The following is a 72,089-nucleotide window of genomic DNA, read 5'->3' as shown; positions in this document are numbered from 1 at the left end:
TTCGTAGAATGTGTAGGAGCCAATATGAGCATCCAGGTTCCGCTATTGGTTATTGACCGGAGACGTGTCTCGGTCATGTCTACATTGTTCTCGAACCCGTAGGGTCCGCACGCTTAAGGTTTCGATGACAGTTATATTATGAGTTTATGAGTTTTAATGTACCGAAGTTAGTTCGGAGTCCCGGATGTGATCACGGACATGACGAGGAGTCTCGAAATGGTCGAGACATAAAGATTGATATATTGGACGGCTATATTCGGACACCGGAAGTGTTCCGGGTGATTTCGGAGAAAACCGGAGAGCCGGAGGGTTACCGGAACCCCCCCGAGAGAAGTAATGGGCCATATGGGCCTTAGTGGAGAGAGAGAGGGGCAGCCAAAGGTGGGTCGCGCGCCTCCTCCCCTGGTCCGAATTTGACTAGGAGAGGGGGGCGGCGCCCCCCTTTCCCTCTCCCTCCCCACTTCTTTCCCCCTCCTAGTAGGAGTCCTACTCCTACTAGGAGGAGGACTCCTCCTTGGCGCGCCATAGAGGGCCGGCCGGCCTCCTTCCCTTGATCCTTTATATACAGGGGCAGGGGGCACCCCTTGACACACAAGTTGATCCACGTGATCATATTCTTAGCCGTGTGCGGTGCCCCCTTCCACCATAGTCCTCGATAATATTGTAGCGGTGCTTAGGCGAAGCCCTGCGACGGTAGTACATCAAGATCGTCACCACGCCGTCGTGCTGACGGAACTCTTCCCCGACACTTTGCTGGATCGGAGTCCAGGGATCGTCATCGAGCTGAACGTGTGCTAGAACTCGGAGGTGCCGTAGTTTCGGTGCTTGATCGGTCGGGCCGTGGAGACGTACGACTACATTAACCAAACGCTTCCGTTGTCGATCTACAAGGGTACGTAGATCACACTCTCCCCTCTCGTTGCTATGCATCACCATGATCTTGCGTGTGCGTAGGAAATTTTTTGAAATTACTACGTTCCCCAACAATAAGGTAGGCGGGGTAGGCCTCCTGGTGGCCTGGGTGTGTGGCTGAATGGGCCGGCCTCCTGGGCCGAGGCCCAGGGGGTAGGGGGGTTTCTCTTTTTTTTTGTCTTTTCCTTTTTTTTCTTTTATTTATTTCTCCTTTCTGTTTTATTTAGTTTAAAGCACTTAGGCACTTTATAAAAATATATTTATTACACCATAATTAAATATGCAAATTATGGCACTGCCCAAACATTTTTGTTTTAACTTTTGAAAACTTTTATAATTTAACTTTATTTTAATTTTTGAATTTGACTCGGTTTTGGACTGACGGTAGGTTATCAACAGTAACCGTGGTGACGTGGCATGATTAGCGTTGGATTACTGTATCACAATTATCCGGGCGTTACAAATCTCCTCCACTACAAGAAATCTCGTCCCGAGATTTAGGAGGTAGAAGGAAACAAGGCGGGGTATTCATCATGCAGGCGGTCCTCGCGTTCCCAAGTGGCTTCGTCTTCAGAGTGATTCGACCACTGGACTTTGAGGAACTTGATCACCTTTTGACGTGTGCGGCGTTCAGCTTGGTCGAGAATGCGGACCGGATGCTCTTTATAGGAGAGGTCCTGTTGCAATTCGAGCACTTCATGATCCACTGCTCGGATTGGATCCTTGAATCAACGGCGGAGTTGTGACACGTGGAACACATCGTGAACCTGAGAAAGGTTCGATGGAAGCTCCAGTTGATATGCCACTTTTCCACGCCTTTCGAGAATAGTGAAGGGACCGATATAGCGAGGAGCTAGCTTGCCCTTGATCCCGAAGCGGTGAGCACCCTTCATTGGTGTAACTCGGAGATAAGCCTTTTCGCCAGGTTGATAGACCATGTCTTGGTGATGACGGTCATACTGACTTTTCTGACATGACTGAGCAGTCTTGAGATTCTCACGAATAATGCGAACTTGTTCTTCAGCCTGCTGGATAATATCCGGACCGAAGAGTGGACGTTCCCCAGTTTCTGACCCGTTCAGAGGGGTCTGACACTTTCGTCCATATAGCACTTCGAAAGGGGACATCTTCAGACTAGCTTGATAGCTATTATTATAAGAGAACTCGGCATATGGAAGAGATTCCTCCCATTTCTTGCCGAAGGAAATTACACAAGCTCGAAGCATGTCTTCGAGAACTTGGTTGACACGTTCAACCTGTCCTTGCGACTGAGTATGAAACGCCGTACTGAACGACAGGTGAGTTCCCATAGCTTCTTGGAAATTTGCCCAAAATTTTGAAGTGAATAAGCTGCCACGGTCTGAACTGATAACCAGTGGAATACCGTGAAGTGAAACAATTCTGGACATGTAGAGAGTAGCAAGCTGACTAGCAGTGATTGTCTCTTTGACCGCCAGAAAATGTGCAACTTTAGAAAGCCGGTCAATGACGACAAGAATAGCATCATTACCTTTCTGCGATTTGGGAAATCCAATGACGAAGTCCATTTCAACATGGTCCCATTTCCATTTAGGAATAGAGATAGGTTGCAGAGTTCCAGCAGGCCTTTGATGCTCTGCTTTGATACGGCGACAAACGTCACACTCAGCAACATAACGAGCAATATCCTGCTTCATATTAGACCACCAGAATCTTTGACGGATGTCTTGGTACATCTTTGTACTACCAGGATGAATAGACAAAGGCGTATCATGAGCTTCTTTCATAACCTCTTTAGTCTGATCCAGGTTTTTCCTCGAACGTGGTACCACTAGGCGGCCTTTGAAGTACAGGGCACCATCATCGGCGATATAGAAGAAGGAGGGCTTTCCTTCTGCTAGATGACGTTTAATCTTATGGACTTCAGAGTCATATCCTTGAATAGTCTTTATACCAGCTACAAGATCTGGTACGACAGCCAGGGTATTTAGAGAACCCTTAGTAACAACACGAAGATTCATCTTCTGAAACTCTGAGGGAGGGGGGCGAGTGCTCCAGGAGGAACAATATGAAGGTTCAGCTTTCTAAATTCTTCGACAAGCGAGGGCTGAACTTTGTGAACCTGGAGGTGATTGCAGTAAGACTTGCGGCTCAAGGCATCAGCCATTACATTAGCCTTGCCAGGGGTATAGGATATACCCACGTCAAAGTCTGCAACAGTCTCCATCCATCTCTGCTGACGGAGGTTCAGATCTGGCTGAGTAAACAGATATTTCAGACTTTGGTGGTCGGTGAAGATCTCGCAATGATTACCGAGAAGGTAATGTCGCCACTGCTTCAGTGCATGAATGACAGCAGCAAGCTCGAGGTCATGAACTGGGTAGTTTTCTTCATGAGGGCGCAGTTGACGAGAGGCATAAGCAATCACTCTGCGCTCTTGCATTAGGACACAGCCTAATCCTTGACGGGAAGCATCACAGTAAATGATGAAGTCCTTCTTAGTATCAGGTGGAGCAAGCACTGGGGCAGAAGTCAACTTGTCTTTGAGCGCCTGGAACTTTCCTGACACTTGTCTGTCCATTCGAACTTGACACCCTTATGCAACATATTAGTCAGAGGCCTGGCAATCTTGGAGAAGTTCTCGACGAATCGATGACAATAGCTGGCGAGACCGAGAAAACTTCGGACTTGCTTGACATTCTTCGGAAGAGTCCAATCGAGAATAGCCTGAACTCGTTCAGGGTTGACGGCAATACCATCCTTGGAGATGACATGCCCAAGATAGGTTACTTCGGGGAGCCAGAATTCACACTTGGAATACTTAGCATACAGTTGATGCTCTCGAAGCTTTTCCAGCACAAGACGAAGATGTTCAGCATGTTCTTCCTTGTTCTTGGAAAATACAAGGATATCGTCCAAATAAACCACGACGAACTTGTCGAGGTAATCCATGAATATATAGTTCATCAGACGAGAGAAGGTGGTTGGAGCATTCGTTAAGCCGAATGACATGACGGTGTACTCGTATGATCCATACCGAGTCACGAAGGCGGTTTTTGGGATATCCTCTTCACGAACACGGATCTGGTGGTAACCCAACCTCTAGTCGAGTTTGGAGAACACTGATGAGCCAACCAGTTGATCATAAAGATCACTGATCCGAGGAAGAGGATATTTATTCTGAATGGTAGCTTGGTTTATAGGACGGTAGTCTTGGACTAATCGGTTTGTCCCATCCTTCTTCTTAACAAAGAGATAAGGTGCTCCCCAAGGAGAGCAACTTGGGCGAATGAAACCTTTGACAAGAGATTTGTCGATTTCCTCCTTAAGCTCAATGAGTTCATGCGGCAGCATCTTGTAGGGTTGTTTAGCTATAGGGGTGGTGCCGGGTTTCAAGTCGATGATGAATTCGACAACTCTAGCAGGGGGAATCCCTGGAAGTTCTTCTCGGAAGACGTCTTGGAATTTACGAACGACGGGAATGTTTTCAATGCCCTCGAGTGGTGCAGCGTTCAACGCATTCAAGGCATAAAGACGTGCCTCGGCGTTCTGAACTAGATGAGCTTGGTAAGCAATTATTTCATCAGAAGGGTGTAGCAGATGGACGACCTTAGTGGCGCAAATTATAGAAGCAGTATGCGCTTTTAACCAATCCATTCCCAGAATGAGGTCGATGCTATAGGACTTTAGTACGATGGGAGAGGCAAGGAATTCCAGTCCTTCAATTTCAACGGGAACGTTGTGACTAACCATAGAGGTTTGACACTGGCCCGCAGGAGTGTGTACCACAACTGCTGTGTTCATCTCTTCGTATTTAATGCCATGCATGAATGCAAACTCAGCTGATATAAATGAGTGCAATGCTCCTGTATCAAATAAAACAGATGTTGGTACTGAATTTACGAGGAGTGTACCCATCACAGTAGCAGGCTGGTCTAGAACTTCATTGAGATCAACATGGTTGGCATGAACACGACCATAAGACTTGGCATTGTTGTTGCGGGGCTGGTTGCTTCCACGGCCAGTTGATTCTGTTTCTGGTTGCATTCCCTAGCACGGTGTCCTGGTTGACCACACCTGAAGCACAAACCATTATTGGAGTGGGAACAGGAGCTTGTGGTGGTGGAGCTAGAAGTCTTGGCTGCCTAGTTGGTGGAGCAGGCAGACGAGGTGCAACATAGGACTGCCTTGGGGTAGGTGCAGTTGGCTGGTACATGCTGTTGGGAATCCATATCTTACGCTTCTGCGAGGACGGGCCCGAAGATGAGCCCGTTTCACGGTTGCGCCTATGAGAGCCCTGGTATTCCTGCAGACCAGTTTCGACATTGATGGCCTTGTTCACCAGGGTGGTGAAATCAGCAAAGTCATGCACTAGAAGTGCGAGCTTGATGTCAGCTTGAAGGCCATCACGGAACTTCTCCTGTCTGCGTGCATTAGTTGCAATGTCCTCTTCAGCATAGCGGGACAAGTCCAGAAACTCCCGCTGATAAGCTTCCATAGTTTTGTTGCCTTGGGTGAGGTTGCGGAACTCATGCTTCTTCCGGTCCATGACTCCCTGAGGAATGAAGCGAGCACGGAAGGCAGCTTGGAAGTCTGGCCAGGTGATGATTGTTCCAGCTGGCAGAGTACGCCTGTGGCTGTCCCACCATTGAGCTGCGGGTCCTTTCAGGAAGAAGGAAGCAAATGTGACATAGCTGGCAGGGGATACATCAGCAGACTCCATCTCATAGGTGATGTCACGGAGCCAGTCATCAGCATCCAGAGGCTGAGTTGAGCTGCGGTACACGGTTGGGTTGAGGCGCATGAAATCCTGCAGAGTCACTTGGGTTGGCTGCTGGTTCATATTGGGGCGAGGAAACTGAGCCATAATATTCTCCATGAACTGACGATTCAGCTCAAACTGTTGCATCATCCCAGCCATGTACTCAGGCGGTGGTGGGGCGTTGCCACCACGACTACGACCACCTGGTCTAACCATCCTGCTAATATATAACAGGGGTAGTTCAGCATTGAGAAATTTGCAAAGACAAGAATCATTCATGATGAAACATGCACAACGAAAGCAGCACGATAGATACTACATAGTAGTCGGCATATCTTACAAAAGAGATCATGCATAGAGTTCGGTACACAGAGTTCAGTACATAGACTAAGACATCATAGGAGGCACGCAGGCTCACGGCGAATGCATCTAACACTAACAAGCAAGTCTACATCAGTCCCACGCGGTACTACGGAGGTAGGTGTAGCCCGACAGCTGGTAGTGACATGAAGGGAAGACCTCCACGCGAGTAGCCTGGGGTCCGCGGATACTCTGGTGCGGAACCCGATGCGCAGGTGGCAGAAGAGGACCAAGTGCGGGAGAGTAGCCTCCCACATCTGGCCAGCCGACGCCCTAGGGCATCACGGTCCTGGCAGGGTAGATCGCAGAACACGACAGATCACCAGATCGGACAGAGGGGTGCAACAGCGTCAGAGCACGATACAGGTGCTGATGGGTGGTGGACAACTCATGGCGAAGAGCTCGGTTAGCTCTATCCAGCCCATCAGCATGCAGAACCAGGTTCTGATGGTAGAAGAGCTCTCGGGTGACAGTGGAGTAGGCAGCAGTGTAGTATCCCTCCGCACCAACATCGGATGCGATAGCAATGTTCCTGAAGGGGGAGGTGTCCAACTCCTGATACTCTCCACGAAGATGTGTTAGAGCAGCATAAGCAGCATCGTGAACCGCCATACCAATGGTCACTCCAACACCATGAGCAGTGTGCAGCACGGTAGTGGAGTCATACTCCCGAGAGTAGAGGTGGACGATGGCACGGTACTGCTCCTGGTTGAAGTCCTGATACTCCTCATAGATGGTGTACTCAGGGTGCCAACGATAACCCAGATAGGTCATCATCTCAACCAACACAGCAGGTGATCCTGAGGCACCAATGGTCGTCGTGTGGCGCACGACCTGCCTCATGGGTTCCATCTGAAAACAAAGATGTTTTCACAGGAGTCAAATGACAATGTGGATAATGTTCAAATACTACTCTAAAGAATAACTAGGGCTTATCCAACTTTGGGGTGAACGTGGTCATGGGATCCTAATGTTAGAGTTAGTAAAATCGTTTAACCCGAGTAGGAGAGAGTTCAGAGTCCCAGAGTAAGGATCGAGGAGTAAAAGATCCTAATACCACCCAGATGGCGACGTGGGCCCGTAAGGCACACAGCCATGTTAGTAAAAGTTTTTGTAATGTCTAGACACGACTTCGGCCAAGGAGTGTGGAAGGGGGATTCCTATAGGCAGTCCGCTCTGATACCAACTTGTGACACCCCCGATTCAATCGTACACTAATCATACACGCAAATGTGTATGATCAAGATCAGGGACTCACGGGAAGATATCACAACACAACTCTACAAATAAAAATAAGTCATACAAGCATCATATTACAAGCCAGGGGCCTCGAAGGCTCGAATACAAGAGCTCGATCATAGACGAGTCAGCGGAAGCAACAATATCTGAGTACAGACATAAGTTAAACAAGTTTGCCTTAAGAAGGCTAACACAAACTGGGATACAGATCGAAAGAGGTGCAGGCCTCCTTCCTGGGATCCTCCTAAACTACTCCTGGTCGTCGTCAGCGGGCTGCACGTAGTAGTAGGCACCTCCCGAGTAGTAGTAGTCGTCGTCGACGGTGGCGTCTGGCTCCTGGGCTCCAGCGTATGGTCATAGCAATCGAGTATAGAAAGGGGAAAAGAGGGAGCAAAGCAACCGTGATTACTCATCCAAAGTACACACAAGCAAGGAGATACACTACAAATGTATGCATTGGTATCAATTGGAAAGGGGGGTATCATATGTGGACTGAACTGCAGAATGCCGAAATAAGAGGGGGATAGCTAGTCCTATCGAAGACTACGCTTCTGGTAACCTCCATCTTGCAGCAGGAGAAGAGAGTAGATGGTAAGTTCACCAAGTAACATCGCATAGCATAATCCTAACCGATGATCCTCCCCTCGTCGCCCTGTGAGAGAGCGACCACCGGTTGTATCTGGCACTTGGAAGGGTGTGTTTTATTAAGTATCCGGTTCTAGTTTTCATAAGGTCAAGGTACAACTCCAAGTCATCCTGTTACCGAAGATCACGGCTATTCGAATAGATTAACTTCCCTGCAGGGGTGCACCACATAACCCAACACGCTCGATCCCATTTGGCCGGACACACTTTCCTGGGTCATGCCCGGCCTCGGAAGATCAACACGTCGCAGCCCTACCTAGGCACAACAAAGAGGTCAGCACGCCGGTCTAAATCCTATGGCGCAGGGGTCTGGGCCCATCGCCCTTTGCACACCTGCATGTTGCGAACGCGGCCGAAAGCAGACCTAGCCTAGCAGGCGTTCCAGTCCAATCCAGCGCGCGCCGCTCAGTCGCTGACGTCACGAAGGCTTCGGCTGATACCACGACGTCGAGTGCCCATAACTGTCCCCGCGTAGATGGTTAGTGCGTATAGGCCAGTAGCCAGACTCAGATCAAATACCAAGATCTCGTTAAACGTGTTATCTTGAAATAACCGCGAACGCCGACCAGGGCCAGGCCCACCTCTCTCCTAGGTGGTCTCAACCTACCCTATCGCTTCGCCACAAAGATCCACTCAGAGGGCCGTCGGGACAAACGTCCTTTCGGACCCAATCCGTGAATCACTCGCGGGTACTCCTATGAGCCGACCCGTCTTTAGTAACCACAAGTATCATATATTATGTATAGGTATATACCCGTGATCAACTCCCGAGTGATCACGGCCCGATAGTATAGCATGGCAGACGGATAAGAATGTATGGCCACTGATGATAAACTGGCATCCTATACTAAGCATTAGGATTGCAGGTAAAGGTAACAACAGTAGTAGCAAGGACAGGCTATGCATCAGGATACGATTAACGGAAAGCAGTAACATGCTACACTACTCTAATGCAAGCAGTATAGAGAGTAGAGTTGGCGATATCTGGTGATCAAGGGGGGGCCTTGCCTGGTTGCTCTGGCAAGAGAGAGAGGTCGTCAACACCGTAGTCGTACTGGGTAGCAGCGCCGTCGATCTCGGTGTCTAGCGAGATAAGAGGGGGAAGAAACAATAAATATAATGCAAACAAATGCATGACATGACAAAGCGTGATGCTAGGTGTGCCCTAACGCGGTACGAGGTGGTACTGGTGAAGGGGGAAAACATCCGGGAAAGTATTCCCGGTGTTTTGCGTTTTCGGACAGATGAACCGGAGGGGGAAAGTTGCGTGTTCGCTATGCTAGGGACGCGTGGCAGACGAATGGGATGCGTATCCGGGTTCGTCTCATCGTTCTAAGCAACTTCCATGTTGAAAATAATTTAATCCGAGTTACAGATTAAAAGATATGATTTTCTAAAGATTTTATTAATTTCTGGAATTTATTTAATTATTTAAATTAACATCATGCTGATGTCAGCAGTCAACAGGGGTTGACTGGTCAACCTGACAGATGGGGCCATTGACTGGGTCAACAGCACAGTCAGCAGGTCTAGTCAGCAGTCAACAGTCCTGTTGACTTAGTCAAACTTACGCATGGGTCCCACTTGTCATAGTCACAGTTTAACTAAACATAATTAACTAGTTAATTAATCATTAGGTTATCTAATCAGAGTTAATTAGGTTAATTTAACAGATCTAATTAAGTTAATTAATTAATTATTTAATTAATATTTTTCTAATTAATTTTCTAATTCTTCTTTTTTTATTAAATGTTCTGGGGGTGGCCCCACATGTCAAAGGCACGGAGGCCTTAGCGGGCACAGGGCGGTGCGTGTGCGGGCGTGAGCCCGACTGGGCACTGGGCATGGCCAGCCGCGGGGTTGGGCTCGGCGTTTGGCGCCAGCGAGGCACGGCCGGCCGGAGTGGCATAGGGCGGCGGAGCCGTTCAGCAGCGGGAGTGGCGGCGGGAGTAGGCATGGGCGGCTGGGCGCAGGTGGGTGAGGCCAGGGCGCGGAGGAAGTGGAGCGGGCGCAGGGGAGCAGAACTCCGGGCGCGTGCGCGGCGAGCGTGTCGAGGGGGAAGCAGGGGGCGGTGGCGCGCTGCAGAGGGAGCAAGCGGGCGGGGCGCGCGGCGAGCGCGTGCGCGCGAGGCGCACAGGTGAGGTGCGACGGCGAGCCGCGGCATGCGCGTGACGCGATTGTGGTGGTGCGGGGCCACGGTGAGCACGGGCGGGCGCGGTGGCTGCGCACGGCGACGAGCGCGCGCGGGGGCTGCGGCCGAGGCCATGGCCGATGCGGCGATGGCGAAAACGGCAAGGGCGGGCACGCGCGGAGGACGGGGGGAGGGAGGCGTGCGGGGACGGGCTGCCGCCGGCGGGTGCGGCGTGCTTGCGGACGGCGGCAGGCAGCAGTGCAGCGGCGGGCAGAGGCGAGCAGCAGGGCCGAGGCGCGCGGCGAGCGCGTGCACGCGCGGCGACGCCGGATCGACGCGGTGAGCGAGCAAGGTCGCGAGAGAGAGGAGGAGGAGGAGGAGGAAGGGCGCGCGCTCACAGAGGGGGAGTAGGGACCGGGCAACGGGGCGCGGGGAGCTACTCGGGGAGGAGGACGAGGAGGCCAGGCATGGGGAGGAGACGGGTAGGCGACGGCGGTGACAGGCGACGCCGGCGAGGCGGTGGCGGCGACGTCGGTGCGGCTTCAGGCGACGGCGGACGCGCGGGGGAGAGGGGCGAGGGGATCGGGATCCCTCGATCCAGATCCAGACGAGGGAGGGGGAGTGGTGCGAGTGGGGGTGGGGTAGGTTAGGGTTTCGGTCGTGGGGGGGGATAAGGTAGGCGGGGTGGGCCTCCTGGTGGCCTGGGTGTGTGGCCGAATGGGCCGGCCTGCTGGGACGAGGCCCAGGGGGCAGGGGGTTTCTCTCTTTTTTTTGTCTTTTCCTTTTTTCCTTTTATTTATTTCCCCTTTTTGTTTTATTTAGTTTAAAGCACTTAGGCACTTTATAAAAATATATTTATTAAACCATAATTAAATATGCAAATTATGGCACTGCCCGAACATTTTTGTTTTAACTTTTGAAAACTTTTATAATTTAACTTTATTTTAATTTTTGAATTTGACTCGGTTTTGGACTAACGGTAGGTTATCAACAGTAACCGTGGTGACATGGCATGATTAGCGTTGGATTACTGTAGCACGATTATCCGGGCGTTACAGTCGATCGATGGGGGAATAGTTATAGTCGACCTAGGTATATGTTCGGAGATCGATCGGTATACATGCATGTGTGTGTTAGAAACAAATGAGGCACGAGGAGAAGGATAGAGAGAGAGAGAGGTATGCATCTAGGAGGTGGTGCGAGAGTCATACTATATCGAGGGGGAGAAGTGTGCGAGTACGAGATCGATGAAAAGAGTGGTGGGAGTGAGGCATGGACGGTGATAAGAGAAGAGGGCAAGCTTGTGTTTTGTGTTAGGCACACCTGGCTAGAGAGGCATATCGATCGATGTGTGTCGTAAAGAAGGAGCTGGGGGCCTACACACACCGTGGGTGAACGACCTAAAGTGAAAAGACAAATTTGCGCAATGGAGCTAGAGAATGCTGAGGGAGGGTTAGAGGGATGCGGGTGTCTGCATGCACGAGAGAATGTTAGCGCTAGCTAGCTACAAAGATAAGAAGATTGTGTGGGTGTAAAAGACGAATAGAGGATCATACTTCATTATAAAAAGCGAATTCAGAAATTTGAAGAATTTATCATAGTGTTTTAAACCAACGCATGTGTGAACATATATAACGGTGATACACATGGTGTGGTTATGAACATGTTATACTACATATAATATATTTTATCTCTACTCTTATAAAAAATGGAGTTGTTGATGATGGTGCCATCCTGCAATATAGGCCGTCCGATTTATATCTGACAGATAGGAAGGAAACTATGGCAATTTTGAAAAAAGATACCCACACACCTCTCCATATTTGCAAATTAGGCCTCCCCTTGATCATGTTGATGTTCTGTGGAACACATGGGCATCTTGCTAGTACGACGTATAACATATGGAACATTGATCATAATTTGGTCTAATGTGTGGCTTCTGCAGCTCAGGTCTATATACTTGTCATAATGTAGGGGGCGGGGCACTATACTATGTGTGATAAACACGGTGTACATGTATGGAACATGGTTTAGATTATGAATATATAGTTAGTACATCAAATGTACTATTATTTGGAATCAACATCAAGTGTATTCAAAAAATAGAATTCGAGTTCATGTAGTACACATAGTTCATATCTATCTCTATAGTTATCATGTGCTGTGTTATTAAGGTAATACACGAATGATGGTTGAAGTTGGCAACAATCATGATTGTAGATTGTTATTGAAATAGAGAAACGAATTCAAATTTAGTTCGAATTGCAGCGGTAGTATAGACATTTGGAATGCACTAAAATGTTGATATGAGTAGGATACATGCATTATACAGCAAGCGGAAAATTTTAATTGGACATAAAATGAATTCATACTACCGAATAGCATTTAATTGCACTAAATTGTTGGTATGAGTAGCTTTAAATAGCAATATTTTATAGTAAAATGGGGCAAGACTCTCTCTTTGTGTGGTGTGAATAGTTTTATTTTTTTCGTTTTCTTTTTGGTTGAGGGAAGTGCGAATTGATTTGGTACATACAAGTACAATATTACACGTTAGGCTTGTCCCTAAAATTCAACCCGCGCCTTGTTATATCCTGAAAATTCAAATATCGTGCTCCCAAAACTGGCGCCTTCACAACCCGCGCCTTGCTATCCCAAAATTACAACGCGCGCGAGAACTCCCTCCAGCCGCCAAATCCCGACATGTGAAATCCCCCTTCTAACCCTGAGCCGAAAGGGCCGCTAGTTCAAATCAGTGCGGGGTAATTTTGTAACACACCCTACATTTTGGACAAGTGCATCCCTAAGTCATGGTTCACCCTCTCCCATTGCCTCCTTTTTGCCATTCGAAATCCCAGGCCGCCATAACCTCTCTGCTCCAGCCGCGAAATCCCACCCTCCTCCGTCTGCCACCTCACCGCTGCCCAGCCAGAGCCTCTTCCCCGACGATGTCGTCCACCGCAACAGCTCGACGTACCTCGTCCACCTCCCCGGACAAGGATCCGTCATCCATCTTGTCGTCCCACCGGTTCAGCCGCCCCGTCCTCCACCTCCAAGGAGCTGCTCCGACGATCGCCTTGTCTATCGCGGCTGCTCCATCCCCACATCGCTGCCGTAACCTGCTCCACCGGAACCGCAGCATCCTCACTGACTCCTCGGACGAAGCCGAGGCCTACTCGGCGCCACCAAAGAGGTTGTACACTCATCGCATCGCACTTCTCCTTAGCTCGACCTCCCGGCACCGACGGTGCTCCATCCCGCACCCCCATGGAGCGGCTACCTTGAAGCCGGCGCCGCGGGTGACATCTCCACGGTGGCTCTCCCCTAGTGCGAGGCCCCTTCGGTGGTGGCGTCCATACCAGCCGGATCTGCTGCTACTGCTCTGGCTCTCGCTCGCTCACTCACTCGCGTTGCTGCTGCTGCTTCGGCTCTTGCTCGATCGATCGCTCGCCCAACTCCTGCTGCTCCGGCTCTCGCTCGCTCGCTCGTGCTGCTGCTGCTGCTCTCCCCCTCGCTCGTGTTGCTGCTCTGCTCTGATTTAGCTACACTTCAGTCAATTGAATCGACTTTTGGGTCAGTCAATTTTCAGGGAGTGGGGGTGCTCGCCGGAGTAAAGGAAGAACCACCTGCAGCGGGGACGGGGGCTCGCCGGAGAGGTACCCCACTATCTATCTTAGGGTTCAGGGTGGAGGCGGGGGCCTATAGGGCTGACCGGGGCGGCGGCGGACCGGCGGTGGGGAGTTGTTTCGGGGCGGCGAGGCGGCGCTAGGGCCGGCGGTTCGGCCGGTGATGGCTGGCGGCTCAGGGGGGTGCAGGTTGAAGATGAACTGCAGGCCCTCCCTAAACTACATGTCAAGTGCCTCTCTGCTACCATTGCGTTCAGTTTCGACATTAACATTCAGATTCCACAGTAAATTTCAGTTTTGACAGTTAAGTTCAGAGTCAACAGTTTTTACCTCATCTGTTGTAGCCAGGTGGTTTTTGGTGATGTAAATTTTACATCTATTTTACATCATCTATTGGAGATGCTATTAGAATCCCACCTGAGATTGACGATTTTTGTCTTGTGCTGCTTCAGCCTTGACGTCTTACGGCTCACCGGGGCTGCTCCAACAATAGAACGATCCATCACAACAGAGCAGTGCCATGGACGCCGTCTACAGATTCCTCAGATCTTCCTCCACACCTCCGACAGCCACCTCTGCCTCAACAGCTTCAGCTACCAACCCAATGATGCTGAGGTCGACACGGCTACGGCAAAGAGGTTGTACACTTGTTGCATCACTTATTACTATACATTCATGTCGATCCATTAGGGCTATTTTGGTTCAACAGAAAAACATAGCAATAGGGAATTTTCCAATGGCACTCTACTATTCAATTATTCATGCATTTTGTTGAAAGGAATGAAGCAAAACATCCACCTGGACCTACTTTTCAAAATCCTATGCATGAAAACAAGACCAAGTGCATTAGTGGTAGAATAACATTCTAACTATACACGCTTTCATATGGTTTCACTTTATTTTGGCCATGTTTCTTTGCATTCCTCTGCTCTTCCAATTCCTGTAAACCAAACACTCAAGTTGACAGAAATCCTGTGTTTACAAATGCTCTGTTTACCATGTGCATTCCTATCCTATTCCGGTGTTTTCTTATCCCTGCGTTTTTAGAATCATGCAAGCCAAATGAGCCCTTACAGAATTACTTCAGTTACAGGTAGGTGTCGAAGGGAACTTTGAGTGGTTTGTCTTGCTCCTGTCGCGACGTCGTCCAACTCAACTGAGTTGCTCCATTGACAAAAACATCCACCAAACCAGACATCACGACTCCTGACTGTCTTTCGCCGCCTCAGATCTCCTTCCCTGCCGTCGGCACCCACCGCAACGCATCACCATCATCGACTCAACAGATGAACCTGAGGAGTACACGGGTCCACAAGAGAGGTCGCACTCTTTTGTTTCTGCTTATGTTATGCATTGCTTAAAATTACCTGCTACTTTATCGTCCTGTTCACCTCTTGGACTCCAAGTCAGGTCCAAATTAATGTTCAAACTTGAGTTCTAAATTAGTTGTGGGGCACATATCGATGAAGCAATGAATAGTATCTCTGTCTAATATCTGGCTCACCTAGGGTATGCCTATGTGGTTCATCTTGGGTGGGAAACAAATAGTAAAGCAATCATCATCTGTCTTTTTATTAAATTAAAGCAATAATCAGCCTACTATCATTATTTTTGGATCCATCCACTAGTTGTTACCATCACTCTAAATTTATGCATGCTCTCCTTACATAATCTCACCATATTTTTTCATATGCATGTCAGATATTGTACACAGTCATGCTGAACATGTAGAGAAAAAGAGAAGAGTTTTGCGTGGCAATACAATGTCATGCAGACATCGCTCCATGGTGGGTTCAATGGCAAACCCTCCCCACCCCTCTCCAGATTGTAATCCAGAGGAAGATATCTGTTCTGAGGCAGATTCAGACGCCGCTGACCACTCCTATTTACCCCCCAAGGTGTTTGCTCTACCTTGGCATGATGATGTTAGTCATATCATGCATATGTTGCCTTGCAGTGCCTACTTTTGACATCATATGTCATCTGCTTAGTTTAGACATGTTCTGTAATGCGACATGTTTAGTTTCTATATCATATATGGGAATTATGCAGTCTCATGTCTTTTAGACAACCATAATATACGTGAAATGTGCAATGCCATCCTGTTTAACCAGGCATCATATATTTGAATGATATCTTGCCCATCCTTTTCTTCATTACATTTCCATTTGTCGACAATGTTTGTACATTAAACTACTCTTCCCATGAATCAGCCATTTGGGTGGGAGATTGAAAAATCTAGAGTAAAAACAAGGCCTTCAGCGTAGACAGTGCTACCTATCGAAGTAGATCTCTTGTTGGGTCCCGATAGCTCCTCAGAGATGGATTCAGAGACAGATGACCAGTCCTATTCCCCCACCGAGGTGTATGCTCTAACTTGGCACGGTTATACTGCTCATATCATGCATATGTTGTCTTGCATTGCATAGATTAGACATCATATACACAATATTCAACACCATGTTCCTAGTTCAGACATCATATCTAATGCCCTCTGTTTAAGTCACATATGTGAATTAAATGATGCGATCTTGATTGCTTAGATAACATGTAGGTGAATTAGGTCTTGCGATCATGTTTAGTTATTCATCATATCTTTGAATTATGTTATGCTATGATGTCCAGTTTAGATAGACATCATATATGTGAAATTATGTCATGCTATCCGTTTTAGTTAAACAATATACATGTCAACTATTTCATGCCCTCTTTTTTCCACACTATCTATTGCATCTGTCTCTCCTACAACGTCTGTACATTCAACTATGTTTCCTGTTTATCAGCCATTTGAATTGGAGCGGGTGATGCCAGCATCTAGCGGACTAAAAACACGGTCTTCAAATAAAACCGTGCTACCTCTTGGTGGAGATAGCACCCCGGTTGTACATTCACGATAACCAGCCCTACCACACATAACCCAAACTCTCGCAGATTGTGCCCCTACTGCGATGGACAGAGAACCAGCTTCACCCAATCTAACCCCAACCCCAGCAAATAGTAACCCAGTTCCTGTTGACACAACACCATCTCCACCACAGAGCTCCCAAACAAGAGCAGTTAGTAAGGCAGCTCCAGTGCCCAAAGGGCCAGTACTACCACGACGAACCCCAACTCCACCAGTTAGTACGCCTATTCCTATGGAGGAAGCACAACCAGCTAGTCATAGTTTAGCATCTATCGCATTTGATGTTGGTAAATCATATGTGCGTATCTTCCCATCTTGGAAATATTATACCGAAGATGAAGGAAATGCTAGTTGCAGGTGTTTGTCCAGGAGTTATGTGTAAATAATGTTATTCATGGCAATTACTTTGCTTTGTCCCATACATCCTACCTCCATGATGGTTATAAACAGCAAATTTTCCCATTTTTCTCTATAGAGAAGGACCGATTTGGAAACTCGGGATGAGGTAACCTGTGCTAATACCTCTGCTATCTTCGAGAATGCTTGGTGGCAGTATCAGAATTACCTGAAGAAAACGTACTTCACCGGCAAAGAAACTCATCAAATTCCCTTACGTTCTCCTGAGACACATTTACTGGACGATGACTGGGAACGCCTTGTTCTGTACTGGTCCCGAACCAAGAATGTGTTAAGGTCTATGAGCTCATTTTCTATTTTAAGTACTATATTCTTGCGTCTTACTGTACTCTGTTCATGTAGAACAAGTACCTAAACCTGAAGAACAGTTGTTCTAATTTAAGATTCCATTGCTATCATAGTTCAAAAAAGCGCTAGGCGTTAATTGTCAGTTTTGCTACCGCCTTGCACTTTACTGACCAAAGCGCATGCTTATACGTAGTTATGCATAGATTAAGCATAGTTATGCGCAATGCGTTTCGCCAACGCCTAGAGCCTAGGCGTGCTTAAGCGCTCGCTTAGGCGTGCCTTTTTTAACTATGATTGCTATCGTGCATACTGCTTTGCTCTTGTATCACTGTATTTACTCATACAAAGTTATTTTTAAATTGAAGGATCCAATCGAAACTTCAATGGCACAGCAGGTATGCTCACGCATGTTTCTTTAACAGGCTTGTTCTTCTCAATAGCTCTGTTGATTTCAATTTCAATCGTGTATACAGTTGACTTCTCATATCATGCACATTACTAGCATCACAACAGAGCCAATAGTGTTGTTGTACATGTAGACCCGTGGTATCCATCTGAAATCTTGTTGTGTCGTGTAGTTTCCCACGCTTTGTATTCTTTCACTACTGCTTTGTCTTGAACTGATATGATTTGAACCGTGTCTCTATTTTGATTTGGCAAGACAATGCAGTGGCCATAGGACATAGATATATGTTTGTTTGATGCTTTTATTATGTACTAGTATTTGGCGATAGAAAACTTGGTAGTTTAATCCTGTCCACCTTACTAATGAACTGGTTCACCGAAATGAGTTTCATATACTAGTACATGCTAAACTGTTATGTGCCTGCTTGTTTCTTCTTTTAGAATGCTGACAGAATATTGGGGAAGAGTGCCTTATTAAGCAATGGTAAAGGAAGTAATGCAGATAAGGTTCAGGATAGTGACACATCCTTGTTGGTCTCCAACAAAGCTGATAAAACAGCTAAGGAAGACTATCTCGAAGACAGTGAGACAACCCCAAAGTCCTGTCTTGATTTAGTGTTGGAGTTACTGGCCACTGCCGCTTGCACAAGCTATTCAAACTCACTGTCTGAATCAGTTTGGTTTCTTGAGTCTCAACTACAAGCTGAAAGACATCGATCAGCTGTGCTGCGACAAGAAGCGGAAGGACTGTGGGAGTCCCTGGAGCATTCAGATGCATACTTTCTGGTGCAACAGCAAGCGTTGGAGGATTTTAGCGCCAAACAGGACAAAGCTAATAAGCTTGCTAAGCTTATTGCCAGCATGGTGGATACCACATTTCTTGAGCTCTTCTGAAGTTGTTTCAGTTATGCTCTTGTTTTGCTGCCGCGTTTATTTGCACTGGTGGCCAATTTTGATGGCCAGTGTATGTAATATGTTGCTTTGTTCCCTATATTTGCACTGGTGGCGAACGTTGATGCCCAGTGGATGTAATATGTGTAATAGAGGTAATAGGCTAGCGTTAATTGCTTGCTTATTTATTTCCTTATTGTCTTGTTTAGTTGTTTGCTTGTAGTCACTGCAGTTCTTTTTCTGTGTTTTTCTAGTGGCCACAATAACCTATTTTTGGAAACTAGGCCAAAATAATCATGGCAGCACATGGACTGTTGTAACCATGGGCCTCCTGCGGGCTGTATGATCCATGGGCCTTCAACGGGCCATAGGATCCATTGGCCTTCTATACGGGCCGTAGGATCCATGGGCCTTCTACGGGTCGTACGATCCATGGGCCTTTACGGGCCATAGGATCCATGGGCCTTCTACGGGGTGTATCGTCATTTCGCCAATCATGCGCCGTACTATTCATGGACAATAACGGGATGTTTATTGGCCGTATTTGATAACTCTATGAAAACAGCCCAACGGGTTTTTTTCGACATGAAAACGGCCCAACGTATTAACGGGCCACAGACGGGCCGACTGTAACCACAGGCTGAATTTGGCCCACAAGCAGAAAATGACAGTAACGGGACGTAAGTAACCGAATGCTGGAAATGAGCCCAAGAATAAATGGGCCCTGAGAAGGCCGAAAGATATCATGGGCTGGAAATGGCCCAACGGAATAATGGGCTGTTAATGGGTATAAAGTGATACATTGTTCATTACGGGCCAATTTTACCACGGGCCGTTAAGGGGCCGAGGGTTACTAAGGGCCTCATATGGGCCGAAAGACATCATGTGCCATACATGGGCCGGAAGTTAAAACGGGCTGGAATTATATTGGACGGCCCAGATGACGCTATTGGGCCTAATTCGGATAGGCCGTAAACGGGCCCTAGGATAGCGGGCTGTAAATGGGCTATATGCGAACAGGCCATTAACAGGCTTGCCGTGGGCCGGCTCTCCACCTTATCACCAAGTCAAATGGGCCAGCCTTTTCACAGGAATGGGCCTTTGTTGGGCCGTGCCACATGTCGGCGTATCATAGGCGCTTTGGGTCCAATGAATGGATGACATCTGTCCCAATGGTGAGCCGACACGTGTTTCCTCCAGCCAATGATGATTTTACACTTGGAAAATCCCCATTGGTCGGGGCTATTAACGGGTTATCGGATCCAAAACCGGATCCGATAGCTTAACGGTGTTCCGTTACGATGGATGCCACATGTCGGTCACCCTTGACGAAAGCACTTCTGTGACGCGCGATTTATCGTCATGGAAGTGGACACTTCCGTGATGATAATTTTGGTAATGTCATGGAACACTTCTACGATAGCACAAGTATGACTATCTTGATTCTGTCATGGATGTACATGCATGACAGAAAACGTGACCTACTGTGACAAACACATATCATCACGAAAGTGTATTTTTTTGTAGTGCGTGCATCAACCCCTATGCATAGATTACCCCAATTTCACCGCAGGAATCCGCAAGTTGAGTGCCAAAACATATATCAAGTGAATCAATACGATACCCCATTGTCACCACGAGTATTCAATTGCAAGACATATATCAAGTGTTCTCAAATCCATAAAAGTATTCAATCCGATGACAACGAGATCTCAAAGGGAAAAACTCAGTTCATCTCAACAAGATAGAGAGGGGAAACACCATATGGTCTGACTATATTAACAAAGCCCGCGATACATCAAGATCGTGACATCTCAAGAACACGAGAGAGAGAGAGAGAGAGTAAACACATAGCTACTGGTACAAACTCTCAGCCCCGAGGGTGGACTACTCCCTCCTCATCATGGTGGCCGCCGAGATGATGAAGATGGCCACCGAAGATGATTCCCCCCTCCGGCAGGGTGCCGGAATGGGTCTAGATTGGTTTTCGATGGCTACAGAGCCCTGCAGCGGTGGAACTTTTGATCTAGGTTAACCCCAAGGGGTTTCGGAAAATTTGGGAATTTATAGTGCAAAGAAGGGGTACGGGAGGCCACCGAGGTGGGCACAACCCACTTGGGCGCGCTAGGGCCCCCTGGCGCGCCCTGGTGGGTTGTGCCCCCTCGGGGCACCCCCAGGTGCTGCTCTGGCCCATCGGGAGTCTTCTAGCCCATAAAAAATCCACAAAAATTTTCACGATGTTTGGACTCCATTTGATATTGATTTTCTGCGATGTAAAAAACAAGCAAAAAACAGCAACTGGCTCTGGGCACTGGGTCAATAGGTTAGTCCCAAAAAATGAAAGTTGCTATAAAATGATTGTAAAACATCTAAGAATGATAATATATTGGCATGAATACTTCATAAATTATAGATACGTTGAATACGTATCAGCATCCCCAAGCTTAATTCCTACTCGTCCTCGAGTAGGTAAATGATAAAAGAAATAATTTATGAAGTGTGAATGCTAGCAAAGTGCACAAGTTTGATCAATGATAATTTCAATCACTTTTCCTAGCATCATAACAACAATTCTTTCTTATGAAACTGCTCGTGTTATAGTGGCAACCAATTCACATGTTAAGGTTCAAACAATGAATTCTTTTGAAACCCAACAACCTATGTTCTTAGTCACCAAGCAATTGCAATTCAACTTATTCAACAGAATTTAAGTAAGAGATCCACATACTCAACCATCATATAGTCTTCTATGATTTTTAACACTCACCTTGTACACATGAGAAAAACGTTTCAACCGGACACATAGAAAGATAGGGGCTTATTGTTTTGCCTCCCAACGTATTCACCTCAAGGGTGATGTCGACAATAATAACTCATGCCACCCATATTCAACTGGACATATGTGCCTAGATCTTTTCTCGCCACATGATGCTTGCCAAAAGAGAAAAATAAAAAGGAATAGAGAGAAAAACTTTGACTCTTTGCATAAAAGTAAATACATAAAAGTAAAAGATAGGCCCTTCGCCGAGGGAAGCATAGGTTGCCATGCGCTTATTTGTTTGTATGCTCGACCCCTTAGTGCAAGAGAATGTCACGTTATATTGCCCCTTATGATAGCAACCTTTATTATGCAGTCCGTCACTTTTATTGCTTTGCCATCACAAGTTCGTACAACGCTCAATTTTCTCTTACACTAAATGATCTTACACTTTTAGAAGCAATTTTATTGCCTTATTGCACCTATGACAACTTACTTGAACGATCTTGCTCAATCCTTAGGTAGGTATGGTGGACTCTTGAAAATAAGATTTGGGTTTAAGGGTTTTTGGATGCACAAGTAGTATCTCTACTTGGTGCGGATTTTTTGGCTAGCAAAGATGGGGGCAAGCACCACATGTTGAAGGATCTATGACAATATAACTTCTATGTGAATATGAACAAACATAAACCATTATGTTGTCTTCCTTGTCCAACGTCAACAATTTTGGCATATAATATTTTGATGGGGGCTCACAATCACAAAAGATTTCCATGATAGTGTATTTATATGTGAAATTTCTCTTATACTAATTATTCGTGAATTGCTTGTATGACCAATATTGTGATTGTCAAGCCTCAAAAGACTTCACTTTCTAAACCCAATGTGAAGCTACCACTAGGCATGATATGATTTCAACTCCATGACATTCAATTTATCCAACAATTTACTCATAGGATATAAGTGAAGCACAAGAGTAAATGACATAGAAAAGAGCTTCGTTGATGGCATGTGAATGTCGCTTACTTAGCCTCCCTGGCAACTATTTGAGGACTCTATTTTATTTAAAAACTTTCAGATCTAAGTATATTATTAAAACAACAAGCAAAATAAAAATAAAATGACATTCTAAGAATAGCACAACTCATGTGAAGAAGCAAAAACTTAGGCTCAACCGATACTAACCGATAATTGTTGAAGAAGAAAGGTGGGATGCCTACCGAGGCATCCCCAAGCTTAGATGCTTGAGACTTCTTGAAATATTATCTTGGGATGCCTTGGGCATCCCCAGGCTTGAGCGTTTGTGTCTCCTTAATTCCTCTTATATCACGGTTTTCCTAAATCTCAAAAACTTCATCCACACAAAACTCAACAAGAACTCATGAGATAAGTTAGTATAAACCAATGCAAAAACCTTATCATTCACTACTGTAGCAAACCACCTAAATTATTATTCAACATTGCATACTAAATGTCTCTGCATATTTAATACTTCTATTCTCAAATAGAATCATTAAACAAGCAAACATATGCAAACAATGCAAACATAACAGCAATCTACCAAAACAGTATAGTCTGTAAAGAATGCAAAAGTATGAATACTTATTCAACTCCAAACAATATAAAAATTTAACACACTGTAGAAAATTTATCACAGATCATTGTGCAAAAAGTTTCAACATTTTATCACATACTGACTTTTCTGGGGAATTTTTGCAACAGCGGTAAACTTTCTGTTTTCAAACAGCAACATGTATACTAGCAAAATAAGCATGTCAAGGGCTATACTTGATATTTTTATTGAAATAAAAGATGCAAAACATTATTCTAAATAAAAGCAAGCAAATAATAACAAAATAAATTGACGCTCCAAGCAAAACACATATCATGTGATGAATGAAAACATAGCTCCAAGTAAGGTTACCGATAATGTTGGAGACGAAAGAGGGGATGCCTTCCGAGGCATCCCCCAAGCTTAGTTGCTTGGATCTTCCTTAGATATTAACTTGGGGTGCCTTGGGCACCCCCAAGCTTAGGGTCTTGTCACTCCTTATTCTCCTCATATCGATGTTTCGCCCAAAACTCAAAAACTTCAATCACACAAAACTTAACGAAACTTTGTGAGATAGGTTAGTATGATAAAGAGCAAACCATTTCACTTTTGGTACTGTCAAAGAAAAGATTCATAATTGTTCTCACACAAAGCCTACTGTAGCATATCATTTCCACAATTTATATTGAGCAATATAAGCCATAGAAACTAGAAGACAAGCAAACTATGCATTGAAAACAGAATGTGTCAAAAACAGAACAGTCTATAGTAATTTGTATTCAAACCATACTTCTACTACTCCAAAAATTATGAAAATTTAAGACCACATGAGCAATTTGTATATTAATCTTCTGCAAAAAATCAACTCAATAACACTCTTCTTTTAAAAATAAGAATTATTTTCCTGAGCACAAAAGTTTCTGTTTTTCAGCAAGATCAAAGCAACTATCACCCAACATGATCCCAAAGGCTTTACTTGGCACTTTATTGAAACAAAAGCTATAAAACAAGATTACTACAGTAGCCTAATCATGTGAACACACAACAACAGTAGATAAAAGTGTTGGGTTGTCTCCCAACAAGCGCTTTTATTTAATGCCTTTTAAGCTAGGCATGATGATTTTAATGATGCTCGCATAAAATATAAGAATTGAAACACAAAAGGAGCATCATGAAGCATATGGCAAGCACATTTAAGTCTAACCCACTTCCTATGGATGGACATTTTGTGATTAAACAATTTATGGGAACAAGAATTAACTAGCATAAGAAGGCAAAACAAGCAAAACTTCAAGACTTTCAACACATAGAGGGGAAACTTGATATTATTGCAATTACTACAAGTATAAGTTCCTCCCTCATAATAATTTTTTGTAGCATCATGAATGAATTTAACAATATAACTATCACATAAAGCATTCTTTTCATGATACACAAGCATAAATTTTTTATTACCCTCCACATAAACAAACTTGTTCTCATCAATAGTGGTGGGAGCAAACTCAACAAAATAACTATCATGAGATTGAAAATTAAAATCATGATGACAAGTTTCATAGTTATCATTATTCTTTGTAGCATACATGTCATCACCATCATCATGAATAGCAACTTTGTTCTCATAATCAATTGCAACCTCTTCCAAAATAGTGGATTCATCATCAAATAAAGTCATGACATCTCCGAATCCACTTTCATCAATATAATCATCATAAATAGGAGGTGTGCAATCATCATAATATATTTTCTCGTCAAAGATTGGAGGACTAAAAATATCATATTCATCAAATATAGCATCCTCAAGTTTATGGCTTTGCATATCATTAGCATCATGGATATTCAAAGAATTCATACCAACAACATTGCAATGATGCTCATCATTTATACCAACCATTCTATTGAATTCCTCTTCTATCAATTGAGCATAATTTTCATTTCCATCATTTTCACGAAATACATTATAAAGATGAATAATATGATGCAACCTCAATTCCATTTTTTTGTAGTTTTCTTTTTATAAACCAAACTAGTGGTAAAACAAGAAACTAGAAGATTCAATTGCAAGATCTAAAGATATACCTTCATGCATTCACCTCCCCGGCAACGGCGCCAGAAAAGAGCTTGATGTCTACTATGCAACTTTATTCTTGTAGACACGTGTTGGGCCTCCAAGCGCAGAGTTTTGTAGGATAGTAGCAATTTTTCCTCAAGTGGATGACCTAAGGTTTATCAACCCGTGAGAGGTGTAGGATGAAGATGGTCTCTCTCAAACGCCCCTGCAACCAAATACAAGAAATCTCTTGTGTCCCAAACACACCCAATGCAATGACAAATTGTATAGGTGCACTAGTTCGGCGAAGAGATGGTGATAAAAGTGTAATATGGATAGTAGAAATGTATTTTTATAACCTGAATAAATAAAAACAACAAGGTAGCAAATAGTAAACGGGCACAAAAATGGTGTTGCAACGCTTAAAAACAAGGCCTAGGGTCCGTACTTTCGCTAGTGCAATCTCTCAACAGTGCTAACATAGTTGGATCATATGATTATCCCTCAAAGTGTAACAAATAATCACTCCCGAGTTCCTATTAGAGGAGAACAAAAGATAGGTATTGTTTGTAGGGTACAAAGCCACCTCAAAGTTATTCTTTCCGATCGATCTATTCAAAAGTTCATACTAAAATAACACAAAGCTATTGTTTCCGTTCGATCTATCCTAGAGTTCGTACTAGAATAACACCAAAGTATATTCATATTCATAATACTCAATCCACACAAAGAACTACAAAGAGTGCCCCAAGATTTCTACCAGAGAATCAACCCCTATGCATAGATTACCCCAATGTCACAGCGGGAATCCGCAAGTTGAGTGCCAAAACATATATCAAGTGAATCAATACGATACCCCATTGTCACCACGAGTATTTAATTGCAAGACATATATCAAGTGTTCTCAAATCCATAAAAGTATTCAATCCGATGACAACGAGATCTTAAAGGGAAAAACTCAATTCATCTCAACAAGATAGAGAGGGAAAAACACCATATGATCCGACTATATTAACAAAGTCCGCGATACATCAAGATCGTGGCATCTCGAGAACACGAGAGAGAGAGAGAGAGAGAGATTAAACACATAGCTACTGGTACAAACCCTCAGCCCCGAGGGTGGACTACTGCCTCCTCATTGTGGTGGCCGCCGGGATGATGAAGATGGCCACCGGAGATGATTCCCCCCTCCAGCAGGGTGCCGGAACGGGTCTAGATTGGTTTTCGGTGGCTACGGAGCCCTGCGGCGGCGGAACATCTGATCTAGGTTAACCCCGAGGGGTTTCGGAATATTTGGGAATTTATAGTGCAAAGAAGGGATACAGGAGCCACCGAGGTGGGCACAACCCACCTGGGCGCGCTAGGGGGCCCTGGCGCGCCCTGGTGGGTTGTGCCCCCCTCGGGGCACCCCCAAGGTGCTGCTCTAGCCCATCAGGAGTCTTCTGGCCCATAAAAATCCACAAAAAAATTCACGATGTTTGGACTCTGTTTGATATTGATTTTATGTGATGTAAAAACAAGCAAAAAACAGCAACTGGCACTGGGCACTAGGTCAATAGGTTAGTCCCAAAAAATGATATAAAGTTGCTATAAAATGATTGTAAAACATTCAAGAATGATAATATATTAGCATGAATACTTCATAAATTATAGATACGTTGGAGACGTATCAAGATGGTGATGGAAATTAGCCCTCTCGATGAGAGGATCGATGGTGATGACGATGGCGACGATTTCCCCTCCCGGAGGAATGTTTCCCCGGTAGAACAGCTCCGTCGGAGCCCTAGATTGGTTCTGCCCAGGTTCCGCCTCGAGAAGGCGGCGCTTTGTCCCGAAAGCTTTCTTCTAATTTTTTCCAGGTCAAAACACACCATATAGCCAAAGATGGGCACCGAAGGCCTGCCAGGGGGCCCACAAGGTCGAGGGGCGCGCCCTCCACCCTTGTGGCTGGCTGGTGGCCCCGCTTTGATACTTTCTTCGCCCAATATTTTTTATATATTCCAAAAACATGCTCCGTGAAGTTTCATGACTTTTGGAGTTGTGCAGAATAGGTCTCTAATATTTGTTCCTTTTCCAGTGAGTAAAATGCATTAGTGCACCCTAAACTTGCTGGTTAGGACCAAAACGGTCCTCAAACTCTGAAACTGTACTAGTACGGTCCTAATACTTGTTCATACGGTGCTCATACGGTCCTCCAATTTGATTCACAGGTCCTGGCGTACCTGAAACATACGAGTTCGCTGTACAGAGCGTATTGGGCTGGCCATGTCAGCGTTCGTAGGGCCCACTAGTCAGTTGACTTGGTCTCCGGTGGGCAGAAATCCCCAATACGCTCTCAAATCCCTAACCCTCGCACACTCCCGCGGCGCCCAAATCCCTCCATCCGCCGCCGTACTCGCGTAGCCGGCGCCACACTGCCGCCCAAAATACCTCCTTTCGCCGAACTCCCGCACCCATGGGTGGCGCGAGCGTGACCGTGAGCTCGGTCTCAGGCGAGGGCGGCAGCCTCGTATCGTCTCTCCCGTCGGGCGTAGTCGTCGCTGCCCCGCCCGTCGTCAGCCGTGCTTCCGACCGAAGACCGGCCACGTTCTCCTTCCGCGGCCGGCTTCCCTGGATGAGCTCGTTGGTGCTCGCGACGGCTGTCGGCGATGGTAGTTCAGCGGTGACGCTCAGCGCTTTTGGCGGCCATGGAGAAGAAGTGCACTGTCCTGCCGCAGAGGTGGGCATGGAGGTGACCTGTCGCTATACTTCCCGTCGTCAGACAAGTGCAACACGACCCATTAGTTCACCACAATGCTGGGTAGTGTGGATGGCAATGACGGCTCAGGTGATGCTCTTTGAGGAGTGCATCAAGTGTGTGTCCTGTTTCTGTGTCCAGTGCATGAAGATCATGTACTTGTGTGTGTCAAGTTGCTATGGCTTTTGTAAACCAATTGTTGTATGTATGGAGCAACTTGTGATTTTAGTTTATGAGTGAAATGAAATGAACTTATTTGAACTAGATTTTTGTGAAATTTTAGCATGAAAATGAACAATACTTGCTAAATGTAAATGGCGAAACAAAATCAACGATGTTGACTGCATTTTGGTTTATAGAACTGGAATAGAATAACAGTACAGACCGCTACTGGCACAATGCACTGTTTAAAATATAAAGCATTTGCTGAATGAGAATAAAAAGTGTTGAAGCTCAGAAACAAGAGATTCACACAAATTAAAGCACACATAAACATGATTTTTGCAGCTGAAAAAACTGGGTAATTAAGTTCCACAGTATAAATAACACATGGTCTGCAATAGTAGTTTCCTAATCAGAAGACACCTCTTACACTTCATGATCAACACAATGATCATAAACAAAACATTGCCATTACAAGTTTTGCACCTGATCATAAGCAGAAACACAAAAAGAGATGAAGATCATTCCAAACTTCACATCCCTTTACCTAAATTCGTCGAACATGTTAACCTTTCTAGGTTTCTTAAAACATGTCATGTTCTGATTGGTAGGTGCAGTTTTTTTCTTTGTCTTGTTTCCTTGAACAACGCAAGGATTAAATCTTGCCTCCTCGATCCTTGAACTAGTTCCTGCAGCTCTTTCTTTCATTTGTTCCTCCAACACGACTTGCTTCCTTACTTGATCTGCCATTTGGTCATCCATGGCTTTCTTGTTTGTTTCTTCAGCTCTCCTCTTTCTCAGCTCCCATTCTTCATTCCTTGTTGTGTCTTGTTGATTGTTCTGCTGCTCCCAAGCATTTTGCCTTGCAGCCTCCTCAGCCTCCTTAAATTTTCTCCAACTCTCCTGCCTCTCAAACTCCTCTGCTTGATGTATCAGAAAAGCTGCCTCCTCCTGCTGGTATTTTGTATTTGCAATCATTTTCTTCTCCTCTGCAATCCTTCTCTTCTCCTCGGCCTTCTTTTGTTTTTCTATCTCTGCATTTCTTTTTCTCTCATCCATCATTTGCCTTTTCTTCTCTGCCATTTCAAGTTTCTCCTCTTGGGCTTTTTTCTTTTTTTCCTCAGTAGCTCTTCTCTTCTCTTCTGCAGCAAGTCTCTTTTCCTCTAGTATAGTTTTTTTCTTTTCCTCGGCTGCTTGTTTCTTAGCTTCCAGCTCTTCCTTTCTCTTTTGAGCTGCAAGCTTAATTTTGTCCTCTTCTTCTTTCAACTTTGCCATTGCTGCTTCAAACTTTGCTAGGTCTGCAACTTCTCTTTTCTCAGCTGCGGCTCTCAGCTTTGCCAATGCTAGAACCTCTCTTTTCCTGTGAACATTGCCCTCCTTTGTTGCAGTAGTAGGGATAACTGGTGGCTGAGACATGATGTGCTCCTCTATGAAAACAGAATTTGGTAATGGACCTTGATGGACTGCTTCCCTCTGGCTTGCTTCCCTCTGGCTTGCTTCTCTCTGAAATATAACTCAATTTTGAGGATCATACATGAAACATTTGTACATGAACTTGCTATGTGTAATGAAAATAAATTACTATAAGTACCTCCTGTGTTAAAATATTAATTATCTCAGGCTGATACAAATGTACTGGCTCTTGAATTAAACCTTCTGTCCGCTGATTCTGTTCCTACAAACAGTAAAAGCATGGCAATTTTTACATGTTGAAACATATAATTAGTAACATAATGAAGATCATGAAGCTAGATATAGGGCCTCACCTGAGTGACAACTGCTTCTTCCTCATCCGAGGAGGAGGAAACATCAGGCTCTGCCCTCACTCTGACCCTTTCAGATTTTTTCTTTGGTTTTAACCCTAATTTGAAGTCCATACAACCACCAATGTTATGGCCAGCAACTCCACAATAGCTGCAATGGATTATTGCCCCTGCCCTTGTAATTTTTACTCCTTTTTTCCCTTGTTTCTCTTTTGGCTGTTTTCTCCTGTTCTTCCTCCTCCTTCCTTTCTGCTTTACCAATGGTGGTGGTGCGATAGTTCTGCCATTCATTTTGCTCCACTCACTAATATCTCGGCATGGCATAATAATGTTTTCATATGCCTTGCGATATGTTGCAATAGAATAACATGACTTAACATAATCCTCTGGATTGATTTTGTCATATCTAAGAGCAGCTACTCCATGGCTGCATGGAATGCCAGACAAATCCCATCTCCTACAGCTGCACTTCCTCAACTGGTAATCGACCCCGTAGTCTACACCTCTATCATTGACGTTAAAGATTCCCAATCCAGCTGGTGAAGCATAGCAAGTTCTAGCAAATTCCACATTCTTGTCCAATTTTTTCCTTATCTTTGGACATATAGTACCAGGCCACTTCAAGGCCTCTTGCAGCTTGCTATGATTTCTTCCCATTAGTTGTCCTTTAATCCTCTGGCACATGCTGATTATAGGCATTTCTCTTGCATCCAATATATACTTGTTGAACACCTCACAGTTATTGTTCAACAAGACATCACACTTTGGGAATTCATTTTGAAATGCCCTAACCCATGTTGGAGGGTCCAACTCCTCTAGCCAATCATGTGCCTCTTTGTTTAGAACTAACATCTCATTCATGTTATGTCTAAATTTCCCTTCGGTACTACTTCTAGCACATTTCCAGAGTTGGTTTTTGAGGGCCTCACCTTTAAAATTTTTGTTGAAATTCTGCCAAAGATGCCTGACACAAAATCTATGTGGGGAACCACTAAACAGTTCTTTCACTGCCTTTATTAGACCCTGACATAAGTAAATTCATAAAGCAAGTGTTAATAATATTTAAATGCAGCCCATGTACAATATGAAAATGTTCAAAATTAGGTAAGACACACTCACTTTTTGCTTGTCGGACATGATAGTCCAAAGATCATTGTTCACAATACCAAGATCTTTCTTTAAAGTTGTCAAGAACCACCTCCAAGCCTTTGTATCTTCTCTCTGAACCACTGCATGTGCAATAGGAATTATGCAATCGTTGGGATCCATTCCTACTGCACTAAGTAGGATGCCTCCATATTGTGTCTTCAAATGACAACCATCGAGGAAAAGAACAGGCCTACAAGCTGATAGGAAACCCCTCTTACAAGCATCAAAGGAAAAGTAGCATTTCTCAAACTGGCCATCTTCAACAAGGTCTAAATAAAATGTACTTCCTGGATTGGATCTCCTCAGCTCATTTGCATAGTCCCACAACTTGTTGTATTGTGCTATTTCATCTCCATATATAATATTGAAAGCTAGTCCTCTGGCCCTCCCTAGCTTCCCTCTTTTAATTGTCATGTTGGAATCTTCCTGCACAAGTGCTGCCAATCCCTTGAGGGTCATCCTCTCATTAGCTCTTATTTTCTCCACATACTTGTTAGCAATGTACTTGGCAGTAAATGCCCTCACTTGCCACTTCTTGCTACAATGATGCACACTGTTGAAGGTTTTCACCATAACTGAATTTGTCCTTTTGTCCAATGAGGCATAAAGATACCATGGACATCCATCCTCACACTTAGCTCCAATCCTACTTTTATCATTCTTGGGAATGTGATGCTCACTCTCTCTTTCACACTATACTCCCTGATTGCTCTTCTTAGCAAATCAACTGATGAGAATAGCTGACCCACATGGAACTTTGGATCATGCATATCTTCTGCCGTAAAAGATTTGAAATTGAACTTCATCTCATCCTCGTCTGACTCCGGGGCTTCTAATTTCTCATCTTCAGAGTTACAATCCTCAACCACTTGCTTCCCTTTCCTATCACTAACAGAATGTAGTTGCTCCTGCACCAAGTCCTCATCACCATCCTCCAAATCGTAATCACTGTCCACAATCTCGGGAACATAATCACTATCTTCACTATCATCATCACCGTCACATCCTTCTTCATTGACATCACCTTGCTTTGCTCTTGGCCTCAACCTAACAACTTCCTCATTGCTTGCAAATTCATTGGCCTCACATATAGTGTTGACGTCAACATAACTGCCATCCACTGTGCTCTGCTCTTCACTACTAACATCACCCATGATTTTCTTCTTAGGACTGATAACAGGAGGTAAAAATGTCGGTGGAGTGCCAACCACGACATCCCACGCTGATCCTCGTCCACCATTGTAGTTGTTTCCATGATCCAGAAAAATCATCAAGTATCGGTGCCCTCCTTTTACCATTCTCACAATGTCAATACAAACTTCTTCTTCCTTCGATAATAGCCTTGCACCATCTTCATTCAATTGAGAGCCAGGTAGCAACCAGTACATGGAAACCCTACCAGCCGTCTCATACCCAATATGCTCTACCAAATCTTCAAACATCTTCATGCATACACACCCAGTTTCACAAAAATCATAACAAGTCTTTTTCCCATTCAGATAGGCTCTATTTCTTCCACTGCCATGGAAAAATCCTCCATGAACGAACTCCAAAGTGAAAAAGTCACTGTCTTCCGCTGCAAAAAGAGCAAAATTGAACTAATTGAGACATTCAGTTTGAGATAAACCCTACAAATATGTAAACCCTAGCCTAATGTACGTCAAATGCCACCAAATCAATGCATAAATCATGGGGGATCGCTAAACAACTGCCTAATCTAGTGGAAAACACTTTTCAGGGGCAAATTTTCACAGCTATGTGGGAAATTTGACACTCACCGTACGAGGGCGCCGCCCCTTTCTCATGGCGTTGTACAGGGCCGACCATCGCTGCCGTGCACCGCCGCCTGCAGTTACTGCAGTGCGGCCCTTCGTTCCTCCACCGTCCCCGCTGCTCGCATGGACCGGCAGAGGTGCCGATCAACCGTCCCTTCCACCGCGTGTTCGCGTCCCTGCTCCTGACTCGAAACAGGGGAAGAAGAGAACGAGTCTCGTACAGATGAGGGCAGATGGGAAATTCTGTACGACTAGTGGGGCCGAACACAAAGTTTACTTCCCCACGTTGACGTGGCCAGCCTCTGTACAGCGAACTCGTATGTTTCAGGTACGCCAGGACCTGTGAATCAAATTGAAGGACCGTATGAGCACTGTATGAACAAGTATTAGGACCGTACTAGTACAGTTTCAGAGTTTGAGGACCGTTTTGGTCCTAACCAGCAAGTTTAGGGTGCACTAATGCATTTTACTCCTTTTCCAGTCCAGAATTTCAGCTGTTGACGTTCTCCCTCTTCATGTAAACCTTATAAAATAAGAGAGAATATGCATAAGTATTGTGATATAATGTGTAATAACAGCCCATAATGCAATAAATATCGATATAAAAGCATGATGCAAAATGGACATATCATTCCTACACATGTTCGTGCATGATATTTTGTTGTTGCGTAGCACATTCCCCTTCACATCGGTTAAGGTCATCGGCCACCTCATTTGTCTCCCTCAGCCCAGATCCGACCCTATGATCTCTTGGCCGTCGGCGAGGAATGACCCTCTCGCTGGTTTGGCTGTGAGCCATGGGGCTGCGGTCGGTGTGAGATGCAATGACCTCCCCTGCGTAAACCGGGCCAAGCGAAGTCACCGACGTGGGTCGGTCTTCAGATCTAGTCGTGGTCGGGTGGTTGATCAATGGGGGATGGGGGGAGTCACTTCCCGTCCCCTTTCTGACAACCGGTGTCCTATCTTCGATAATCAGTGGCTGGCGGTATCTTCCAATAGTTGTGAACATTGAGGGCTGGGGGTAATGCAGTGGCTCGGGCTCTTGGATACCGGGGAGGTAGACATAGAAGGTGGGCTGCACTATTACCTCTCCGACGAGCTACATGGCAGTGGTGTTGGATGCTCCCCTTGACTATGTGGATGATGAGGGAAGCGGTGGTGGTGAGGTTTGCCGTTTGTGGTGATTGTGCCTAGGTCTAGATTAGGTGTCCCGGATCCCGTCATGGTGGGCCTTCCCTTGTGGCGGGGGCTCAATGACCAGATTTCTCGGCAAGGCAAGTGGGATGTACCGAGCAAAAGCTCAACACTTTGGTGCATGCGTCAGCAACGCCTGCAGGTGCCGCGTCCCTCCTGGGGGCACCGTCGTGGTCCTCCCCTCCCCTTCCTGCCAGTTCACCCCTCGCGAGCGAGATGTGGGAGCACCCAGGTCCTAATAGCGCAGTGATGGTGTTGTTCTGGGAAAGCTTGGATCTTTTTTTCGAGAGTACGCCTAGACGTGCCATAGCTTTATAAAAGGCAGAAATGAAATTACAAGAAGCTACCACACGTTGCGAACAACGAGCGTAGCACACACCACACCACACACGGCCAAGATTACAAGCGGACAACACCGCAAAGCAAGCTACAACACAGAAGAGCCTATCTTCAGCTGACACACACTGCGTGTCGACCGACGCCGGACACCTCCGAAGACCACCACTTTCCATAAAACATCGCTTGTCGACGCACCATCCACTCTGAGCGCCTAAGAGGAAGTGGCAAGTGGAAGGCGGGACTTGCTCCAATCTAAGAGAAGCACCTACTTGAAAACACCAGCGATAAGCGTACATAGCGCCGCAAAGAATCAACAGAGGACAGCGACGAACACCGGAGGAGAGCAATAAGGACCTGACCATGTCTCCACACACAAAGCTCCCAACAGAGATACGACGTCGAGGACGCCGCCAATGTGCCGATCCAACATCGAATCGAGGCTTTTGCCCGGAGACAGCCACCAACTCCAAGTGAGCGAGGGGCATGGCGCACACACCTCGGCGACGCCTTCAAGAAGGAAATGACACCCACAGGTGCCATCGCCGCCGGCCCGGCATAAGCCAAGCAGGATTTTCATCCGCGCAAACGCACATCACCACGCCTCCTGGAAATGGGCTACACCGTCCAATTTGCCTCGCACCGCCGCCACCGCAACTCTAAGTCGAAGTAGCCGCAAAGCTGAGGACCGACGACCGGCTGCATGACCAAGAAGAACCCGGCCACCGCACCAACTCCCAGCCTGAACAAGAGACTACAGCCATCCCCACCTCCGGCAGGGTCCATGACCGTCCGCAACTGCCTACACCCACTCCAAAGGCTGGCCTTGCGACGGACGGACCCGCTCCTCCGCGAAGAACCAAGCCGCGCCACCGAGAGAGCCCCGCCAATCACCACACCGCGCAGAGGAGGCCGGCCACTCGCTGCTCGCCAAGACTCCATCTTGGCCGAGCCATTGCAGCGCCGCCACCACCAGCCTGGCCGTGGGTTTGCTACGCTGCCTCCAGATGACGCCGCCACTGCCCAAGCACACCACCACACTACTGCCAGCTCTGTCCAAGCCCGCTGCCCTGCCAGACTCCATGTCGCGCATCCGCTGCCATCCTCCTCCACCAGCAGCCGCAGATCTGGCCAAGACGAGTCCCGCCACGAGAGAAACGTCGCGCCGCCACCGGCACGCGCGCTCCGCCACGACGACGCGCCTCCACCGGCCAGCGGCTGCGCTGCCCCACGCCACCGCCTCCAGCAGCGCCATCCGACACGCCGGCCTCCGGGATCCGCCGTCTTGAGCGAAGAAGAGGCCCCCCGCGGCCCCCGCTCCAGCCAAGGGCGAAGGAGATCCCGCCGCCACTGGCACCGCACGGGCTTTGCCCGGCGGCGCCCGCCGGCGGCGGCGGGGGGAGAGGGAGCGGGTGGGGGTAGGTTCTGGCGGCTAGGTTTGGGTTGCCCGCGGGGGAGCGACGCGGGGCAGGGGGTAAGGCTTGGATCTTGACCCGATGCTTCTTTGGCACCATCGCTTGGTGGTTTTGTTTGTCCCCTATCCTCGACACGGGTCCTCGTCGTAAGCTTTCTCGTCAAAACTACACCCACATGGTTCCCACTCCACGGTCCAGAGCAAGAGGGCAGTGGGCTCTCTTCGGCGGTAGTTCGGTGGGGGCCTCTGTCATGAAACCCCATGCTTTTCTGTACGTGACGCAAGTTTGCTTTGGATCAGCTTCTTCGAAGCCTCTGGTTGTGGTTCCGCCACTCCTATGCTTTCGCTTCAGGCTGCAAGTGGGACTGTAGGTGGGAGTCCCACCACAATCCACCTAGTCCCAATACGGTTTGGTGTTAAAGAAGTGAGCACCCCACCAAAACTAACATAAATTATGTGGGACTAAGTGGGATCCCACTTAACAAATGCATTTGCAACTAAAAACATGGACTAAGAAGGAAAGAACCTGCTGTATTATCACAAATTGCCAGTTACAGACTACAAATTTTCTCTTCATGAATCAGTACATCTCTAATAGAAACAGAAGGGGGAAAAGTTAATTTTAGTAAATCTTGACTCTGAACTTGGAAGGAAAGCAAACATCTGAATACACGAGCAATCCATCAGCATCTGAGTCTTGACTCTTAACAGAAAGAGAAACATGAATCGAGCCTGAATGAATCAGATGGACTACCTGCAGCCGATGACCTAGGGGTCGCGTCCGACCGGGGTAGAAGATGCGAGGCAGTGGAGGCCGAAAGGACCTGAGTGCGAGGCGAAAGAGGATGGGATGTGGCGACGGCATCCATCAGCAGCGGCGCTCGGAGTACCTCTGCTACGCTGCGGCGCCTCCCGAGTTGGAGAGAAGGGACCGGTGATTCTTGATGGGGACGGCGGAGCAAGGCAAAGAGGAAGAACGTCTGAGTCAGAGGAGGGGCAAGGTGTGAGGTGGTGGTGCGAGGAGTAGCCAAGAAGGTGCGGCGGCGAAGTGGAGCACCGCCGCCGCCTGGAATTTGTGCACTCGTGCGGCTTGCTCTATCCACTCTCGGCTGGGCACTCAAGGCTCAAGTTTTTTTTTTGAGACAAACTCAAGGCTCAAGTAAATAGTGGGTTATGGTGGGGTCCCAATGGGCTAATAGGGCTAGCCCACTTAATATTTTTCAAATCCAATGAGAGTCCACTAATGCTACTTAAGTGGGATGGGATAATTAGTCCCACTTAGTCCCACCTCCACCTGCAGCTTGAGTTCCGCTCATCGGTCTGTAAACTGGCATGTACGTATGTCTTGTACATTGTTGGTGCTTTAGCTTTGTTCTGTAGTTTTCTTTGATCCGCTTTGCAAGAGGTCTTTTTCTTTTTGAAACAACGCTTTGCAAGATGCTACCAGAGCTTTGCTCGCGGGGCCTGCTGGTCCACAAAACACTGGAAGTGCGCTGCGTCCTCCCCAGGAAACATCAGAATCCGACATGCATTGCCCAACCGCATGCTGATGGAAAATTCACGGGTAAAACAACCAATTGAGATTTCACAGCTTGAGGGGACGCATGCCGGCATGCGTGCTGTCGCTCACTCTTACGTCAGCGGAGTTAGGTCTCGCTGGGTTTGGCCAACGTCGACGAACTGGTCTTGCAAGTTGCCCTCTTCTTTTTGTCTTAAAACTACTGATCTACTGATATACACTTTGTTACTCTCGTTGAATTTACCACAGTAGACTGGTTCATCGCTGTAGGAGCAAGCCGCATGCATGGTTCGCCAAAAATGAACCCATCTCGTAACCGGCATCTCGCCGTCCTCTTCTTTAAATGGATGATACGCATGCTATGCGTATTCGCCAAGAAAAAATGCATCAATCTTGAGCTGGGACTTCGTTATGACGCTGATGGGCAGTACGTTAGCGCAGATCCAGTCAAACTAAACTCCATGACAACTTGGCCAGTTGCATTTTCAGTTTTTAGGTGAGATGCAAGTTGCATTTCTTACATGATGAAAAGGCTACCTACTGATGAACAGAACGTTTTGTTTCATCCACATTGTTAATCGAGCGCCGAGGCCAAGTTAATCCAAATAGTACTAAGTTGTGTTTCTCTGCTATATAACTACGTACAGAATCATGAACAGAACTGCGTAGACAGTACATTTGTAGCAGAGAAACACAAACGCTTATTTTTTGCATGACCACTTGCAAACATTGCAAGAACCCAAGAGTACCATGGTGATCAGCTTCAGTTGCTCAGCAAGTAGAAAACTGACGGGGATCTTGGCCTTGCTGTTCATGATGACCCGAGTCTATGGCCAGTCTACTTCGGGTAATGTGCCCCACTGCATTTTTTAGTTTACTTTGGAGTGCAATTTAAGAAATCCCACTTTACTGAAGCCTTAGCGATAACATATTATTATCTACTGAGTATCTGTCACACTAGTCGTGATCTTTCCTTAGATCGTAAACTTGAAACACATAAAACTGATACATATTCTCCTTGTGCAGGGTTCATAAGCATCGATTGCGGAAACAGACGCACCAACAAGGACAGCACAACAGGAATACAATACCATTCTGATCATCGATTTGTCGATGGTGGATTGAGCCACAAGATTTCAACAGAGTTCATGGATGATGCCGCGAATGAGCAACAAAAAACCTTGAGGAGCTTCCCTCAGGGCTCAAGGAATTGCTACACGCTGCTATCCGCCACTGGTAAGAAGTTTTTGGTGAGGGCTATGTTTACTTATGGCAACTATGATGGGTTGAACAGTACTATGAGCGGATCGGTTTTTCGGTTTGGGCTGCATATCGGTGTCAATGTCTGGGAGGCGGTGAACTTGACCAATTGGGATCCATCAAGCACAATATGGAAGGAGGTGCTCACCGTTGCTCCGGGCAACAACCTGTTGGTCTGCCTGATAAACTTCGGTACAGGGACACCGTTCATGTCTTCGTTGGAGCTGAGGCCACTGCAAGATGTGATGTACCCTTTTGTGAATTCTTCGGTGTCAATCAGCTATTTTAGACGGATCAGATTTGGTCAAGCCACTGAATTTATCACAAGGTGAGAGAAGACTGGCATCAACAATAATAATAATGTTGGATTTGATCTTTTTTTAACTTGATCTTAATTATGCCTGACAATGTCTTATTTATTTATTTATTTGAGCGGTACAACGGTTTAAATTTGGTCTTTGTGTTTCCTGAATCCTTGCAATCGCTTCTACTAATAAAAAACTAATGTCTTTATGTGGGAAGCAGATATCCATTGGACCCGTACGACCGGTTCTGGGAGGGCTGGTCTTTCTCCTACAACACCTACCCCTGGATGACCCTAAACACTAGCAGTCCAGTGAGGAGGCTACCCGGCGACAACACCTTCCAGGTACCAGAGGGCATCCTCCAGCAGGCCAGCACCCTAGACACAAACTACTCCTTCTTCGAGATCAATGTGGCAGTGGGTCCCAACCTGGACCCAACGAACCTGCAGCTTCTCCCGATCTTCCACTTTGCCGAGGTCGTTGACAACAATCCAAATAGGTCGTTCAACATCTACAGCGGCGACGAAATGTTGTTCCCAGACTTCTCACCTTCGCGATCCCAGGTGGACAGCATGCACCAGAATGGGCGCTTCTTGCATAACCCCGCAGCCTCCTTCCTCCTGAACAAGACCAACAACTCGGTGCTCCCACCGCTCATCAATGCGTTCGAGCTGTACTCTCTCGTCCGGATGGATAACCTCACCACTGACTCCAAAGACGGTAAGACACCAAGTATACATATACTATGTGTGTGCCTGTGGTAGATTCACATTATCATCATGCAGTTTATTCAGTAGGTTTAACTGCTTGAACACCTCCGGCAGTTTATTCACATTATCATCAATGCTTTTAAAAATGTTATTGACTGTCTAGACCCCTGAGATCCCCAAAACCATTTTGTCATTGTCAGGATTTTCACCAGCAAAGTAATAAATACATCAAGTTCATCAACCAACTGATTTAGTACTCCATCTTAACTGCTAAATAGGCCATCTTATACATGCCAATCCAATATTAGAGAAATGAATCAATGCAATTTATTCAGTTCTACAAAAAGATAATGCTCCCATAGGAAATACTTTCGTGACTTCTTCCTTCACAGCTTTCGTCTCTTTTAAAGTATATAAGCCCCCATACCCAACGTATACAGCCTTTTGATTCCGCTCTATCTGTTTCCATTGCCTTTCTTTTTTCTGTTGTAGTCAAATACATGAAAGAAGTCAAGAAGCACTACAGTGTGGCACGAATAAACTGGAATGGTGATCCATGCTCACCGAGAGAGTATTCCTGGGAAGGTTTGACTTGCGACTACTCTAAGAGCAACCCGAATCCGAGGATTGTCGCAGTGTAAGAACCTAACAGGGACTTGTACCATATACATTTTGGAAGCTGAACATCAAAATTCAATATTTTCAATTTTTTAAGAGCATTGTGTTATATATTTTTTTTCAAAAAGGAGGATAACCCCCGGCCTCTCACAGCCATCTTTACTATATTATTGGACAGAGTCTGACAAACAATCACTGAATTAACAGATCTGTATTTACACGATTTTTCTTTTGCAGAAATCTGTCTACCAGCGGACTGAAAGGTGGATTAACCATATTATTCATGAACATGGTATCACTGGAAACCCTGTAAGTGACCTACCACAAAATATTAATGGACTTAATGAGATTATGTTGACATCTTTGTGACCCTAAGCACAAAAAACATGTAGGGATTTGTCACACAACAATTTGACAGGAGGTATTCCAGAGTACGAAATGAAGTCAATGAAAGTTTTGTAAGTCTCTGTGTTGATTGTAATATTTGGTTCAAGATATAAATTTTAAATAATGGTTTTACTATTATTTTACAGCGATTTGTCATATAACCAGCTCGATGGACCAATCCCTCATTCTATTCTTCAAAGATATCAGGCTGGTCTGCTTGACTTAAGGTTTGCATGCTCTATTGCACAATCCTTTTTGTTTTGACTGAATGTTGCACTTTCTTACTGCATAAAAATAATAGATACTCAAACTAAAAGAAACAGGGTTGAGCCTGATAGAAAAAAATTCAAGGGTTAGCAACAGTCTTTGCACAACAACTATGCCACACGTTACCAAACTAGAGTTTCACAAGTTGGACTTCCTCCGGCCACAGTTTGGTTGGTACTCCCTCCGTTTCTAAATACAAGTCCTTCTAGATATTTCAATACAAACTACATACGGATGTATATAGACATATTTTAGAGTGTAGATACACTCATTTTGCTCCGTATATAGTCCATATTGAAATCTCTAAAAAGACTTATATTTAGGAACGGAGGGAGTATTATACTTGTTGTGTGCCACAAGTATCTAACTTTATGCCACAGCAGCCCCACTTGGGTAACAAAGCCCCTCTGCCACCTACTGCTACTAACTCGCCGCCTCCCCATGTTAGGCTGGTACATGTTGTATTGTTGTTGCACCAGGAGCTGTTATGTCAGGCGCAGTAGCATGGATATTTTGTACCCATTGAACGTCGTATACATGACTAAGTTGTGATAACCAATTTGGGTGACATAAAGTGTGTGAAGCCACACTTTCACAGAGCTTTGCATTGATCCAAACATGCCCTCAGTTACATGTACGAGCATCTAGTAACTATAAACGCTTTATTGTCTATGGCAACCAATAGGAGAGGTATAAAAAGACCATAGTAACTGCATCTGATTTACAAACCATGAAGTTTCTTCTTTTAGAATACATAGATGAGAAAGCATGAAGTTAGTTCTTTCGGAGTGCATACATGTTTAGCACATTACCCGTGTTAGAAAACTGAGGCATCTTCTAATCATAATTCTGGAGAGCCGTCATAGCTAACATCTTATAAGTTCATATTTCCTATATGGTGTGTAATGATGCCACTAGATTAGAAGGCAATCCTATATGCTCAAAATTCAAAGATACGTATTGCTCAAATAAGAAGAAGAGCACCACACCCATCATGCTCATTGCAGTGATAGTTCCTGTGGTACTGGTGTCCCTCCTAGTAGTGATGGGCACACTCTGGAAGTTATACTGGAAAGGTAAAGCAAAGTTCTATGCTCTAAATTTCCTTTTCATGAATGCGATAGGTGGTAGACATTAGAAAGCAGCTTCAGACCTAAACTTTCAAATAAAGCACAACTTATTGACTCTGCAGGGAAGTCGGGAGACGATAAAGAGTATGCTATGTATGAAGAGGAGGAGACTCCCCTACATATTGATATCAGACGGTTCACGTATGCAGAGCTGAAGTTCATAACTAATGACTTCCAATCAATCATTGGAGAAGGAGGTTTTGGTATTGTTTATCATGGCACACTGGAAAATGGTGATGAGGTAGCTGTTAAGGTGCTTAAGGAGACATCAATATCAGAATCAACAGACTTCCTCCCTGAGGTATTGCACAAAGCCAACTAGGCTATAACATTACTTTCTCAAATAGAAACTTTTTTTTTTTGGAATTGGAAGCTTTATTACCCCCGCTCTCTGCATCATATATGCTTACAGTCTCAATTACTCCAATGTTTGTTACAAGTCATCCAAAAGTAAAACTATAGGTCTGCAAAACACCTAAAACCAATTCGACAGTCCATATTGAATAAAATGATACAACTGGCTTCAGTTCTAGGATGTTTGGTAACTATATCTATTACCACAGGTGCAAACCTTGTCCAAAGTTCATCACAAGAATCTCGTGACTTTGCAAGGATATTGCCAGAACAAGAAGTGCCTTGCACTCGTTTATGACTTCATGCCTAGAGGAAATCTTAAACAGCTTTTAAAAGGAGGTTTCTCTCTTAATTTTTTTTAATGTATTGTACTTTAACTCAGTAAAATTGAATCATTCAATCAAACCTAAACCCGCTCAGGGTTTTACTTCTCGAGAATCCAATAACTACACGAGACCCAGATGTCAATAGCTTTGATTAAGAACTTCGGAATCACCTACTTTTCAAATTTTACAAATATACCGTGCTTCACAGTATAAAAAGTAAATTTTGACAGGACCTGGTCATAAGTATAAAAAAGAAACTCTAAAATCAAACTATTCTGGCTTTGACATGGTACTGCAATCAGGAGTTTCAAAACTATTTTTTCTTGTAAAGGTGTACTTTGATTGCCTAAACCGTTATTGCTCCTGCTAGAGACAACCATAGCTGCATTCTTAGAGCTGCATATTCTTAACAAATTGGGGATACCACAAATAAATTCTTACCTACGTCATAACCATAACATGATAGTCACAAATTATGAACTTGTACACCTTCAAACGGCGGTAAGAAACAAAGAAACTAGAGAGATAAATACTCAAAGAATAATTCCAATATCTAGGTTCCCTTGTTAACTGGAATTGTATATGAAAATGCTCTGGTAAAGAGAATGAAAAGGAGTGAGGTCTCGAAGATCAAAGTGACTGTTTATGCAGGTCTTAGATCTTAACGCGCTAATTGATGCTATGGTTCTTTATCATAAAAATTGATGCTATGGTTAATCATTTGTGTGTGGAATCATCATCGATCTAGGAAATTATGAGCAAATATTGCAAAACCCAGTATTTGTGCTACAATTCACGTATCAGATGGCCCTTACATTAATTTGGTACATCTTGATTGCAGGAGATGACTATAGTTTGACCTGGGAACAGCGACTTCATATTGCCCTTGATGCTGCGCAAGGTCTGTATTTCAATTACATGTTTACCTTTTAGGTCATGTACGTATGTGTGTGTTCATAAAGTATGAGTCCTAATGAACTACAGGACTGGAGTATCTACACAAGGCATGCACCCCATCAATAGTGCACAGAGATGTCAAGACCCCAAACATCCTTCTGGACAAGAATATGGTGGGGGTAATATCTGATTTCGGGCTTTCACGGGCTTTTAACGATGCCCACACACACATATCTACTGTTGCTGCTGGCACTCTTGGCTACCTCGACCCTGAGTACCATGCAACTTTCCAACTCACTGTCAAGACAGACGTTTACAGCTTCGGCATCGTGCTCTTGGAGATCATCACCGGCCAATCCCCAGTAGTTATGGACCCTCAAGCTGTCCACCTACCAAATTGGGTGCGGCAAAAGATAGCTAACGGCAGCATTCACGATGTTGCAGACAAGAAACTGCTGGATCTGTACGATGCCACTTCCCTGCAGAGTGTAGTGGACCTGGCCATGAACTGCCTCGAAAACGCAGCCATCAACAGGCCGACCATGACCGAGGTTGCTTCAAGGCTCAAAGTGTGGTTGCCAGCTGTTTCTGGGACCCCTCGACATACGGACTCCATGGATACTGAAATTCCAAGGCAGTTCCGGCTGATGATTTCAAGAGCAAGAAACGAGGGGATATCCTTCCAGTCTGGCTATACCAATGGGATTTCACAAACGAGCCTCTTTTCTGGACGGTGAAAGGGAGACGCCTAGTGTGTTTCTTGTCGGATCCTCTTAGATAATGTTTGGTAATTTGCTTAATTGTGTTGCCATTGATCGTCCGTAAACTGGTGTTTAGTAATTGTATGACTTTCAGATTCTAATATTGCTCGTTTCTACCGGTAATAGTGCTCAAGCATGAAGCTGCTCGTGCATCAAGACCTAACCCCTTCCGTTTGAGAACTCGGTGGCCCATTAATTAGTGCCCGTACATCAGGTCCACAGCAATCCTAAGACAAAGTGGTCTGCGTACACATTGCCGCCTAAGGATTCGGCCTTTTATTCCCCATTCTCTATTGCGAGCATGTGGATTCAGATCTAAAGTACTTGTTTGTTCCACCAAATCATCCGAGCATCTGCGGAGTTTTTCGACTAACACAACACTACATGCGATGGCACACAAGTTGGAGCCTGAGGACCTGAGTAGAAATGGCACATGACATACCTTAGTCTCGCCGCTCGCGCCATGGGCAGTTCCTCGACTTGTCCGCGAGCTGCAGCGCCTGCGCCTCGAAACCCGAGCTGTACGAGAAATTGGGGGCAGCACATCACTGCGGTAGAGCAGCTCCGGTGCTGCCCGATCGATGGGCGTGCGGCGGTGCCCTGGTGTGGAGTCGAAGTGGGTGGCGACCCCCGCCGCCGTGCCCGACGGCGAAGGGGTGAGGCCTTACTGGCCTGTCTTTTTTTTTTAGCAACACTGACCTGTCAAGTTACAGCGTGGACACAACCGCGCAAGAAGCCCAGCAGGCGGCCACGGCCCACGGGCATCCGTGAGGCGGAACCCCTCGTATTTTATCTTTGCTCGCCCCAGTCGGCCCACGCCACTGCCAAGTATCGAGCGGCCGAGATCACTCCAACTCTTTGGGTTGCGATAAATAGTGCATATATAGCGCGCCACTTGTCGTAATATAAGAGTTTTTTCTAAAATTTATTTATTTAAAATGTTTTATCTTTTATACTCATGTGTTCAAATTTCGAATCGCTTTCACCGTTGGATTCCTCGCATCGAGATCTTCAAAACTAGATCACATGTTGATAGATTTGACAAACTTTTTTTCACGAAAAAAACCGGATGAAAAACCGAATAGGAAGCACGGGTTTTTTCCCTTTTCGAAAGAGGCACGTCCGTGCCTCTCGCGGAAGCAAAACCGTGACTCTCGCGGAAGAAGAAAAAAGAGAAACGTATTTTTTTTGTTTCCAAGGAGGCACGGCTGTGACTCTCGCGAAAGCACACCTGTGCCTCTCGCGGAAGCAAAACCGTGACTCTCGCGAAAGAAAAAAAAAAAGAAAACGTGTTTTTTTTTGTTTTCGAGAGGCACCGCTGTGACTCTCGCGAAAGCACAACCGTGCCTCTCGCGAAAACAAAACCGTGACTCTGGCAAGAGGAAAAAAAACAGAAAACGTGTTTTTTTTCATTTTTGAGAGGCATGGTTGTGACTCTCGCGAAAGCAAAACCATGACTCTCGTGAAAGAAAAAACGTGTTTTTTCACGCAAATTTTTTTTTAATTTTTTATCAAAAAGTTAAGGAAGATAGGTGGAAAACCAAAACATCAAAAAATAAGAAAAACCGTTTAAATAGCCAAAAACGCGTGTGAAAAAATAAAATAAAAATAAAATGCGGAGAGAGCACCCAGAACACGATACGTGAGGAATGTCTGAAAGCGCGTCAAGTGACATTGATCGTTGTGAGGCTTCCGAAGGAGCGCTCGTTAACTAGTAATTTCCCCGAGATCCGACAAGAGCAAACGGTCGTGCGCTTCGCCTCGCCATATCTGATGGTGGATCTGTTGACCTGTAGGTGATCGTTTTTTTTTGCGAAAAGTAGGTGTTTATTAAAATCTCAAGCTCTGTCACGCTTGTCTTACGTCTTCTTTTCATGTGCAACCATTTTGTTCATCTTTTAAACAGAAAATGGGCAATCATAGTCCCATGATTCGTTTGCCAAATTTTTCTATTTTTCTTAAAACAACAAGCAGTGGCAGAGCCAGAATTCGAGTATAGGAGGGCCGAGTACGTATATTGATCGAATCTTGTTGATAATTACTAGTTACTTCTACTAAAATTGTTGATCGTTGGGGGGGGGGGGGGGGGGGGAGGCCCCTGCAGGGGCCTGCAGGGGCCTCCCCCCCCCCCCTCGGCTCCGCCCCTGACAACAAGCCTCCTCATTGATTTTCATTAAAGAAACCGCAACAAACGTATCATCCTAGTTGAGTTGGTTATCACGAGCGTATCATCGTCAAATTGGTCTGGCAAGTACTCCCTCTATTTGAACTAAAATTACGACGAGTAATTTGGAACAAAAGAAGTAGCATGTATGTCTTGTACATTGTTAGCGCTTTAGCTTTGTTGCGTAGTTTCCTTTGACCCGCTTTGTAAGAGGTGTTGGAAACATGACATGCACCCGCACCCATGTGTGCAACGAGATGGCCCGAGTCCTACGGCGCCCACGCTCTCGTGCACGTCGCCTCCGCCCACGTAGCCACGAACGGCATTATCCTCGGATCAGTTGTAACAGTAGACCAGGACTCCTCGTGAGCTCCCGTGTATATAAACTCTTGTAACCCTGCGATGATAAATATACAGAGTCCTTCATCCATCTTACTTGGTATCAGCTTCTCTCGATCCTCCCTGCTTCCGCCATGAGCATCCACCGCCCCCTTCGCCGCACTCGTTCGTTCGGGGACGCCGATGCCGTCTTCATCCTGCCGGAAGTCGCCCCCAACCCCGAGTCGGCCGCCCCCGGCTGCCGCCCAGCCGGTGCCGCCCGCCGTTCCGGCGCCCCTGTTGCCGAATGCCCGCACCATGCGCCGGGCTCATGCTGCTCCCATGATGCCCCCTGTGCTGCAACCTCTCCGCGTCGTGCGTCCTCATGCTGAGGCGCTCGTGATCCGTCCACCTCAGGTTCCCCTGCGCCTCTCCCGTCGATGCATCATATTAACATCGCTTCATACATCCCCTTCAAGCTCTCGCTCGACTCCGGGAATTACTCCAAATGGCGCCACCTCTTCTGGTACATGCTCTGCAAATACCGCATCGAGGAGAACGTCCTGGAGGAAGCCGAGCCGCTGCACGAGGATGCCACCTGGCGTAACGACGACATCACGATCGTCCTGTGGGTGTGCGGGACGATCTCCGACGACCTCTACGACACCATCCAGACGCCGGAGGCCACGGCGTACCATCTCTAGCAGCAGCTCGAGGTGTTCTTCCGCAACAACGCCGCCGGCCGCGCCGTCCACATCGGCGCCGACTTCCGCGCGACGGTGCAGGGCAACATGACGATCGCCCAGTACTGTCGTCGCCTCCAGCAGCTCGCCTCCGCCATGGCCGACATGGGCGAACCGGTCACGGACCGGGTGCTCACCCTGCAACTCATCCGCGGGCTCAGTCGCCGCTTCCACGTCATGGCGACGCTCCTGCCGATGCAGCAGCCATTCCCCACGTTCCTTCAGGCGCGGTCGCGGTTGCTCCTCGAGGAGATCGACATCGCGGAGCGCGAGCGGGCCACGGGCGCCACTGCCCTCGCCGTCGGCCACGGTGGGTCCTCCTTGTCCGGCGGCGCTCCGGGCGGTGATCGTGCACCCCCTCCCACGCCGTCCGACAAGGGCAAGTCTCCCGTCCCCAGCGGGGGCTCAGGAAGTCCGTCTGGTGATCGTCAGCGCGGCGGGCGTGGCCGTGGTCACCCCGGGGCATCCTCTAGCTCCAACGGCGGGCGTGGTCAGCCGGCGCAGCAGCCCTGGATGGGCTACTTTGCGCCCTTCGGTGCCCTGCTGCCCCCTTCGCAGTAGTGGCGCGCGACCTGGACGCCACCCAACGCCGCGGGTGTTCTCGCCCCCCGTCCTGGCGCCCCACACCAAGCTTACCCTATCGTCGGGTCGTCTTCCTCCGCACCACAGTGGGATCAGCAGGCGCTGCTGGCCACCTAGTTCCAACATGCAAGTGCAGCAGCCGCCCTCCGGGTCCAAGTGGTACATGGACACCGGCGCGACCTCGCACATAGCTGGGACATCAGGTACCCTCACCACTGTCTCCCCCACATCGCATTATTATCCATCTAGCATTACTGTTGGCAATGGTTCCGTGCTTCCTGTAGTTGCATGCGGCTCCACTTCTCTTCCTCCCTTTCATCTTACTGACATACTTATCTCTCCTGGCATTATACAAAACCTTATTTCCATTCGTCGTTTTACCCATGATAATTGGTGTATTGTCGCTTTTGACCCCTTTGGCTTCTCTGTGAAGGACATGGCAACGGGGAAGGTCCTCATGAGGTCCAGTAGCTCCGGCGATTTGTATCTGTTTCTTCCGAATAATGGAGGCTCTCGGGCGTTCTCTGTTTCAGGCAATGGCGACTTGTGGCACTTGCGGCTTGGCCACCCCAGTCGTGTTTCCCTTTCCATTTTAGCTTCAAACTTTCTTGATTCATGTAATAATCACTCTCAAGGTTCTCCCGTGTGTGAATCTTATAAAATTGGCAAGCAACCACGTTTACCTTTTACTCGTTCTACTTCTCATACCACTGCACCCTTCCAACTCATTCATTGTGATTTATGGACGTCTCTTGTGTGTAGTTTTTCTGGTTATCAATATTACCTTATTGTGCTTGATGATTACACGCATTATTCTTGGGCTTTTCCTCTATGCAACAAAAGTGATACCGCTGCCACGCTACAACGTTTCTTCTCATACGTTCTCACCCAATATAACCTCTCTATCAAATGTGTGCAGTGCGACAACAGCGGGGAATTTCTTTCCCACTCCTTACGCGACTACTTCTCCCACCTCGGCGTCTCCTTCCGCCTCTCCTTCCCTCATACATCGCCGCAAAACGGCAAGGCCGAACGGCTCTTGCGCACCACCAATGATGTTCTTCGCACACTGCTCATCCACGCTCACATGCCGCCCGAGTATTGGGTCGAAGCCCTCCACACTGCTAACCACCTCATCAACCGTCGCCCTTCCTCCGCTGTCAATCAGCTCACGCCATACTTTCTTCTCCATGGTCATCACCCTACATACGATCATTTGCATGTGTTCAGGTGCTTATGTTTCCCAAACCTCACCCACCTAGCTCCCCACAAGCTCGCCCCACGCTCCACTCCCTGCGTGCACCTTGGCTACCCGCTAGAACACAAGGGCTACCGCTGCCTCGACCTCCGTACACGGCGCGTTTATATCTCGCGACACGTCGTCTTCAATGAAAGCAAATTTCCCTTCGCCACCCCTGAGGCCACATCTACGCCATCCACACCAGATCCTGCTCCCCCTGCCAAACCCAATCCTACCTACCTCGTACGCTCTGCCTCCCGCAGTTGCGGGATCAGCGCCGTCGATTCCTGTGTCGCGCCCCACCCCTACACCACGCCTCCGTCCACCACCTGGCCCAACCAGCCCATGCCGCTCGCCCGGCCCCGCGCCTTATCCGCCTAGCGCCAACCCCGCCACGCCACCTGGTCCATCCACCTCGCGCGGTCCCACTACCCCTGCGCACCGAATCCCTCCCGTCGCTGTCCTGTCTCCCCCCGTGCCTCACCTCCCCTCGGATCACGTGACTAGTGCAGCCCCACCACATCCCGCTCCTGCCCGTACGCCCGTATCTTCCTCGGACGCCGTGCCAGCCAGTCCCGCCGCGCCAGCTCCGCCTCGTCAACCCCCGCGGGCCGTCCGGGTACAGCCACCCGAGAACTTGCACCCCCAAGCCCGGTTTCTCTCTCCCAAAATAGCACATTAGCCTCTCTGTCACCACGCCCATCAGCCCCATTCCTTCTTCCTACCGCGCTGCGCTTAAGGATCCGAACTGGGCCGCTGCTATGCTTGATGAATATAATACGCTGTTGAAGAATGACACTTGGTCGTTGGTCTCTCGTCCTGCAGGTGCTAATGTGGTGAGCGGCAAATGGATTTTCTGGCACAAGTTCAACACGGACGGCTCTTTGGCACGGTACAAGGCGCGATGGGTGCTTCGCGGCTTCACCCAACAGGCCGGGGTCGACTACGGCGAGACGTTCAGCCCCGTCGTGAAGCCGGCCACTGTTCGCGTCGTCCTCAGCCTCGCCACTAGCGGCTCGTGGCCCATACATCAACTCGACGTCAAGAATGCCTTCCTCCATGGGCATCTCACCGAGACGGTGTACAACATGCAGCCTGCCGGCTTCGTCGACGCGGCGCGCCCCCGGGACGTGTGTCGTCTCAATCGGTCGCTCTACGGGCTCAAGCAAGCCCCGAGGGCGTGGTTCTCACGGTTCACTTCATACCTCTCAACCCTCGGCTTCCAGGGCTCCAAAGAAGACTCCTCACTTTTTTCGCTTCATCGCAGTACTGACACGACATACCTACTTATTTACGTGGATGATATTATCCTCACTGCCATCACACCCGCCTTCCTCCAGTCCATCATCGCTTCTCTACACCGTGAGTTCTCTATGACAAACATGGGTTCACTCCACCACTTCCTTGGCATAAATGTCCACCACACTTCTAGCAGTCTCCACCTCTCCCAGGAGCAGTATGCGCTCGAGATCTTGGATCGCGCCGGCATGCTCAACTGCAAACCTGTCTCCACCCCCGTTGACACCACATCCAAACTCTCTGCCACCGACGGACCCGCTTTCCATGATCCATCCCTCTACCGCAGTCTCGCCAGTGCCCTCCAGTACCTTACACTCACCCGACCGGACTTGTCTTATGCCATGCAACAGTGTTGTCTATTTATGCATGATCTCAGGGATTCTCATTATCAGATGGTGAAGCGGATCCTCCGCTATGTTCGTGGGACGACTCACCTCGGCCTGCACTTCTTCTGCTCTGCCACGACTGACCTGACGGCGTACTCAGATGCGGACTGGGCGGGGTTCTCGGACACCCGCAAGTCCACGTCCGGGTTTGCGGTGTACCTCGGCTCCAACCTCGTCAGCTGGTCCTCGGAGCGCCAGACCACCGTCTCTCGCTCAATCGCGGAGGCCGAGTACAGGGGCATCGCCAACGCTGTCGCCGAGGCGTCCTGGCTGTGCCAGCTCCTCGCCGAACTTCACCGACCGCCATCACGCGCCACCGTCGTCTACTGCGACAACATCTCCGCCATGTACATGTCGAGCAACCCCGTTTAGCACCAGCGGATGAAGCACATCGAGATCGACCTGCACTTTGTGCGGGGGCGCGTCTCTCTTGGCGAGGTGCGTGTCCTGCATGTGCCGACCACATCGCAGTTCGCCGATGTCTTCACCAAGGGGCTGCCTACGAGCGTGTTCGTCAACTTTCGCTCCAGCCTCAACGTTGGCGAGCACCACGCTTCGGCTGCGGGGGGTGTTGGAAACGTGACATGCACCTGCACCAATGTGTGCAACGAGGTGGCCCGAGTCCTACGGCGCCCACGCTCCCGCGCACGTCGCCTCCGCCCACGTAGCCACGAACGGCATTATCCTTGGATCAGTTGTAACAGTAGACCAGGACTCCTCGTGAGCTCCCATGTATATAAACTCTTCTAACCCTGCGATGATAAATATACAGAGTCCTTCATCCATCTTACTAGAGGGTTACCTACAAAGGAAAAAAAGGTTCATAGCTCTGTGTGTATTGGGTTTTTTTTTCTTTGAGGGGTTCGTGTGTATTAGTAGAGCGAGGCTGCCAGAGCTTTGCTCGCTGGGCCTGCTGGTCTCACATTTAGCTGCCTGATGCGCAATGCAAACAGGGTTTCTCCTACTTGATCATCCACGGGACGCGCCGGCGATCTATCGCCCCCAGGAAACATTGGAACTGCACTGCGTCCTCGGGCTCGCGCATGCGATTGCGTGCGCCCCAACAGGCCGTGCCAACCGCCAGTGCGAAGACGCCGTCGTAGATCATACACCCTCTCGCGACCGTGTCGCCCCTGCGAGCGACCGGCCGTGCATCGTCGTCTCCCTTCTCTAGTCCCCACCTCTCCCCTTCCTCCTGCCGCCGTCGCTGGCGCCCGCAGCCGCCCTGGCCCTGGGGTCGTTGGTTGTCATGGATCTAAGACTGACAATAGAATGGGGGATAGGTATGAGGAGGCAAGATCCTAGCTATGGCGAAGTTGTACACACGGGTTTTACGAGTTCAGGCCGTTCACAGAGGAAGTAACAGCCCTACGTCTCGGTTCCCAGAGGCCGTCGACTAGATTATATGTGTGTGTGTGTGTTACAGGGGGTGCGAACCCCCCAGTGGCGGGGGTGGCTTATATAGAGTGCGCCCAGACCCCGGCCAACCCACGTTACAAGGGGTTTAAGGTACATAAAGAGATGTCGTTACAGGTAACTCCAGTAATAAAGTGACATAAATGATTATTAAGTCTATGGAGTAAACGCCTGACCGTTGCTGTGTAGAGTGACTTTAGATCTTCTATCTGTCGAGTGATAATTCTTGCGGTCGAGTGTCTTCGGGTCTTCCGAGTGGAATGCTTCTGGTCGTGTGGATGATGCTATCTCTTGAATGCTTCTGGTTTTAGGGTGATGTCCTAGGGGAGGGTGTTTAGGTCAGGCCTATGACCCTACCCTAGGTACATAGCTACATCATTAGCGCCCAAATGGTTCAGGGTTCAAGTGGAGAAGGAGTGAATACCTCCGACTCAACTTTCGCGCTTCGGAAGCATCTTACTGAGATCAAATGAACAATCATGATGACTTCAACTTCTTTTTCAGCCGCCTTGATCCATTCTTAGTTTGTCGAGTGAACTTCTACTGAAAATCTTCGAGTGTTGATACAGAAAAAATCTTCCGTCTGACAGGTTGCTCTGCTGCTCGCGGATCTGGCAGGATTCGAATTTTGGGAAGCGTGCGGGGCGGAGGAGGCCGCAGTAATCGGGATGGATTAGGTAGGGTCGCCTCGATCTCTGCGCCACCTTTTTCGCCATGTATTGCGCGCACAACTATTGCGGGATTTGACAGGTTCGCCCGGGCCCGTAAGTCAGCCACTCGGAAATGGCCCCATATAAGGCGCCGGATTGGAGTTTTTGCACAGTGCGCCCCATTCTCTCTCTCTCTCTCTCTCTCTCTCTCTCTTTCTTCTCTGTTTCTCTGCCGCATCCACCTCTGCTCTCTGCGCCGCCGGCCCGCTCAAGCTCCGTTCGCTGCAATGGGGAAGGAGAAGACGGCGGCCTTGGAGCGCGTGAAGAAGGCAACGGCGAAGGCGAAGGGGAAGAAGACCAGCCGGGGCGGATCCTCATCGAGACCCGGCCTGCCGCGCGACTGGATCCAGGGAGATTGGATTCGGTCGACGATCCGGCAAGACGACATCGACGATTTGGTCGAGGGAGGACCGATTCCCCATAAGTCAGCACGGCTCCCGGAGGGCGAGACCGAGCCGCGGCCGCGGGAGGGTGAGTGCGTGCTCCTCGCCACCCATGTCGACCGTGGTTTTTCTTTGCCTCCCCACCCTTTCTTCGGAGGTTTCTTGAACTTCTTTGGGGCACAACTTCATCACTTTTCCCCCAATACTATCATGTACCTCGCTGCATTCCTGTCCATGTGTGAAAATTTCCTGGGTTGTCGACCACACTGGGGCCTCTTCAAACACATTTTCACATGTCGATCTTAGTCGGTCAAAAAGGCCAATCCGACTGATGAGAGGACACACGTGATCCAAATGTGCGGGGGTCTTGGGATCCAGATGAGAGGAAAAAGTACTTTCCCAACCATGATTCTTCCCGAGTCAGTCAGAGGTTGGCAGTCGACCTGGTTCTACTGCAGAGACCAGCCAACTCCGGGCAAGTCGACTGGACTTCCCCCCTTTTCCATGGCTCGAGTCGAGAAGCCCTCTGCCTTGAAAGTGACTCCAGAGGAGAAAGAGAAGGTGATGGTGCTGGTCGAGCGAGTGGTCTAGCTCGTTCGTGATGGTGTGACTGGCATGGATCTGCTGGAGGTCTTTCTCAGACTACGCATTCAGCCACTTCAAGCTCGCGACCATCCGATGTGGATGTATTCGGACCTCGAAGACACCACTCGGATCCACCCAGAAGAAGTCGGCGAGGATACGGTGGAGCAGTGGTTGAGGGGTATCACTGGCAACAAAGATAACCCCAGGGGGTCTAGGAGAATCCCTCCACTCGACAACTCATATGAACCAGACAAGGTCCAATTCTATCTTCTTAGTGTTTTTTGATCTATCATGTAATTGCTTTTTGCCAATCGACTGACATTTGTTCTACTTGTTGTCTTTCAGCCTCTCATTGAGATGTACTCGATGCCCAACGGAGAATAGGAGCAGGACCCGGAAGGGGGGGCGAGTGGAGGTGAAAGCATGGATTGGCAATCTGACGGAGGGGAAGAGGAGGAGGAAAGCGAGGACTCGAGCAGTGGTGAGGAAGTCGAGTCACCGCCTCGCACCGAAAAGCGTTCCAAACATAAGCACGGCCCAGCGAGTGTCCGTGGAGAAGTAGTTAGGTCGACCGGGCAAACTTCCAAGCGCACTCGGACTTCTTCCCCTCTGCTGACTGAGAAGGCCCCGAAGCAGCAAAAGATTACAGAAACAAAGCCTCGGAAGGCCCTGCCCAAGATCAAGATTGACGTCCCCGTCGCTTCTGCGTAAGTGTCTTGTCTCCACTTTTCAATCGAGGATTTATGTTGTCGACTCTCTTTCTCATTTGTCCGATTGAATCTTGAAACTTGCAGAGCTGCCACTTCTAGGACTTCTGCCTACAGGGATGATGACGAAGGCGTAGAAGACACGGTCACTTCTAACCCGGGTATGATTTTTGCAAACTTGCCTTTGCTTTCTCAGCCATTTTGTTGACCGACTGAATTCCAACAACTAACTCTTCTTTGCAGCTCCTCCTCATGTCATTGATCTTTCGGATGACGACGAGGACGTGCCGCTGAGGCCTAGGAGGAGTAAGAAGGCATCAACTGGTAAGACGTCCCAATCGGTGCCGGTGGCAGAACTAGTGACCAAACAGCCTGAAGATGTGACTCGGACTTCTGTTACTTTCGCTGCTCCAGTATCAAGTGAACGCCCTACATCATCGACTGCACTAGTGTTTGCTTCAACTATCCAGCCTCATGTATCGGAACTTCAAGCTGCCGCGACCGCACCGTCAACCCCATTCTTTACCACTCATCACGTTCCAGAAAGCCAGGCCGCCGCCACCACAGAAGCCATTCACCAAGCTGGCACAATGATGGAGCGAGTGAAGGTGGTGCACAAAAATAGTTAGACTGCTTATGACGCCAGTGCGGCCTTTCGAGCCAATGTCCAGGTAAGTTGGCTTCTGACTGAACTCTTATCTTGTTGCTTGTTCTGTTAGGATATGCTACCTGAAAACTTTTCTCTGTGCAACTTCCTGTTATTCTGCACTTCGCATCTGCGCACCCACTCGGTGTTTGATGTCTTTATTGTTTCACTCTTCCACTTGGTCTGGGCGGACCATGTCGAGTGGAATCCGAACCAGTGGGGGCACGCTAAGTGCACCCACTGGGTGTAGTCCCCGAGACCGCAGTCGACTGCTGGCAATTGGTTGGGGTCTGAGTATGTCTTTCTCTTTTTTTACTCAATCTGGGCAGGCCATGTCGAGTAGAAACCAGTGGGGGCACGATAAGTGCACCCACTAGTTGTAGTTCCCGAGACTACTGTAGAATGTTTGATTCTGCAGTAGTCTTAGAGTTCTATTCACTCGGAAGCGAATGATCTTTGATCTTGTTCATTGATGTATCTTTTGTCGACTGTAGAAATCATGTGAGCTTATCTCCAAGTTCGCCAAATTCGAGGAAAAGCATAGGCAACTCATCCTTGATTTGGAACTGGCCAATCAAAACTTGAAAAAGGCTCGAGACAAAGTAGCTGGTACGGAAGGTAACGACCTGTCGACTGTTTATCTTGACCATCTCTCGAATTATCTCTTCGTTCCTTTCCTTGACCCGAGTGCACATTCTTCAGAGAAAATGAAGCAAGCCTTGGCGCAAAAGGATATTGACATTGCAGCTACGCAGAAGGAGGCTAAGGAAAAGACAACACTTGCTGATAAGAAGCTGGCTTCAGTCGGAGCACTGGAGGAAGACAACGCCAAGCTAAAGGAATCTCTCACCGAGGCCAACAAAGAAGCGACCCGTCTAAAGAAGGACAAAGTTGCTCTGAATGAGAAGATTGAAGGCATTTCTCGTAAGAGAAATGACCTAGAGGCTTATCTGGGGGCACTTGCCAAAAAGTTGTTCCTTATGCTTGAAGGTATTTCCCTTTGTTCAACTGTTTAACAGTCGTTGATTCGTCAGGAATTCGTCGACTCATTATTTCATTGGGTTTGTAGAATTCTGTCAAAACTTTGAAGAAGAGACTGGGTGGGTCGAGACAGGTCTGGACCCTTTCCTTTCTCCCGTCGGTGATGATGCTGCTATGAACGTGCTTCGACTGGAATCCCGTGTTGCCAGTGTTACGAGCGACCTTGCTCGCCTGAAGGTGGATGTGTTGCGCATCGATACAGCACTCTGGCCAAGGGCGACGCTTCAAAATGATCTCGAGTCTCTGATGACTCGACTCAATGAGGTCCCTCACGAAGTACAAGAATGGAAGAAGTCTTCTGCTCGATGTGGTGCTGACGTGGCTCTGTCACTGGTTCGTGTCCACTGCAGGGAAGCCCGAGAAGAGAAGCTGGCAGTGATCAAAGTTGCCAATACCAAGAGGCATGACTTCTGATCATTCATGGAAACCTTCATTGTTGCTGCCACTCAGATTGCTGACGGGATTGATCTGGATGAGTTCATCGAGCCTGCAAGCCCTCCTCCTGCGAAGTGAAAAAACTTTATGCCTCGCCTTAAATTTGCCTCGGAATGCCGAGTGATTTTGTATCCGTTAAACTCCTTCAGGCCTGATGTTGAAAGTGCGTTATATCGACTAGAGGGGGGTGAATAGGCGATTTTTAAGAAAGTCTTCAAGACGTGGAAGTTTCGAAGACAAACGGTAGAAATAAACCTATTACCATGCAGCGGAAGGTAGACTACACTAGGTAAACCATAGTCAAGTATTCAATGAAGTGAAAGCATAATGAATAATAGCAGCTAGGTAGTAAGGATCATGTAGGAAGATATTATGAAGCCAAACAGAACACGCAGTCACTCAGTGAAGACAAAAGATAGAGCAATCATACAATGACTTCACAAGGACCAACAGTAAGTAAAGGGAAGGGAAGGATGAAACCAGTGACTCGTTGAAGACAATGATTTGTTGGACCAGTTCCAGTTGCTGTGACAACTGTACGTCTGGTTAGGGCGGCTAGGTATTTAAACCTGAGGACACACAGTCCCAGACACCCAGTCCTGAACACGCAGCTCAGGACACCCAGACCTCGCCCAATCACTCTGGTAAGTCTTCAAGGTAGACTCCCAAACCTTCACAGACTTCGTTCACCGGCGATCCACAATGTCTCTTGGACGCTCAGAATGCGACGCCTAACCGGCTGGAGGATTCACAGTCCTCAAGTGTAATAAGTCTTCAGATCACACAGACAAGAGGACTTAAGTGATGCCTAACACTCATAGGCTCTGGGTGGTTAGGGCTTTATCCTCGCAAGGAATTCTCTCTCAAAGGCTTCGAGGTGGGTTGCTCTCAAACGACAAAAGCCGTACTCTAACTCTGAGCAGCCAACCGTTTATGGTTGTAGGGGATGGGCTATTTATAGCCACTAGGCAACCCGACCTGATTTGTCCGGAATGACCCTGGGTCACTAAGGAACTGACACGTGTTCCAACGGTCAGATTTCAAACTCACACGGCAACTTTACTTGGGCTACAAGCAAAGCTGACTTGTCTGACTCTGAACAAGATTCGCTCTCATAGTCTTCACTCGAAGACATAGGTTTTGGTTAAGCATCACTTCAGTCATTCTGACTGGTTCTCTTGGACCCCACTTAACAGTACGGTGGTTCCTATGACTCAACAAAGAAGAAAAAGAACTACGAAAGATCTAAGTCTTCGAGCTCCATAGGCTTCATGCGATGTCTTCTCTTGTCATAGTCTTCAATGTGAATATCTTCATATACCACCTTTGACATCAATGTCTTCATACATTTTTAGGGGTCATCTCTGGTAGGAAAACCGAATCAATGAGGGACTTCTACCTGTGTTATCCTACAATTCTCACAAACACATTAGTCCCTCAACTAGGTTTGTCGTCAATACTCCAAAACCAACTAGGGGTGGCACTAGATGCACTTACAATCTCCCCCTTTTTGGTGATTGATGACAAACTAGTTGAAGTTTTCAACGGGGAATATAATATGTGAAATTGTAAAGGAATTGTCTTCATTAGTTGCAAGGGCTCCCCCTGAAGATGTGCATATAAGTAATTTGCTTTTGGAATGCAAATGCACATGGCAGGTTGTACTCGTGGAGATCCTCTTCAACTTATGATGACAATTCATTATGCATGAGAAGGTATGTGAAGATAATGACATGCATAATGGAAAATGGATGTCTGCAAAATGATCTAAGTGTGGAATTTATCGTCGCACATGCGGAGTAGCAAATAAGTAGCAGACGACCATCGAGTTTAAGTGTTACAACTCAAAGAATCCAAATGTATCAAAACGAGAGTTGTAAACACGAAGCAAAATATAAAGCAACCGCCCATATGGACCCGCTTGAAGACTATCAAACTCATATGCTTCTCCCCCTTTTGTCAGTAAGGACCAAAAAGGTTTGAAGACATAGAGCATCTACTCGTTCCCATGAAGAGTAGGTGAAGCAGTAGGGTCGTCGGTGGTGTTCGGCGGTGCAGAAGAACTTGGAGCAGTGTCGAAGCGTGCTGAAGGAGGTGGCGGTGAAGTAGCATCGTCTTCATCCTCGATCACTCTGGCATTCACAGTTGCAGCAGAGGAAGAGAACTCAGAGTCTTCAAGAGATGGAGTTTGGCGTAGCACTGCCCTTCGAGGAGGTGTGGAGTCAAACTTGAAGCGTTCAGAGAATTCATCCTCTTGAAGATCATCTTCAGAGCACATAAGCGTCAGCCCTTTCCATGTGCGTCGAGAGGTTTCATGTGCAGCAAAGGCATTCTTGGTGGCAAGATTGCGAATACGGTTGACATCCACCAAGAGTCTTTGCATTTGGCACTTCAGCCAGTCATGATGCCTATCCTGTTTCTGATGAAGAGCCACCAGAAGCTCTCGGTCGTTGAGAACACGAGTGCGCTTCTTAGGTCGTTGGGCAATTGTGCTATCGATGGCTTCAGTAAGGGCAGGATGTGGTGCACGTGTAGTTCCAGCCAAAGGATACACACGAGTGACAGCTTCAACTCCTTCAATGTTCTGAGAAAAACTTTGATGCTCCGCATTCTGAAGACTTAGTGGTTCCTTGGCAGGCTCAGGATAAATGTCTTCAACATACATATCCACATCACGCAGAAAGATCCGATGATTGCGAGCAGATGGCTGATATGAGATAGCGGAGTGAAGTTTAATCAGCCACATTATCCATGAAGCGTAGAACTTCAAGCCAAAAAGATCAGAGCCTGATGCAGCAAGTTGGCGGATGAAGAAGTCATGTGCATTGAAGCATTTTCCATGAAGAATATAGAAGACCAAAGTCTTCATTGCACCTTCCAGCTTGGCATGTGGAGAATGTCCTTTGATTGGCCAGAGAGTTCGCCTTATGATGTGATAAATAGTCCTTGGCAGATACTCAAGGTCTTCAACGAAGAACTCCGTGGGATATGCAGCATCTTGCTCTTGATCAGTTGCTCAAGAGCGTCATCTGCAAGATCTTCATCATTGGACAGATCAATGGCATCATTATGCAGAATAGCAGCAGCTGTCAGTTCTTGGCCGGTGTGTGGCAGAGGCATCTTGACTTTCTTGGGCTTGGAGATGCGTGACAAATCTTCAGACTGCACACTGTCTTCAGGAGGTGCAGTTTCCAGTGGCTTCACCCGTGAGATTTTTGGAGCAGAGGCAGGCTTTGAAGCTTTAGGCTGCTTCTTTGGCTTCGGCGCTGCAGGCGCTTCATCTGATTCAGCGTCATCTGCAGGCTCATGCACGGCTGTCTCTTGAACTATGATGTGAGTGATGAGACCTTCCAAGTTGTAGAAGGGCCCAAGAAGATTGGGTTCAGCTTCACGAGTTCCATCGGCACGGGGAGCAGAGGGACCAGGGTTGAAGTCTAATCCCAAAGACTTCTTGTTCTGCTTCGCTGAGTTTTGGGCAAACTGGAAATTGCGCTTAAACAGATTGTCGTCACGACACCATAGCAGTGACGATGGGTCAGCATCCGCAGGCTGTGGTCCACGGACCATGCAGGGATAGAAGCCTTGTTCAATGGCTTCATCTCTGGTCCTGGGTTGAAGATTTTTGTAGAGGATGTCTCCCCATGGTCGCTTGATGGCATTCTTTTCAGCATATTCCTTTGTCACAAATCTGTATTTGAACCACTGTTCTGCCCAATAGCGTCGAATCCATTGGATTCGTGTCTTGCGCTGATTGTAATCCTCTTTAGGATCTATCTTGTACAGCTCTGAGAGGTCATCGGGCAGATCTCTTGATGTTTCTCCTCGACGCTTTCTGCCACCCTTCCTTGCTGATTTCTCTGAAGCCATGAACTTTAAATTGAATGGCTTCAATACGTTCAAAGGCTTCAAGGGCTTTCGCTTGCTGGACAAACAGGAACTGGCTTCGGGAGAATTTATGTGATACTGTAAGAATTCTGCAAATGAATGCAGACTATGAGAACCAAGGGATTCTCCCACGGACATGTACCTGTGACAACATTAAGGTTCGAGGGAAGGGGAAGACGTCATATGCATTCTCAGAAGATTTTGAAGATAAATCAGTTTAGAAGACATTGACCTCATCGTGCGAAGACATTCACTCATAGATAAGGAGTTGGTTCCAGATTTGTACGAATCCACAGATCAGTACAAGTGAGGAATCTAACTACTTTGTGAAGCATAAGTGAATATACTAGGCATATTATGAGATACAGTTTGAAGTGGATCCAACATGTGTGAACAAAAACCACTTGTGGTAGAAAGTGACGAATCTATAGGATCAAAGGGGCCGTAAAAAGGAAGTTTTATTTACCACACGTAGAACTGCTAGACGGAGTGGAAGAGGAGTCCGAGCAGTTCGATCGTCCGTGCCCTAACTTGGCGACGGAGGACACCTACGGCGACGGCAGAGAGGACGATGTCCGCGGTCGGCGTGAAGACGGCGTCGGAGAGGTTGCGGCAGTGAAGCGCTTCGTCGCCGGCGTCGTCGAGGGCTAGCGGTGGCTCTAGGGTTCGTGTGAGAGTGGAAGAAGAGATAATGACTGTGGTGAGGCGTGTATTTATAGGGACAGGGGCGGCTCAGTGTTATTACACAGGTGCCCCTGGCGATTCACATCTGAGGAACACGTGGCCATCATGCAGCATATCGGGGGTTGTTCCACGTCCCATGCACGCCTGGATTGTCGGGTGGTCGTTCCCACTTCTCCGGGTTTCAAGTGAAGGAATGAGCATTGAAAACAGACTTAAAGTTTGTCTCTGTATCTTCTGCTGACAAGGGCGCAGAGAAGACATTCGACGGTTTCAATAGAATGCATATGATTTGGAGAGATAGAGTTTGAGATAGGAAGCATAGAGAGGTTAGGGTCCGATCACATTCACTTAGTTCAAAAGATTCAACAAGAAGACATAGCTATAAGTGAATGCTGTAGAGGACAGAACACTAGTATATATATATTCAACATAGTGAAGATAACCATGAAGACATGTTGAGATTGAAGCCAAACCAAATGTGAAGACATAGCAAATATAACGCCATGAGTGAAACACTTCAAACAGAACATTTGGTGGTGGCGTTACCCACCGTATAGGAAGTATTAGACCCAGACACGGCGCACAATTATCGTGGCGCTCCGAAGTCAAATTCCACATTAATGTATTCACACTTAGAATGTATGTCTTCATTGATTGAAGATATACCTTACTTCGTGTGTTGCACATCTAAGTCATCAATATGCATAAGTGTTAGGATGTGTGCCTGATCATAGGACATTTGAGGATTCCAAGATATTTAGCTCACACCGTAACTTGCAAAATCTCTTCTCATCCAAGGGCTTGGTGAAGATATCTGCCAATTGCTCTTCAGTGTTGACGTGTATGATATCAATATCTTCCTTCACAACATGATCTCTGAGAAAGTGATGACGAATTTCAATGTGCTTTGTCTTCGAGTGCTGAACTGGGTTGTTGGCAATCTTGATGGCGCTTTCGTTGTCGCAGTAGAGTGGCACTTGCTTCAGATGAATGCCATAGTCCTTGAGTGTTTGCTTCATCCACAGAAGCTGAGCGCAGCAAGATCCAGCAGCAATGTATTCAGATTCAGTAGTGGAGAGAGATACACAGTTCTGCTTCTTTGAAGACCAACATACAAGTGATCGTCCCAGAAAATGACATGTGCCTGATGTAGACTTGCGATCCACCTTGTCACCAGCATAATCAGCATCCGAGAATCCAACCAGATCAAACTCTGAGCCCTTTGGATACCATAATCCTAGAGTTGGGGTGTGAGCCAAATATCGAAGAATTGGCTTCATAGCTAAGTGATGCGACTCCTTTGGTGCCGCTTGGAATCGAGCACACATGCAAACACTAAGCATAATATCTGGCCTAGATGCACATAGATAAAGTAAAGAACCAATCATGGAGCGGTATACCTTTTGATCGAACTCTTTACCATTGTTGTCGGGACCCAGATGATGTTTGGCTGGCATTGGCGTCGTGAAGACTTTGCAGTCTTGCATACCGAACTTCTTCAGGCAATCTTTGAGATACTTCTCTTGAGATATGAAGATGCCGTTGCGTTGCTGTCGTATTTGAAGACCGAGGAAGAACTTCAGCTCACCCATCATGGACATCTGATATTGCTCTTGCATCATATATCCAAACTCTTCACTGTACTTCTGATTGGTGCAGCTGAAGATAATGTCATCCACATATATTTGGCACACAAACAGTTCACCATCATATGCCTTCGTGAAGAGAGTGGGGTCGAAGGAACCAGGTATGAAGCCTTTGCTCTTCAGGAAGTGTTTGAGTGTGTCATACCAAGCCCGAGGGGCTTGTTTGAGGCCATACAGTGCCTTGTTGAGCTTGTATACCATGTCAGGATGTTTTGGATCTTCAAAGCCAGACGATTGTGCAACATACACTTCTTCTTCAATCTTGCCATTGAGAAAAGCGCTCTTCACATCCATTTGATAAAGAAGTATGTTATGATGATTTGCATAGGCCAGCAGTATGCGTATGGCTTCAAGTCGAGCCACATGAGCAAATGTTTCATCAAAGTCAATCCCTTCCACTTGAGTATACCCTTGAGCAAGAGACGAGCTTTGTTTCTGACAACTTGACCATTCTCATCTTGCTTGTTGCGGTATATCCATTTGGTGCCTATTATATTGTGCTTCCGAGGGTCAGGACGCTTAACCAGTTCCCATACATTATTCAGCTCAAACTGTTGAAGCTCTTCTTGCATAGCTTGAATCCATTCAGGTTCCATGAAGGCTTCTTCAACTTTCTTGGGTTCGGTTATTGAGACGAATGCGAAGTGCCCACAGAAATTTGCTAGCTGAGTTGCCCTTGAACGAGTGAGCGGACCTAGTGCATTGATCCTATCAATTATTCTCTCAATCTGCACTTCATTGGCAACACGAGGATGTATAGGGCGAAGATTTTGATCTTGCTGATCATTGTCATTGTTAGAGGGATTGTCTTCAGGCTGAGCATTGTCTTCAGGTTGATCAGGTGCGGATATGATAAGTTCCTTTTCAGGTTGAGCTTCAGAGGGTATGATTTCTCCAGTTCCCATTAGTTTGATTGATTCACTAGATGGAACTTCATCTAGCACATTTGGCAGGTGCTCTCTTTGTGAACCGTTAGTCTCATCGAACCGCACATCCACTGTTTCAACCACTTTATAATGAAAGAGATTGAAGACTCTGTAGGAGTGCGAATCCTTTCCATATCCAAGCATAAAACCCGCATGTGCTTTTGGTGCAAATTTTGAAGTGTGATGTGGATCCTTGATCCAGCACCTGGCGCCAAATACTCTGAAGTAGCTGACATTTGGCTTCTTGCCAGTAAGGAGCTCATAAGATGTCTTGTTCAGAAGCTTGTGAAGATAAACACGATTGATTGTATGGCATACAATATCAATGGCTTCAGGCTAGAATTTTCTTGGAGTCTTGTATTCATCAAGCATTGTTCGGGCCATCTCAATGAGTGTTCTGTTCTTGCGTTCGACGACGCCATTCTGCTGTGGCGTGTATGGGGCCGAGAATTCATGTGTGATGCCCAAGGTATCAAGATATGTATCAAGGCTAGTGTTCTTGAATTCAGTGCCATTGTCACTTCTGATGTGCTTTATCTTGGCGCCATAGTTGTTCATAGCTCGATTGGCGAAGCGTCTGAAGACATCCTGTACTTCAGTCTTGTAGAGGATTATGTGCACCCAAGTATATCTAAAATAATCATCAACAATGACAAAACCATAGAGACAAGCAGTAGTAGTAAGAGTTGAGTAATGAGTGGGACCGAAAAGATCCATGTGGAGCAGTTCGAAGGGTCGAGTAGTAGTCATGATTGTCTTCGAGGGATGTTTGGCCCTCGTCATCTTTCCTGCTTCACAGGCACCGCATAAGTGATCTTTCTTGAACTTGACGCCCTCGATGCCTATGACATGCTTCTTCTTTGCAAGGGTGTGGAGGTTCCTCATGCCGGCATGCCCTAGCCTCCGATGCCAGAGCCAGCATTCTGAAGCTTTTGCTAGAAGACATACGGCAAGCTGTGGTCCTGCTGAGAAATCTACCACGTACAAATCATCTTTCTGATACCCTTCAAACACTAGAGACTTGTCAGATTCCATTAGAACAAGGCAACGATATTTTCCAAATATTACGATCATGTTCAAATCGCAAAGCATTGAGACAGACATTAAGTTGAAGCCAAGGGATTCAACAAGCATGACTTTATCCATGTGTTGATCCTTTGAGATTGCAACTCTACCTAGACCCAATACCTTACTTTTACCAGTGTCAGCAAATGTAATGTGACTCTTGTTGGATGGACGTAAGGTTGAGTCCATAAGAAGGCTTCTTTTGCCAGTCATGTGATTGGTACACCCACTATCAGTAATCCATTCTGAAGACGCTGGTGTCATACCCTATAGTGCAGTTAGGGGGATAGGCTTCACGAAGAGAATTGTGAAGCAAAAACATTTGACGAACCAGTGGGTTATGAAAGCTTAGATCCAGATTAGGGCTCATAGGGAGAGTAGCAAGCGATTCAGGAACGAAGTACATAGTAAGACCATTCGGGCATTTGATCTTGTGCCCTACAAGATGTTTAAGGTCCCCAGCAATAGCGTCAGATGATTTAGGTTTTCTGCTGGAGACCTTTCCCTGCAAAAGAGAGTTAAGCTTTCTTAGCCACCCACATCTTCAAGGATGGCTTAGAAGTAATAAGTCTAAGTGCAGCCTCTAAGAACTTTGGCTTTGGAGCCCTAGCAAAAAGTCTTGCAGGCGGACAATAGTACTCATAAGAATAAGCAGAATAGTCCTTGGTCTTATGAACATGGCGGTTCGATGAACCGCGCTCATATTCATAGGCCTGAGTATGATTTCCCTGCAAAACATTTGCGTTAGTGCGACTCAGGTGAGTCCTCTGTCTGTATGAAGCCTTTGGACCGTATGAAGCCTGTGGTCTAGGGTTAGTCTTCTTCACTTGTGGTGTCATGATGACATTCACAGAAAGATTTTCCAAACACTTTTTCGGCACCCAGATCTTCTTCATAGGCGGCCCATCCCTGCAGTTAGTACCAATATACCTGGTAAACACTTCACCATTCTGATTCTTAAACAGTTTATAGTTTGCATCAAAGGATTCATCAATGACAATGGGGTTAGCACAAGTGAAGCCAGATAGATTGGATGGATCTGCTGAAGGTTCCTTTGCAGCAACCCATGTGGTTTTGGGGTACTGCTTAGGTTTCCAGTAAGAGCCATCAGCATTCATTTTCCTTACAAACCCAACACCCTCTTTCCTCGGGTTTCGGTTCAGAATCTGCCTTTTGAGGACATCACATAGTGTCTGATGCCCTTTAAGACTTTTGTACATCCCTGTTTCAAGCAATGTCTTCAACCTAGCATTCTCATCAGCAATAGCAGTGGTATCCTCAGCAGAGGGGTTAGTTACCACATCAACAGTTGAAGATATTGCAACAGTAGCAGCAGTAGAACATTCAGCAACAGAAGTAGCATTATCATGCTCAATGCATTTAAGACATGGTGGTTCAAATCCTTCCTGAGCGGAACTGATCTGTTCGGCGTGAAGTGACTCGTTTTCCTTTTGAAGATCTTCATGAGCCGCTCTCAATTTCTCAAGATCTTGCTTCCTTTGAAGATAATCATAGGAAAGCTTTTCATGAGTTGTTGAGAGCGTTTCATGATGACTTTCAAGTTCCTCATACTTAACGTGAAGATTTTTTATGTCTTCAATTAAGGACTCAGATCGAGTCATTTCAGCGCCTAACAGATCATCGCTTTTTTCTAACAGTTTTTGAATATGTTCCATAGCTTTCTGTTGTTCAGTTGCAATTTTAGCAAGTGTTTTGTAGCTGGGTCTTGAACCACAATCAGAGTCATCTTCACTAGATGTTTGATAGTGAGTAGTGCGTGTGTTTACCTTGGCACCGCGTGCCATGAAGCAGTAGGTAGGAGCGGAGTAGTCCTTGTCATTTGCATCGGTGTCGGTGATGAAGTCATTGTCTTCAGTGTTGAAGATGGACTTGGAAACGTATGCTGTAGCCAGACTTGCAACGCCAGAATCGGACTCCTCCTCAGACTCCACCTCCGCCTCCTCAGAAGCGGACTCCTCTGAATCCATTTCCTTGCCAACAAACGCACGTGCCTTACCAGATGAGCTCTTCTTATGTGATGAAGACTTTGAGGAAGACTTGGAAGAAGACTTTGAGTATTTCTTCTTCTTCTTGTCGTCAGAGTCATATTCCTTGCTCTTCTTCTTCTTTTTGTTCTCATTGTCCCACTGCGGACACTCAGAGATGAAGTGGCCAGTTTTCTTGCACTTGTGGCATGTTTTCTTCTTGTAGTCATGAGCAGAAGCTTCATCATTCCTTGAGCTTGATCATGAAGACTTCCTGAAGCCTTTCTTCTTGGTGAATTTTTGGAACTTCTTCACAAGCATAGCAAGTTCCTTTCCAATGTCTTTAGGGTCATCAGAACTGTTGTCAGATTCTTCTTCAGATGAGGAGACAACTTTTGCCTTCAAGGCACGAGTTCGCCCATAGTTTGGACCGTAGATATCTCTTTTCTCAGAAAGCTGAAACTCATGTGTGTTGAGCCTCTCAAGTATGTCAGACAGATCGAGTGTCTTGAAATCAGGATGTTCTTGAATCATCAGGGCTAGGGTGTCAAACGAACTATCAAGTGATCTCAGTAGTGTCTTGACGACTTCATGCTTGGTGATCTCAGTAGCGCCGAGGGCTTGAAGCTCATTTGTGATGTCAGTGAGTCGATCAAACATGAGCTGGACATTCTCATTGTCATTTCGCTTGAAGCGGTTGAAGAGGTTGCGAAGGACACTGATTCTCTGATCTCTCTGGGTTGAGACGCCTTCGTTGACCTTGGAGAGCCAGTCCCAGACTAGCTTAGATGTTTCCAAAGCACTCACACGGCCATACTGTCCTTTGGTGAGATGTCCACAGATGATATTCTTGGCAGTAGAGTCCAGTTGAATGAACTTCTTAACATCAGCAGCAGTGACACCTTCTCCAGCCTTGGGAACGCCGTTCTTGACGACATACCATAGGTCGACGTCAATGGCTTCAAGATGCATGCGCATCTTATTCTTCCAGTAGGGATATTCAGTTCCATCGAAGATGGGGCACGCAGCGGAGACTTTAATTATCCCTACAGTCGACATAGCTAAAACTCCAGGTGGTTAAACCGAATCACACAGAACAAGGGAGTACCTTGCTCTGATACCAATTGAAAGTGCGTTATATTGACTAGAGGGTGGGTGAATAGGCGATTTTTATGAAACTCTTCAAAACATGGAAGTTTCGAAGACAAACGATAAAAATAAACCTATTACCATGCAGCGGAAGGTAGACTACACTAGGTAAACCATAGTCAAGTATTCAATGAAGTGAAAGCACAATGAATAATAGCAGCTAGGTAGTAAGGATCAGGTAGGAAGATATTATGAAGCCAAACAGAACACGCAGTCACTCAATGAAGACAAAAGATAGAGCAATCATACAATGACTTCACAAGGACCAACAGTAAGTAAAGGGAAGGGAAGGATGAAACCAGTGACTCGTTGAAGACAATGATTTGTTGGACCAGTTCCAGTTGTTGTGACAACTGTACGTCTGGTTAGGGCGGCTAGGTATTTAAACCTGAGGACACACAGTCCCGGACACCCAGTCCTGAACACGCAGCTCAGGACACCCAGTCCTCACCGTATTCCCCTTGAGCTAAGGTCACACAGACCTCGCCCAATCACTCTGGTAAGTCTTCAAGGTAGACTCCCAAACCTTCACAGACTTCGTTCACCGGCGATCCACAATGTCTCTTGGACGCTCAGAACGCGATGCCTAACCGGCTGGAGGATTCACAGTCCTCAAGTGTAATAAGTCTTCAGATCACACAGACAAGAGGACTTAAGTGATGCCTAACACTCTTAGGCTCTGGGTGGTTAGGGCTTTATCCTCGCAAGGAATTCTCTCTCAAAGGCTTCGAGGTGGGTTGCTCTCAAACGACAAAAGCCGTACTCTAACTCTGAGCAGCCAACCGTTTATGGTTGTAGGGGATGGGCTATTTATAGCCACTAGGCAACCCGACCTGATTTGTCCGGAATGAACCTGGGTCACTAAGGAACTGACACGTGTTCCAACGGTCAGATTTCAAACTCACACGGCAACTTTACTTGGGCTACAAGCAAAGCTGACTTGTCCGACTCTGGACAAGATTCGCTCTCATAGTCTTCACTCGAAGACATAGGTTTTGGTTAAGCATCACTTCAGTCATTCTGACTGGTTCTCTTGGACCCCACTTAACAGTACGGTGGTTCCTATGACTCAACAAAGAAGAAAAAGAACTACGAAAGATCTAAGTCTTCGAGCTCCATAGGCTTCATGCGATGTCTTCTCTTGTCATAGTCTTCAATGTGAATATCTTCATATACCACCTTTGACATCAATGTCTTCATACATTTTTAGGGGTCATCTCTGGTAGGAAAACTGAATCAATGAGGGACTTCTACCTGTGTTATCCTGCAATTCTCACAAACACATTAGTCCCTCAACTAGGTTTGTCGTCAATACTCCAAAACCAACTAGGGGTGGCACTAGATGCACTTACAATCTCCCCCTTTTTGGTGATTGATGACAAACTAGTTGAAGTTTTCAACGGGGAATATAATATGTGAAATTGTAAAGGAATTGTCTTCATTAGTTGCAAGGGCTCCCCCTGAAGATGTGCATATAAGTAATTTGCTTTTGGAATGCAAATGCACATGGCAGGTTGTACTCGTGGAGATCCTCTTCAACTTATGATGACAATTCATTATGCATGAGAAGGTATGTGAAGATAATGACATGCATAATGGAAAATGGATGTCTGCAAAATGATCTAAGTGTGGAATTTATCGTCGCACATGCGGAGTAGCAAATAAGTAGCAGACGACCATCGAGTTTAAGTGTTACAACTCAAAGAATCCAAATGTATCAAAACGAGAGTTGTAAACACGAAGCAAAATATAAAGCAACCGCCCATATGGACCCGCTTGAAGACTATCAAACTCATATGCTTCTCCCCCTTTTGTCAGTAAGGACCAAAAAGGTTTGAAGACATAGAGCATCTACTCGTTCCCATGAAGAGTAGGTGAAGCAGTAGGGTCGTCGGTGGTGTTCGGCGGTGCAGAAGAACTTGGAGTAGTGTCGAAGCGTGCTGAAGGAGGTGGCGGTGAAGTAGCATCGTCTTCATCCTCGATCACTCTGGCATTCACAGTTGCAGCAGAGGAAGAGAACTTAGAGTCTTCAAGAGATGGAGTTTGGCGTAGCACTGCCCTTCGAGGAGGTGTGGAGTCAAACTTGAAGCGTTCAGAGAATTCATCCTCTTGAAGATCATCTTCAGAGCACATAAGCGTCAGCCCTTTCCATGTGCGTCGAGAGGTTTCATGTGCAACAAAGGCATTCTTGGTGGCAAGATTGCGAATACGGTTGACATCCACCAAGAGTCTTTGCATTTGGCACTTCAGCCAGTCATGATGCCTATCCTGTTTCTGATGAAGAGCCACCAGAAGCTCTCGGTCGTTGAGAACACGAGTGCGCTTCTTAGGTCGTTGGGCAATTGTGCTATCGATGGCTTCAGTAAGGGCAGGATGTGGTGCACGTGTAGTTCCAGCCAAAGGATACACACGAGTGACAGCTTCAACTCCTTCAATGTTCTGAGAAAAACTTTGATGCTCCGCATTCTGAAGACTTAGTGGTTCCTTGGCAGGCTCAGGATAAATGTCTTCAACATACATATCCACATCACGCAGAAAGATCCGATGATTGCGAGCAGATGGCTGATATGAGATAGCGGAGTGAAGTTTAATCAGCCACATTATCCATGAAGCGTAGAACTTCAAGCCAAAAAGATCAGAGCCTGATGCAGCAAGTTGGCGGATGAAGAAGTCATGTGCATTGAAGCATTTTCCATGAAGAATATAGAAGACCAAAGTCTTCATTGCACCTTCCAGCTTGGCATGTGGAGAATGTCCTTTGATTGGCCAGAGAGTTCGCCTTATGATGTGATAAATAGTCCTTGGCAGATACTCAAGGTCTTCAACGAAGAACTCCGTGGGATATGCAGCATCTTGCTCTTGATCAGTTGCTCAAGAGCGTCATCTGCAAGATCTTCATCATTGGACAGATCAATGGCATCATTATGCAGAATAGCAGCAGCTGTCAGTTCTTGGCCGGTGTGTGGCAGAGGCATCTTGACTTTCTTGGGCTTGGAGATGCGTGACAAATCTTCAGACTAAACACTGTCTTCAGGAGGTGCAGTTGCCAGTGGCTTCACCCGTGAGATTTTTGGAGCAGAGGCAGGCTTTGAAGCTTTAGGCTGCTTCTTTGGCTTCGGCGCTGCAGGCGCTTCATCTGATTCAGCGTCATCTGCAGGCTCATGCACGGCTGTCCCTTGAACTATGATGTGAGTGATGAGACCTTCCAAGTTGTAGAAGGGCTCTGATACCAATTGAAAGTGCGTTGTATCGACTAGAGGGGGGTGAATAGGCGATTTTTATGAAAGTCTTCAAAACATGGAAGTTTCGAAGACAAACGATAGAAATAAACCTATTACCATGCAGCGGAAGGTAGACTACACTAGGTAAACCATAGTCAAGTATTCAATGAAGTGAAAGCACAATGAATAATAGCAACTAGGTAGTAAGGATCAGGTAGGAAGATATTATGAAGCCAAACAGAACACGCAGTCACTCAGTGAAGACAAAAGATAGAGCAATCATACAATGACTTCACAAGGACCAACAGTAAGTAAAGGGAAGGGAAGGATGAAACCAGTGACTCGTTGAAGACAATGATTTGTTGGACCAGTTCTAGTTGCTGTGACAACTGTACGTCTGGTTAGGGCGGCTAGGTATTTAAACCTGAGGACACATAGTCCCGGACACCCAGTCCTGAACACGCAGCTCAGGACACCCAGTCCTCACCGTATTCCCCTTGAGCTAAGGTCACACAGACCTCGCCCAATCACTCTGGTAAGTCTTCAAGGTAGACTCCCAAACCTTCACAGACTTCGTTCACCGGCGATCCACAATGTCTCTTGGACGCTCAGAACGCGACGCCTAACCGGCTGGAGGATTCACAGTCCTCAAGTGGAATAAGTCTTCAGATCACACAGACAAGAGGACTTAAGTGATGCCTAACACTCTTAGGCTCTGGGTGGTTAGGGCTTTATCCTCGCAAGGAATTCTCTCTCAAAGGCTTCGAGGTGGGTTGCTCTCAAACGACAAAAGCCGTACTCTAACTCTGAGCAGCCAACCGTTTATGGTTGTAGGGGATGGGCTATTTATAGCCACTAGGCAACCCGACCTGATTTGTCCGAAATGACC

The 72,089-nt window shown here is 46.8% G+C and overlaps 2 protein-coding genes and 1 pseudogene across 3 annotated transcripts; 2 read left to right on the top strand and 1 right to left on the bottom strand.

The window, feature by feature from the left end:
* Positions 1-27,204: 27,204 nt before the first annotated feature.
* LOC125545094 (uncharacterized) lies at positions 27,205-44,726 on the bottom strand. Of its 2 annotated transcripts, XM_048708958.2 has the most exons (7): positions 44,427-44,720; positions 32,945-33,029; positions 32,510-32,846; positions 30,702-32,307; positions 29,586-30,605; positions 29,411-29,494; positions 27,205-29,322 (listed from the first exon to the last, which is right to left on the bottom strand). In XM_048708958.2, exons 4-7 carry the CDS (start codon positions 31,302-31,304, stop codon positions 28,363-28,365), a joined length of 2,667 nt encoding a protein of 888 aa, XP_048564915.1. In that variant the 5' UTR covers positions 31,305-32,307; positions 32,510-32,846; positions 32,945-33,029; positions 44,427-44,720; the 3' UTR covers positions 27,205-28,362. The 2 variants fall into 2 exon arrangements, with proteins under 2 accessions (XP_048564915.1, XP_048564916.1); XM_048708959.2 differs by lacking the exons at positions 32,510-32,846; positions 32,945-33,029 and having other exon boundaries at positions 44,427-44,726.
* On the top strand, positions 38,103-43,960 carry LOC125545097 (putative leucine-rich repeat receptor-like protein kinase At2g28990). Its single transcript, XM_048708961.2, has 11 exons — positions 38,103-38,557; positions 38,755-39,254; positions 39,737-39,881; positions 40,100-40,171; positions 40,255-40,320; positions 40,396-40,476; positions 41,435-41,592; positions 41,709-41,947; positions 42,210-42,339; positions 43,168-43,227; positions 43,311-43,960. Exons 1-11 carry the CDS (start codon positions 38,118-38,120, stop codon positions 43,958-43,960), a joined length of 2,541 nt encoding a protein of 846 aa, XP_048564918.2. The 5' UTR covers positions 38,103-38,117.
* A 1,895-nt stretch (positions 44,727-46,621) lies between the features above and the next one.
* LOC147980533 (uncharacterized) lies at positions 46,622-47,908 on the top strand (annotated as a pseudogene).
* The last annotated feature ends 24,181 nt before the right edge of the window (positions 47,909-72,089 follow it).

Source organism: Triticum urartu, chromosome 3A, assembly GCF_056163025.1.
Source record: "Triticum urartu cultivar PI428250 chromosome 3A, HENAU_Tu73, whole genome shotgun sequence".
Lineage (NCBI taxonomy): Eukaryota > Viridiplantae > Streptophyta > Magnoliopsida > Poales > Poaceae > Triticum > Triticum urartu.
This window is presented reverse-complemented; position numbering and strand designations above follow the sequence as displayed.

What these genes read in the sequence shown, in the direction of transcription:
- LOC125545094 (XM_048708959.2), bottom strand. Translation starts at nt 31,304, where the DNA reads ATGGTGAAAACCTTCAACAGTGTGCATCATTGTAGCAAGAAGTGGCAA. An exon ending in TCATGTCCGACAAGCAAAAA is followed by an intron (nt 30,606 to 30,701) that starts GTGAGTGTGTCT and finishes TACTTATGTCAG; the next exon opens with GGTCTAATAAAGGCAGTGAA. An exon ending in AAGAAGCAGTTGTCACTCAG is followed by an intron (nt 29,495 to 29,585) that starts GTGAGGCCCTAT and finishes TACTGTTTGTAG; the next exon opens with GAACAGAATCAGCGGACAGA.
- LOC125545097 (XM_048708961.2), top strand. Translation starts at nt 38,118, where the DNA reads ATGGATGATGCCGCGAATGAGCAACAAAAAACCTTGAGGAGCTTCCCT. An exon ending in CACCACTGACTCCAAAGACG is followed by an intron (nt 39,255 to 39,736) that starts GTAAGACACCAA and finishes TTTCTGTTGTAG; the next exon opens with TCAAATACATGAAAGAAGTC. An exon ending in CTGGAAGTTATACTGGAAAG is followed by an intron (nt 41,593 to 41,708) that starts GTAAAGCAAAGT and finishes TTGACTCTGCAG; the next exon opens with GGAAGTCGGGAGACGATAAA.